This window comes from Amblyomma mixtum, chromosome 3 (genome assembly GCF_055824585.1).
Source record: "Amblyomma mixtum isolate Tamu chromosome 3, ASM5582458v1, whole genome shotgun sequence".
Classification (NCBI taxonomy): Eukaryota; Metazoa; Arthropoda; class Arachnida; order Ixodida; family Ixodidae; genus Amblyomma; species Amblyomma mixtum.
In genome coordinates, this window is record NC_143014.1 from 17,180,091 (window position 1) to 17,252,179 (window position 72,089).

General features: G+C 48.6%; 1 pseudogene; it reads left to right on the forward strand.

Moving 5' to 3' along the window:
* The first annotated feature begins 17,888 nt into the window (after window positions 1-17,888).
* LOC149349343 (uncharacterized) lies at window positions 17,889-35,888 on the forward strand (annotated as a pseudogene).
* Window positions 35,889-72,089: the final 36,201 nt, after the last annotated feature.

Consider the following 72,089-nt stretch of genomic DNA (forward strand, 5'->3'; position numbering starts at 1 on the left):
AGGCTGAACTTCCTACAATACCAACCAGTACATGACACGCTGCGTCGAAAAAGCAGTACTGTACCTTTTGGAGGCGCTAATGTGAACCAACAGAACACCGTCGACACCTCACAAGATAGTAGCCTAGCCCCCGCTCCGGTTCGGTATAAACATAATTCGGTAAAATGGTCGCTGCAAAGTAAGCTGCCTGGTGAAGGTTTCCATCTATTCTTTCTTAAATTCATCCCCCATTGACAGCATAACATGGGCTTGAGCGTGGGAACCAGCATCACAGTAAACAGCAGAGTAGGCGAAGCTAGGCAAACTAGACGACACCGAGCCGAGTAGACGAGGCTCCATACTTGCTGTGTGTAGCGACGTCCTGTCGTCTGCTAGTGTCGTCCCGTTGGGATGCAATGGACCCTTATTTTTGAAACGTCTTTCCCGAAGTCTTCGCTTGTCTCCTCGCTGAATTGACGGCGCAACAGGTAGACATTGTCATGTAAAAAGACGAGAACGACGAAAAGACGAAATGCTAAGCGGGAAAACAAAACTGGAACTGAAAAACCGTGCTGAGGTCCGATTTCATGCACTGCCAAAGGTTGACTTCCGGGACAAGGCCTCTTACTTCCGGTGGCTTCACTTTCGGGTGCCCGATGCGGCATCCAGCTCCCTTAGTGGAGATCAGTGGTTTAAACCCATATTTTAACACGAGAGCATTCAGGTTCCCGTTCTGCAGAAAATGCGGCGTCGGCGTCGGGAGAGAAAAATGCCCGCAGAAGCAACCTAGGTGTGCCACCTAGGTCGCGTGACCTTGTGACGTCATGAGAAACTGCCCACCGGATTGTGAGCAAACTGACCACCGTGGCAGGTGGCATTTAAATTAATGATTGGTCGCTCGGGAAGAGCAACCTGGGTCGCACAAGCCCCACAGGTGGCAGTGGCGTGTCGCTTAACCGCTGCGCCAGGAGTAGTGCGAGAACTCCCATGAATTTCTGAATGCAAAAACGAGAATGACCAGTTCCGCATGTATGCTTATTAACGCATTAACACTGTCGTGTCATACTCTTAAGACGGGGTTAAGGGTTGAACGTTGTGGTGAATTCCCGACTATTGGTGACCTTTGTGTTCGAGAGGAACGTGTACTTTCGCTATTGCTAAACTTAGATCCTAAAAAGTTGCCTTGTCCAGATGGAATGTCGAACGGCTGTATAATAAGGTGTAAGAAGGGGGTTTATTGAAATGGTCTGGGAAGACAGAAGCAGCGGCGAAAACAGTCTGAGGTCAGCTAGACAGAGCACAGACTTAAGCGGCGACAGCATACGGCTGAAGAGCAGGGTCAGCTTCGTCTTTGCGATGAGTGTGCGTCTTCCTCTTTACAATCGCTCCCCTGGGATAATAGTAGCCATCCCGGCGACTTACGGCGACGTTAAGATGGCGGGGTTGTAGTAAGGCATGAGGCGCTGGACACGAACTTACTCGCGGCCGCGGCGGCAGAGAACGGGAGACGGCATGAGGTGTTCGATGACGTAATTAACAAGAGATGTGCTCTCCAGGACGCGGTAGGGGCCGTGACACTTGCCGAGACATTTCAAGGACAGGCCAGGAGTACTGGTCGGTACCCCGAGCCACACAAGGCTGCCAGGAAATTGGTGTGAGCCTATTAGTGGCGGATTTTCTGGCGAGACTGGGTGTCAGTTGTGAGTGATCGGGCGATTTGACGACAGTCTTCTGCGTGTTGCGCGACTTCGGAAACAGGGTATATTTGGAGACGTCGGCTTGGTAAGGCAGAATTGTATCTATTGTAGCAGACGGATGGGGGCCGTAAAGAAGAAAGGGAGGAGAGAAGCCGGTAGTGGACCGCTGAGCGGTAATATACGCATAAGTCGCATAAGGAAGGACGACATCCCAATTTGAGTGGTCGCATGCGACATACTACATAGACAGCATGTCCCTGAGGGTGCGGTTAAATCGTTCAGTGAGGCCGTTGGTCAGCGGATGATAGACGGAGGAGGTTCGGTGAATTATGTTGCACTGGCGGAGCAGGGTATTGACGACATCGGACAAAAAGGCGCGTCCGCGGTCGCTAAGCAGTTCACGAGGTGCACCGTGAAGAAGTACGAAACGCTGCAAAAGGAAGGAGGCAATGCCTGTCGCTGTGGCAGTTGGAAGAGCGGCTGTTTCGGCATACCTCGTCAGATGATCTATCGCAACGATAGCCCAATGGTTGCCGGACGCAGTGTACGGAAGCGGGCCGTAGAAATCAAATGGCTTGGCGGGCAAGGGAGCGGCTGGAACTCTCCAGCAGAACGATAAGGAGATGTCTTGCGACATTGACAGGCGAGGCAGAAGCGTATGTATTTAAGTATGAAGGTGCACATGTGTCACAAAGTTCGGGTATGCCTTGTGTTTCTTTTTCTTTTGCAGCAGAGGTAGGCAAGGCGCCTCAGTTTGTCAGAAGGGGTCGCAATGCGGCGGCGACAATTTGACCGCTCGCTGCGCTGAAGGGTCAAGGCCACTCCGCCCCCTCCTAGCGAACGCTTGCACGTTGTGGAGACGGGAAGCGGTCGGTTGAATGGCCCGGCACCCTTCCCGACCTTCGCAAGTTAGACTCGCTCCTCGTTAGGACCGTAGTTCTATCTAGGTTTCCTTCTCATTTTCATCAAATTTCTTTCCCCCCCCTTTTCAACATCTACAAATCGTTGGCGCGCTGTGCCTTGAGTTTTTGCTTGTTTGTTGGTTTGCCACGAGAACGCGGCGGCGGGAAAATCGCGAGCCGGGGAGTTGGCGTGGAGATTTCGGTGCGTGCGGACGTGTGTGCGTTAAGCCAGGGAAGTGGTTGGCAAGCGAGCCTAGGCGGGTGTCTGACGCGTAGAGCGCGGCGACGGCGGCCCCGAAGACGCGTAGAAGACGCGTGGCCCAAGTTCGCCCATATCCGCAACCACCCATCTGCCCCACGCGCCTCCGCAGCCCGACGCTCCATGCGACCGGACCTTGCCAACCCGCAGCTAATGCCACCGTTTTTTCTCACTCGCTTGTACTCTTTTTCTTTTTCCTGTCCCTCTTTCTTGCCCTAAGCTTTTGTACAGCTTTGTTTTGTTCTTGTAACGTTGTTGTATAGTTCTCGCCCTTCTGTTTTCCTCTTGTTTATATAGTTGATTGTGTTCTCACTGTTTTTATTCGTGTATTGACACTATAGTGCGGTGTTTGTTTTGTAAACTTTCGTCTTTGTTCCTTACCGAAGCAAAGAGGGGTTTGTTAATTAACGTGCCTACGCCTCATGCCTCCGGTCAACGGCTAATCAGGCGTGGCCCCTATCGCCGGTCAGCAGTCGAACCTCATCTTTTGTACGCGGGGTGGAAAAGTTTGTCGCCCCTCCCTTCCAAACTTACGGAGAGTGCAGTGGTGGGCAGGTTGGCCGGAATAATTATAATTTCAGCGCCAACCAAACATCAAGCCGCCCACGATATCATGACAACATGCCGCGCCAATAGTTGCGCAGCAGGAGGCTAGTGTATGTCTTGAAAACTCCCGCCTGACCGATTGTGGGTCGGCGGGGAAATAGGCGCATATTGGCGTTCGCAAGTGGCGAGGAATAACGAGCAACCGCTTGCGGCCATCTGAGCTGTAGTTCCGGCGATATAGGAGATTGTCATGAATCGCGAAGTGGGAAGCATGGCAGCGGAGAGCACGTGGCAGAGAAGCAGCCGTGGGATTAGAGAGCAAGTCGAGAAGAGAAGCGATCCAGGGGTCGGTACTTTGCGCTGAGGGCATGTTGCTTATGTTAAGCGAAGGCGGGGAGGCGTCAGAGGTGGAAAGGCTGGTGATCTCGGCTGGAAGTGGGCAGCGGGACAGGGCATCAGCGTCTTGATGCTTGCGGCCGGAACTATAGACCTCACGGATGTATTCCTGCGGACGAAGGGCAGACCGCGCAAGGCGGCCGGATGGGTCTTTCAAGGAGGAAAGCTCCAGTCGCATCGTGCGCATCCAACGACGGAACACTCCGTCATTTTCTCCGAACACTGAACTATCGAGAGGCGCGATCGGCTCGACCACCTAAACTTGTTAGCGAGCGCATCCTTTCATACATCTATTTGTCATCCTCAGTTAGCGAGCCACCTTTTCACTTTTTTTAGGCCTCCCCATCATTTCACGACCGGAGGGGCGGGAGTCGGTTTTGTTCGAAACACACCGCGAAGCACGGACCCGGCAATCGCCCGTTTGCTTTTCTCCGTGTGTGTTTATGTGTTCTGTGTGTTTGTGTCTCTTCTCCGCTCCTAAGCTCATGTCGTTCAACGGAGTAAAGGCGTAGACAAGATGCATGAAGGATAAGCGGTGTGTGTGCGGAGCGGTCGAGTGTGCGAGCGAAAGGCTCGACTACACACGACATGACATACGCACAAGTAACTAAAACCTTGTTTCGGGGGGCTTCCATGGAGGAAAAAAAAACTGAGAAAGGATCGTGCACGCAGAAGGCTATCTCGTGAGATGATCACGGGGGGGGGGGGGGACCGACTCGCTAAGTTTTACTATTTTTTACTTTTTATGACTAGGGTTCAAGGCTGTCGCCGGACGCTCCCTCCCCAGTTTTTTTTTCCTTCATGCGCGTTTGTAGGCATGTGCCAAAACGGAAGGCGCTGCGGGAAGCGTTGCGCAGACGACGCGACGCCCCGGCTACGCCCATCGTTCTCCCGTGAGTCAGAACGACGCATCAATGGAATGCCTTTAGTGAAAGTGACCCGTATGACGTCAAACGAGCCAGAGTAGAGGGCATGGACTTTTCCTTGTGGAAGGGAGGAACGAGCGGGCTTTGATTTGAAATTTTACAGCTTTTCGGGGCGCGCATGGCTCTAATATTTTGAAGAGGTTATCTTTGATGCCTCATCTATGCAGTGGGCTTGTTTTAAAAAAATGTCCTGACCCTGGGCAGGTGCCTTTTAAGAAGGAAGTGGCTAACCTGGATCAGCCAAGAGCCCTTTTTACTGCACAACTATCTGCACAACGGCGGTGTTCCGGGAGCCGATGCCTGGTAAAACACGCTACTAGCACGGCGAGCCGTAACAGCACCGCTCCCATACCCGGTCGCTAGCACCACACTGCAATGTAAACGGTGGTTCGAAATCAGGCGCCTTCTGCACAGGCTGTCTGGAAAGAGCGGCTTTCAGTGCAGGAAATGGGCCTTCGTTGTTCACATTCCTCTTCATGGGTTCCTTCTTCTTCGAGCTACCTGTGAGTAGAGTAGCACAGTAAAGCATGTTGACGGGCTAGTTGGTTTTGCATCTTGAAACTTGGAAAAAACCACGTAGGCGCAAATAATTTCGCGAGGACAATAAGAGACGAGACGCCTGTCCGTTGTCTCCTCGTCTCGTTTTGTCTTTGTGAAATTATTTGCGCCTAGGTGGTTTTTTTTTTCAAGTTTCAAGTAGAGTAGCAGTTACTGATTTTATTCCGAGGAATGAACGAATGCCACATTTAATGTTAGGTCTTGGGAAATAAGTTATTGCTGCGACTTAAAGGTCTAACGGACGCCGATAACCTGTAGCTGACCTCTGCTCTTCCCAACTGATATTTCTCTGTCTTTATGGTCAGCCCCACATCTCGCAAACACACTAACACCAGCCGCACATGCGAGGTGTGCTCCTCCCGGCGGCGAGAAATGAAGTATAGCGATATCATCTAAATATGGCCGTGTGTTTTCCTGCATACCTTTGTGGCAGGGCGCTGCGCGTCCCCGTTAGGCCGCTATGTTCGCCGACATCCTCCCTTTGTGGTACCCAGGAGGCTTTTGTGCAAGAGACTGTATGGCGCCAGGAATAGTCGTAGGTCGGATGTCATTAAGGGCCCGAAGGCCGACAGCCTGGCCTTCTGTATTATTCGCACACCGACAAGCAATCAACAGGTTAAGCACACCCCGCAAGAGTTACAGTGGCGCCGGCCGGAAGAGAAAAGACCCAAGCCGGTGGGAGGTCCGGGGGAAGACGGGGAATGCCGCCGGCGCTGAGAGGAGGGCAAGGGGGACGCTCCATCTTGAAAAGAAGGATTGCCCGCATGGACGGGAGAGAAAACGACTAAAGGCCGTTGTACGATCGCTTTTGAGCGGATCCGCCAGGCAGGCGGACTGGCGGACCGAACGACCAGACAATAGGCATTCGCCCCGTTCGGCAGGCGAAAGGAAAGTTGGTGAACTTCAACTTTCGGGCGGACGAGCGAACCGCCCGGCGACCGAATTGCAGCGATTGGCTGCTTTTTACGTGACGTAGGCATCCGCTCCTGCCGGGCAAGATAGCCGTCCGTCGTCTGAACTGGGGAGCGAGGCATAGGTCGTGGCTGTAGTGGTGGCACCTATGCCGCGAGGCATACTATATTGGCCACATGTTGATATTACGAGTGTTCAGAGCGACTGCGAACTTCTCCGCGTGCAGCAGCGGCGAGCAGCGACAGTTTCCCGAGTTGAAATCGACGCTGATGTACTTGACAGAGCGCCTCTTCAAACCGACGCAAGACCTACGCGTTGGCGGTGTCACGAAGTGTTTATATGGAGCTGTTTGTGGTTGCTGCAAGCGTTCCTAATTCCTGCGAGGATCATCACGCACAGCGGCGAACAACAGCTGCTCACGGTGAACTTTTGTGCGTGCATGAGCTGCGTAGCACAGTGACTAGTGTCCGCGTAGTGAAAGTGATTGCGATCGAAGCGAGTGCTTTTACGTCAAGGCAGTGAAATGTGCGCCTTCGAGAGCTCACTACGCACGCCGTGCTTTCCGAATGCTGAAATGAACGTGGCGTTGTGCAGCTAGTCGCATTCGTTGCGATGGTTGCAGTGATCGCGACCGAAGCGTGCACATGACGTTGTTGCTGGCTGCGCATTCGTTACCATTTTGTTCGCGATTCGTGTTGGCACTGTGCTTGAGAATTGCCGTGTGTGCGACGTGACGCGACGCGAGCTTGGCTGCACGGCCGTAGGACTGTTTTGCGGCGACAACAGCGATGTCGCCATCCTTCTGCGCTTTGGTGCTCCATTCAGTACGTTTTGTGAGGATGGGTGCCCGGTTTACGACTCGCCGGAGAAACTGTTACCTGTGTGAAAACATCGGTGCAGTGCAAATGTATCTTCGGGAGCGTCATTTATTTTTATTTCCTGCCGGCTGTGCGCACATTTGCCTGCAATAAACATATCGGTGTGATGAATGGGTGACTGAACACTTCCGCTAGCCATTTCGGTTTAGGTTGTAACAACATGGTATTACGCGATTACAAACAAGAATCATTGCCGCTTTTGAATCACGACTGATTGACAGTGTACAAATCTCTAATATGTGCCACCTCATAAGTCTGTTTTTCATGAGCATTTCAATTGATGTAGTGCAGAAAAAAAAAAGTGTGGCAGCAGCTTATGCAATCAAAACTGACCACAGAGCAAGTTGAGCATAACGAGTCTTCATGAAAAAGAAGAAAAAATATTGAGAAAACCTTTGCCATTGCCTTTTTTCTCTTTTTGCTTAGCAGTGTTAAGTCAATATTGTATTCAGTTTAAGTGGGATGTTGGTTTCCACTGCAATCAGAAAAATACAGTGGTCTTGAAGCACCTCATAGGCAATGACAGTGTCTGTTGTTGATTTTGCTCATGGTCCTTTTTGATCCGGGGATCAGTGGTACGAAACTGGATGTGTTCGCAATGCTATTGTTGCAGAGCTGCTCGCGAAATCGGCCTTATTAGTGTTAAGCGGTTGTTCAGCGGCGCTTCCTGGGTCAGCCGCAGCAGTTTGTTTAACAAGCCATTCTCGAAGCTTTGAGAAGATCTCGTCGATGCACTTGCATATGTCTGTCTGCTACCACCTTCATTTTCCTGTGACTGCTTGCTACAGACATGACTACTTGGAGACTGCAAAATAAGCCCTGTGGAGCTGGTAAAGATACGCTAGGAACAAAGACGATGGTAACAACATCACTGCACAGGGTAGCAATTCTTGCTCTGTTGTCGTCCCTTAGCACAGTTTCGACATGCCAACTTGCCACCGGTGCACCCCACAGTACGCTATGATCAAGTTCTGTGAAATTTACAGAAAGCAACAACGGGAGAGGAAGTAGGTTGTATAGGCATATCTAGTGCATGCTGTACAGATAGCTTCCTGCCTTATTATAGCCTGGCCCCTCTGTTTTTAATCCTTCATCACCCAGCACCTATGGCCCTATTTGTGTTATTGGCATGTGCTGCAAATCACCAAACACATTTCATACTCTTGACCCTGCTAGATTGTTTTGGCCCATTAAGTTGTTTGATTCAAATCGGCAAGCTTTTAGAAGACATTTCTGCAATAGCCAACTTTTTCTTGTTCTTCACGACATGCACCTTGACTGCAACATCCCCCTATGATGCTTTTGTTCTTTGCTTTGAAAAAGCATGCGATTCCCCTATTTATGTGAGGCTGGTATTCTCGTGCTTTAACTTGCATCCAATAGCTCTAAACTGGATCCAAGCTTAAACAGCCAGCCTTCGGCAGATTTCCCTTGCCAATTCTTATGTATCTTGCCTTTTCCTGCAATCTCGGACGTCCGCCAAGGCACACCTTTGGGCCTCAGCTTTTCATTACTTGCATTATTACCGTCCCTTCAGTGTTTTGTCATATGCCTTCACTGACAGCCATATGGGGTGTGCCATATTGCAATCAATACCAGCATTTCAGTTGTTCAAAACAACAATTAGCATGCCCTGGATTGTCCTGTTTGCTAATGTTACTAAGAATGCAGTAATATTGTTTTTTATTGTCAGCATTACATTTTGCCAACTTATAAGGACTTCCGATAAAGGTATATTCACTGTATACTGGTTCAAATACCTAATAATCCTCATACACCCACCCACAACCTAGGATATTTACACCATGATGTGTTGTTAGTATCACCGTCTTCCAAGTTACTTGCATTCAATTCCCCTGTGTGTCATCGACTTGGGTATTCTAATGGCACATGGCACAAATCTAATTTAACTAGAATCCTTAAATTAGTTCAGTCCTGAGCCGCTTGTTTTATTTTCTCAGGCCATTTTTGAAGGTCCAGTGTGACAGCACTAAAAGTGCATATTTGAATGTCTTCATCTTATGCAGGTTTTTTTTTGCTCCTTACCAACACGTCCCCAACTAATCAGTCCCAACTTGTAGTCTCTCGTGCACTAGGTGCACTAACACTCTTGTGCCTCATTTAGCTCATATGCCACTGAATTTCAAGATTCGTTTTTGTTCGTGCCACAGAAGGCTGTAACGGTCTTGCATCCCACAAGGCTGTGTATCTTACTGTCCTTCGAAGTGGTTACTACAGGAATCATGCTAAAAATTACGAACTCACTGAGCTCCTACCTGGCACACCATTTTAAAGCTCGCTACTAAACTAACGTCATTTAGGACCACTGAGGTGTGATAAATATGAAAACAAATAGATCTGATATAGTGCTCAGTCACTCGGTCATCTCGGCAAACCAGTACAATGCTCTCTTATGCATAACGTGTTCATTGAGAACTTTGTTCATAATACATTTCAAACTATATCGGGGCAGATTTACACAATAGTAGCATTTGGGCTAACTTTGCACAAGCTAGCTCTAGCTACCTACATTCGCTCACTGCAAAGCTAAACATGCATTAGTGCACCCACCTGTTGTTGACCAGGCTTCTCTTTGTGCTTGTCTGTTCTGCTCAGCTGAGCAACACACTGACTTCATGATGTGGCTCAGTGAGAATTCTACATGTGTATGCTTATGCATGTAACTTGTTAATGGTCACATGTACTGAGGATAGTATTAACTGGGCAATTGGTTCAGCTTAAAAGCTCTCATCATCAGATTGCAGCAAAGAGATAGCAATAAAAGAAAAAATTAATCACTGCCTTTCTGTTTTTCTTCGTCATTCTTCGGCCTGACTTCAACTTGGTTTTTTTCCAACTTCCTTATGACTACTGATGGCTCAGTTAATTCGTTTCCTTGCAACCCAGACTGGCAGTGGAATAAGGATATTTTGCTAAGAAATTGGTAATTAGTAACTAGTACGACATTATTCTATATATAACAAGTGGTGCGGATATCGATTAACAAATACAGATTCTCTCTTGCTTGCTGCTTTGGGAATCAGAGTTGCCCTTAAAATTTCTCATATTATTTTTTACTGATCAGAAAGGACGTACCTTCAATCCCACACATATTTCAATGGCTTATTTTTCAATTCATTCTGTCCTGAGACATCATAGCTCTTATTTCTGAAAATTAACTTTTTCGCATTCTGCTTCATATGATTGTGTTCGTTTGAGGTAACTGCAAAATATGAAGCAGTTCCCGTTCCCTTGACTATACAAAGCATTCTATCCTAGTCTCCGCCAATATTTGCTATGTAAACTTTCCAAATCGGTTCTTGCATTTCCTTAACCTCTACGCCAGTGTACTTACTCCCTTATCTAATTATGTATGGATTAATGAGGATGGCACATGTATACTTTTCTGAAATCTGGAGCAACCACTTTGTTTTAAATTCATGGGACAGTTAAGAATGCTTTGTGGTTGTACGCACGATACGCCACCTTGTTTCTGTGCATGTCAACATTGATTGGCTCTCAACAGAACTTTCCACGCTTGTTTACTATGCTGCATACTGGTTTGCACAATGTTCACTGCAATGTCACCTCAGGAAGCACTGGTAAAAGGAAGCGGCCTGCCCACTGTCACTGCAGAACAAAAGCGTGCACTTTAGTACAGTGATGCACACCATATCCGCTTTGAAGCCACTGAGTGGTATTTCTATTTCGATTTTCGTAATGGTGTGAAAAACATGACGAAAAAAATCAGAAAAGAAATCAGTATTATTGCGTCGTCATTTTTCTGTGATATTGTAAACACCTGCAGTTAACACTGATCTTCCATATTAGTAAAGGTTGGGAACATTGTAATTTCCTCATGTATAGATGCATTCATATCTGATGGTAACATGCTAAAATATGCTGATTTTTTCATGCATGCATAATACACACATACACATACACCTTTTCTTTAAAGAGAGACAGTGGCGTGTTTGATGTCATTTGACCACACATACTATGATGTGGATAGAGTTGAAGTGCAGCGGGAGTGAACAGGGACACAAGAAGAATGATATACAGGTGACGCTGGATTTCCCACAGCTGAAGAACCAAGCTGGGCAAAAATGATCTGGCTTGGTTTGGTTTGGTTTATGGGGTTTAACGTCCCAAAGCGACTAAGCCTATGAGAGACGCCGTAGTGGAGGGCTCCGGAAATTTCGACCACCTGGGGTTCTTTAACGTGCTATGACAGAGCATTGTTAAAGGCTGTGAACAAGCAGTCCACATCAGCAGCAGCAGATGCCCTCTCTACAGATGCAACAACCAATCTTGTCAAGGTCACCTTGACGTCAGAAGCAGTAGCATGGACTAAGCCTCGGTACTATTCCCTTTTATCTAAGAGCACACAGAGGCATCTGCTCTACGCCACCTCTTGTATAGGACAGTCCAGCATACACGGTTCGTGATATCGCTTTGGACAGTTGGCAGTATCAGTGAGGTGTTTGTTGCGGGTTGTCTCTTTTTGTGTCATGTTAACTACGCGTATCTATTCCTGCAACAAATATTTTTGTTTGCATTGAATTGGCATCTAAGCTCAGCCAACAACCAATGTTCAGTTTTGGTTTTTGGCTGTCAGAACATGTTATCACCGAACACTATAGTCAGATTCAATTTAAGTCTGCAGTGAAGCTCTGCCATCTGGACCGCCGCACACAATTCTTCCGCGCCAAAAAAAGTAGTCCGCTGTTAAAACATTTATTGTATACTACCATAAGAAGCTTATTACAAGAAAAAATGATAAGCTCTAGAAATCTGATACCTGGATAGATTAATAAAGTCAAACATCGAACAACTTATTTTGTTTACTGTTATTGGTTAGTGGAGTAATACAGGATGCCTCGGGCCATGACCGAGTGCTAACAACTGCTGTTTCTTTTAAGTTTTATCCTACTATACATGAGGTACGCGGTATGTGAACCAGAATCATAAAATTTCAGTCACAGCAATTTCATCTTGTTCAGATGTTTGATGTGTGTTCCACAAGGTCACCATCCTCAAATCCAGCAAACCATTGTCATGAAATGCACCATTATTTTTTTACTTGCAGTTATGTTGTAGGTAGGCAGCCAACGTCTGTGTTAAAGTACTCCACTCAGGATGTCGGTTTGCTTCTGCAAACAATGGAAACTCACTAAAAGCATGTGTTTGATTGCACAGACGGTTACCAGCTGAAAATAATAAGTCATATTCACCCGACATCACTGCTATCATTCAGCAGCACAGAGAACCCTACGCAACGTCATATAGGCTTGCGCCTACGCTTACGCTGCTGCTGAATGACTGCGTCGGCAGCGACGAACTGCGTGACTAATGGCCAGTTCACCCTGTTTGTGTTGCCCATGTAAGCAGTCAAAACCTCTACAGCCGAGCTACTCATCTGGTAGCTGACGAGAGCCGCGTACAAGAGCAAGAACTTCAAAAACCACGCCATGGCTATGCCGAAGTTCAGCCTAAGTGCCGGTCGCCGAGGAGCAAAAAAAGACCACGTTTTCGCGCCGTCTAGGTTGCCAACAGGAGCATGCTATTGGACAGACGGCAATCCCGGGCGCGCCAATCGGAACGCTTTAAACCATCCGCCTCATCCGCCAGCTCCAGAATGATCGTACAGTCAGGCCGGAATGAAACGCGAACAGAGCATGTCAAGAAAACAAAATATTTTACCTGCCTACTTTCAGCTGAAGTGTACAACTATCCTGATTCATGTGCCTGGGTAAAGGGCCTACTGAAAAGCATAATCGAAAATAGGTTGTAAAGGAATATCTCGCTGCGAAGGAGAAATGTGTGACATATGCGTGTTCGCGTTTCATTCCGGCCTGACTGTACAACACCCATTCCGCCCCACGCCCGAGCGAAGGCCGAAAGCGAGCGGTTCGCTCGCTGGCGGATCCGCCCGAAAACGATCGTACAACGGCCTTAAAGCTGGTCACTGAGGTGACGAAGAAGGCTCGAGACGATACCGCTGCCAGTCGATCCTCTGGCGCCCGAAGTGCCAAAGCCATCGAGTCGAAGCTGTGGGGTTTAAAATTGGGGGAGATAAATACGTATTCCCCGTTTAAGCGCGGCTGACCCAGTTCAAAACCGCCCGGACTCCACCCCGTGGTCGCGAGCGCTACCGACGCACGCCGACCACGGCGGGCCTTGCTCTACAGGAACAAAGGAACGACACACTGGCTGACACAAAGGAGGCATTTATTGCTATAACAACAATAACGCCAGCTAGCAACAAAGTACACCGAGGAATCGAGGATGTCCGACTCACCAGCACGGTTACGAGCGACGTTCGCCCACGCTAGGGCAAGGGAAAAGCTCCGAGGCCGGACGGGACGGGGTAGCGGGAGCGTGTTCCGACCACCAGGCGTCCGCGGCGAAGAGCGGAGCGTTACGCGAAACGTCCGCGTACTAGTGATGCAAAACTATCCGAAAATTGACTATCGATAGTATCGATAGTTTTTTTGAAACTATCCTAAGTGTAAAAAACTATCGATAGTGCTGCTATCGATAGACTATCGATAGTAATACTATCGATTCTGCTATCGATAGTATTACGATCGATAGTAATACTATCGATAGTATTACTATCGATAATGTTGCTATCGATAGTATTATTCGTGATAGTACAGCTATCGGTAGTCTTGCTATCGATAGCGGAACTATCGCTAGTAAACACTATCGATAGTAACAATATTGATATTATGCATTTGTTGGCCAGCGATATAACCAAAACATTTGCGATACCTGATTGGTTTCACGGTCTCATGAGAATCAGCAATCCTTAGAGACTCAAGCTATGAGGGATGCCGTAGTGGAGGTCTCCGGGTAAATTTCGACCAGCTGTGGTTCTTTAACATGCACAGCTAGGGACAGTTCGGAGAAATACTTGGAACCGCATCCGATGAGAGAACTAACAGCACAACTTCAGCTGGCTTACACGACACCATCGTGCACAGCAGACGTCGTCTTGCTGACGTAATCCCTACAGAAATGCTTTACACACACATGCTTCCCAACTAGGACATTCGCACGCTAACATTTTATCCAGCAACTTTACGTAGGGAACGTCTGCAGAGCTCGGTGACCTGTAGGCCGCGAAAACAGGCGAGTCCTGTCAGATACTCATGCCATCACCTCCATACCACACAGTCAGGAAACCATATTTAGGAAGCAGTGGGTAGGCATGGTTGATTTTATAGAATCGATAGAACTATATACAACAAGTAGTATCGATACGGCTAACGATTGTACATCGATAGTACTATCAATACTACTATCGAAAGTACTAACTATAGATAGTACTATCGATAGCGCACTATCGATAGAACTATCGATAGTATTTTTACTATTGATAGTTCGATAGGGAATCAACTATCGATAGTATCGATTGTACTATCGATAGTTTTGCATCACTACCGCGTACTTTCCCGGTCCCAAGGAGAAGAGACCCGTCTCTCCCCGCACGCGCGCAGCAAAACGCCATCCGTGGCGCTGGTGTCGCTGCGACGCGAGCGCCCTCCCCTGTTAGTTAAAAGTAACACAACTAAGGGGAGTGCATTGCTGGGAAGCTAACCACAAGTAACTAGTGCGTTACGGGAAAGCGAACGCAGGGGACGAAGGCATTCCCACATCCCCCCAACCTTAAATAGACCCACGCGCCTGCAAGTTACATGCTACGGAGGAGTCTCCTGGTCTTCATGCACTTGAGGCAGGTCTTGCAGCGGAGGTCACGCCGACAGCGTGCACGCAGTCTTCCGCGGTATTCCGAAGGCGGCGTGAAGGTCTCCGCAGGGACGTCTCGCATGGCCCGCGGACTACGTGTCCGCAGGCCCGCGAAGAGGATGGCCGGTTGGAAACTACAGGCCAGGATCCTGCAGTAGTCGCCAGGGTAACAGCAGCCGGAGGTGGCTGCTGTCTGGTCTCGCCACGGCTGCCCTGGATGGATGCGGCGTACAGGATCCAGGACGCTCCGTCGCAGCAGGCGGCAGAGAGACGATGTCCACTGGATCTGCAAAACTTCCGAAACACACTCCGCATGCCTTTAACGTAGGTCACGGGAGGGGAACGGCGTACACAAGGGCCACGTGGCTCAATGCTCAACTCGCTAGCAAAACGTGTCGGGCGGCTGTGCAACGCAAAGTTCGAGTGAACAAAGCTCTTTCTTGAGTTGAACGAGACTGCTCAGTTCATGCGAGGTTAAAAAAATGGGTGGGGCAGCAAAGTGCGCCCCCTCTCAAAACCACGGTCCGGTGGTTGTGTCACTTTTGACATGGTGCAGGCAGCTCTGAAAAGCCTTAGGCCTCGCTACCATTGCGACTCCGACCCTCAACATAAGAAAGACCCGAAACGGGTTTCGTGCGCGCAGCCGCGAAGAGACATCAGCTTTGTGGGGTGGTCCTACCCCGCTCACTGCACGAAGCAGCTTCTGAGCGGTCGGCGCCCACCGTATCGGACGGTGTCGGAGCGCCCGGTGCCGAGCTGCAATACCAGCGAGCTAGTAGCGGCACGCGTGGCTCAGGCCACCCGGCTCCCGGAGCCGCGACTCCCAGAGCCTAAAAAGAGACAGCGAGAAAATATATACAGAAAACTCGGACCACCCACGCGGCTTCCGTACTCACTCGCTTCGGGCTCGGCAACTACGCGGGAGCTAGGCCTTGCGCTCCCTCGATGCGGACCAAGTGGTTCTCGGGCGGAAGGTACTGCAGAAAAGAAAAGCTTGACGAAAAAATACATGCTGAGTATGTCGAAAAGTTCAAACATGCTGCAGCGCAATACACCTCGCACTCAAGAAAGCATGCCGTAGGTCCTAGTGATCAAAATTCACACTAGGCCTAGCACTTGTGAACCGAACAGACAGTCGTCCAATGTTCCAAGAGCAGGCCCCACGTTGGGCTGGCAGATATGGGGTCACTCCGCGTCCAGCCGGCCGGGAAAGCGAGCTTCCGTGCCGGCTACACGCAGGCGTTTCTCGTAAGCGACTCGTGTCCCCAACCAGTGGCGCAGAATCACAGCCACGACGGGTTCGAACGACATAGGCAACGACAGAGTACGCTAGGAAACAGTTTATTAACCTAGCGCAAAGCAAAGCACACTGCGGAAGAATGTTCTATCCGATAAAAAGGTTCAGTTGCTCACCAAGTCGTCGTCGACCGGAGTGTAGTCGACCAGAAGGCGCGGGCAGGCAGGGGGGTCCGTCGGAGGGGCAACTCGCAGGATCGCATCGGCAGGAGAGCCTTCCCGCCATCCGCTGCTCCCTTTTAACCCTCCGACTTTCCTCCCCTGCCGGTCTAGTGCGTAGTCGTGACGTCAAGTCCGAGCTGGGCATGAGAAGAGTGGCCGGGTGCCCTCTCTCCCCATGCCCGGCGGCATGTGCGCTTGTCGCGTGACTCGGCGCGGGGGCGGTGAACGATATTTGTATATCCCACAAAGCTGATCCTCAGAGAACGAACAAGGTCAACTCCGCAGTCCCTCCGTTCCTTCTGACGAAGACTCCAGCGCCAACGCATCGGTATGTAAGCTTGCGCACCCCAGACTCTGCATCATGTACTCCATAACATGTCATTATTAAATATATCTGTTTTGTCCGAATCAGTTAGCGGTGCCTCTTTCCACCTACGTCCCGTGTAGGCCGCCGCAGTATGTGGGGTCGTCACACGGGGTCTCAGCAGTGGGACCTTAAAAACAAAAAGCCTCTGAATGCAGCGACATTCATGACTTCAAATTTCTATCGAAGGTAAATCGCGGGACTGATTGTGGGACTCTGACCCCCAGTTGAGCCGCTTGACACACCAAAAGGCTTGAGCGGACAACATTTCTGTCTCTAAGAGAGCTCCCACTCCGCAGCCATCGCTCCCAGCTAGCATACTGGCATTAGGAAGAATTATTCTGACATTTACGTGTGATAAGACCGGGGTTCCCATAAGAGATTTGTTTTCCATGCTATAACAAATTGGGAGAATGGAGGGATAGTCCGAAGCGCAACTGCTTGGAACGGCCACGTGCAAGATGGCAGGAGCTGCCCATGATTTTTAATGGCGAGGCGAAAAGGTTAAGTCCACAAAATTGTTTCCGGAATGAAAGAAGCTCTCGTTCGACCACTTCGACATTAAACCCCGTCATGCGCGTGTACAGAAGTTCCGCGAGGCTGGTCAGACGGTAGAGGAGGGCGTGCGAGCGTTTGCTTCGCGACTGCAGTGCCTAGCACGCGATACGCTAAGGAGGGAGTAGGAAGGAGAACGCTAAAGAAGAAATATGAGGGGGGCCTACTGAAAGAGGAAATTACCGCTTTGTTTGCGTCCGGTTTGCGAGAACCCATGCGCCTGTTCGTGCTCTCGCGCAAGACAGGCGATTTTGACTGAGCCGTGAAGGCTGCATTGGATGAGCAGCTAAATGAGGCGCTAACGGTTAACACAGAGAGAGTACGCCTCATTGAGAGAACAGAGCCCAAACCCAAAGTTGCTCTTCTGACAGAGCGGCTAGACTGTTTGGAACAGCTGTTATCGCTGCAGGTGGAACACAAGGATTAAGCGTAGACTCAGCACCACCCATTCATTGGAAACAGGAGACGACCACAAATCTTCAGGTACAGCATGACAGATTTTGAGGAAATCCTGTGCTTCGCTTACTAGACTCACGGACACATTGCAAGGTTCTCGCCATATGTGCGCCAAGGGGCGCCGCAAGCTTAAGCAGGTGAGACCCGTCCCAAGGAAGCGTATGGAGAGGCTCCACGTGCTGAGTAAAAAAAAAAGCTAGGAAGCAATTTCCAGCTTTAGGACTGGGGAGGGAACAGAGGACAATGAATGGTCGTGCTCGTGGTGATTTGTGTTGCCAACGAGGCTTGCCCTGTTGTGCTAGGCAAGATAAACGGCTGCTGCCTGGAGTTTACTATAGACAAATCGTCAAAGATGACGTTACATAAGGATAGAAAACGCTTCAAAGGAAAGGGACTCGCGAGGTGTTGGAAGCGCCTGGCAGTGTTGCAACCAAGTTTTTAGGCGTAAAGGGTGATCCTCTTGGCATAAGCGGGCTCTAGCGGTTTCACTTCACTCTCGGTACAGTTGCATTCGATCACTCCTGGTACATATGCCTGGACACAGTGTCGCTGCCAAAAGAAGTGTCGGGTATCTTAGGACAAGACTTTTTGATAAGGGGAAAGGTAGATGCCTCATTCTTGGCAGAAGCGGTCCATGCGAGGGACAACAAAGTTCCCTTTGCAAACAGCAAAATTGCTTATATTTGCATTACCGATAGTGACACCCAACGGACAGTGGGATCGGTGGAGAATGTGTTCTCGCACATTGCCGTAAATATGTTCGATGAGATGATCGTCCTTCCTCGGTCGGAGCACGTTCTGGGCGCTTATGTACTTTCAGATGTAGAGAGCGACACAGTGGGAGTGCTTGAGCTGGTCTATTCTCTTCGCAATGGCCTGAAGTCAGGCGCTGCCTCGTGACTGTTAGTAGTGACCACAGAGTGCCTCTGCGGGTGGTTAACTGCAGCCAGCAGCAACTGAGTCTCCCCAAGAAAAAACCATTACCTCAATTTACCACTGCGAGTGAGAGACGTGAGGCCGCCGAAGCGGTAATCGCAGCTGTAGGGAATGCAGGCCCTTTGGTCACGACAGACGTTTGTTCCATCTTTCTCACGTAAAGTCCGAGGAGATAGAGGCAGTGAATGTCCTGCTGAACGAATTCTCGGAGGTGTTCGCGGCGACCAACTTGGATCTGGGCTGCTGTGACGTTTTACAACAGAGGATAGAAACCGAATTCCTTACTCCTAAAATTCCTTACTCCTAGAATACTAGAATTCCTTACTCCTAGCGCGAGGAGACAGAGCTGTAGGTGCAGGATATGACTGATCGCGGCATAGTCGAACACTCAAAGTTGCCATGGGGCGCGCTTGCCCTATTGGTGGAGAACCCAGATGGTTCCTACGGTCTGGTAGTAGACTATCGCAAACTCAATGCAGTAACTTGGATCGACCCCTACCCTATCCTCAATTTACAGGAGACGCTTCCTCAGCTGCGCTCTGCCAGGTACTGGCGGCGGGATTTGGGCAGATAGCAATGGAGCCGGCAGATGCCGCTCATGCAATACATCCACAATGGAAAAGGATGCCGATGAGCCTGGTCGACAGCCCTGCTGTCTAGCAGAGCTCCAGACGAAGTAGAGAGGACCGGGTCAGGTTGTCGAGAAGCTTTCTCCAGTAACTTTAAAAATCCGAGACGTGAACCGACGCGTGATCGTGATACACGCAAATCGCCTCAAGTTGGCACCAGCTCAGTATTCACCAAATAAGCTACCTGAAAGCCAAGATTTAGATGGGGATGGCACTGAGACGGAGCGCGCAGATAGTACGCAGGAAACCTCCTCTCCTGCTTTTGTCCGGCAGGCACCAGGGGTTACCGCAGGGATGCCACCTGATCTATTTCATGCATTTGCTGGAAGACGAAGCGCTCAAGGCTGCCGCGCAGGTAACCCGTGGGGACGACCCTGCCACGAGCAAAGGACACAAAGGGGCACAGACCTGCCCAGTACGGCTTGTGGCTGCCGATACCAACTAAAAAAGCGGACAGCTAAATCGAACTAAGGGATCTACCAAGCGGAGTTGGGAAATGGTTCGCTCGTATTATATTGCAACTAACAATGTTCGTGTTCATCAGCTAAGACACTGGAGTTGGCAGTTATGTCTTTGTTACCTTCACGTGAGAGCATGCACTGTTCTTTAGCATACTTGACTTCCTTTCGCTATGCCCCCTCTTTTTTATTTGTTGTTTTTGTACCGTGATCGCGCTGAAAGTGGGAGCTCCTTCGTAAATATGATCACATTTATGTCGTCCAGTTTGGACTAAAGGGAGAGGCTTGGGTGCTGGGTTTCATGCGTTTATCTGTACAAGAAGGTCAGTGCTGCTGTGTGACAGGCCCGGTTATGGTGTCGTCCTAAAATGCTACGTAGAGTGAAAGTGTGCCTTCGGTTCCATCGTACTGCTGCAAGGCTACCCAAAACGGCTCCGTTATACGGACCTCAAATGTTCGGAGAACATTTTTTGGAGGGTGAGAGAGTGTGAGAGTGTGCTCCCCTTCTTTGTAGGGCCGCTATCTCCGGCGACATCTTCCCTTTGTGGGAACCCGGAGGCGCTTGTGCAAGAGACTGTATGGCGCCAGGCATCGTCACGTGTCGGTGGTCAAAACTCAGGAATCCGAAGGACAACAGCCTGGTCGTCAGCTCAGCGTTGGTTTTTTTTTTTTGGGGGGGGGGGGGGGGGCAGCTAATGTAACTTCGTTCAGCTGAATCAGTTGGGGAGAGCTTGTCGAGCTGCAGAGAAGGGAATCCCCCGCCACCCCGGAGGGGGCCCCCTTTCTTACGAAGCGATATATGCGTTTTCTTACGGAGTGCGGAAAGGTTTTCGTGGTTTCCTGTCAATCCCTCCGTCCAGTGGCGTCTGAAGTTTTAGTGTGTTTGAGAATCCGGGCGTCGGCAGAACATCCGCTTGTACAGAGCGGCGAGGCGGGAGTCCCGCCTCGCCGCTCTGTATAAGCGGATGTTGCGCCAAGCATTCTGCTGGAACTGCTTTTATAATCCGCTAAACATCCCCAAATTCATTTTTAAAACTACAAATATATCCGCTAATATGAGATATAAAAAATATTTTCTTTGCGCCCTCTGCATGGCTTACAAATGCAAGGACATGCAACGCTTTATTGTCACAAGTATAATTCGAGCACGGTAGGCAAAACGAAACCAGAATGCCCAGCGGCGTTTGAAATGGCGTCTACACGTGCGAGTATCATATACAGACTGTGGAGAAATAAACGCGCGCAGTAGAATGCATTTCTCAGCTACACGGGTGGATTGTTCGGGTTCTAATTTCGCACAGATATGACATTTGGTCGTCTGGTTCTATACAACACCGGGTTTCCTTCTTTATCTTTACCAAATTGAAAAACAAATCTAGCTGTGCTATCTTCTTAAAATTCCTACAGCTTCCCTTAGTGCTCCGGCGGCCGCTTGGAAAGCGAAACACTTGTTTATGGATTTATGTACAGGCTTATGTGCTTTGACGTCCCAAATCATGTCCGGCTATGCGGGACGCCATAGTGGAAGGCTCCGGATAATTTCGACCATTTTGAGTTCTTTAAAGTGCACTGATATCGCGCAGTGCACGGGCCTCTAGCATTTCGCTTTGAGCGAAACGCGACCGCCGCAGTCGGGGCAATTTATTTTGTTTGTTCTTTTTTGGTATTGTTCTTGTAGAGCGAGGTGAATTTTAATTTTGAGGAAATAAAAGGTGCAGTTGCTGCCTCACTTCTAGGCGGACACCTCAAACGCGTCTTGAGGCGAGGGCGGAAGGTGTGAATGAAAGGAGAGAAAGAGGTGCCGTTGTGGCGGGCTCAAGAAAAATTTCGACCACCTGGAGATCTTTCACGTGCTCTGAAATCGCACAGCACACGGGCGCCTTTTTGCATTTAGCCTCCATGAAAACGCGGCCATCATGTGGCTGGGTTTGAGCCCGGGCACTCGGCTCAGCATCGAGCACGCTAACCGCTGCACCAGGACTTAAATTCTGCTATTCAAATGTGCCCCTCGAGGGCAGAGTAAACGTTCATCATGCAATCAAATTAGTTTTAATAACTTTTAATAATGCCCTCTCGGGCACATATTAACGAGTGTTTGTATTTCGTGGTCGCTGCCGGAGTACAGAGCTCAAATGTAGGAAGCTAGCTCAGCCTGCTTTTCTTTAATGCGTTAGCATTAAAACAGTGCTGCGAACGAAAACCCGTCGGTCGGCATGTGTACAGCGTCACTGAAAGAAGAGAGGAGGCGGCGCGCGCAGCGCGCTTCAATGCATCCCTGCAAGTTGTCGGTCGGCCCACGTGGCTCTTCCGTGGCGCTCGGCCACAGACAGACACGTGTCGCGCGTTCCAAGAGTCGCGTTGTATTTTGCGCGCTGTAAAACTAATGCTGTTAATGTTGCATAAATCCCAATGATCGCATCTCGTTATTTTTATTAGGTGGAATTACAATGAAACACGGGATATATTCCAGTAGTGTAGCAGGGGGCAGGGGGAGGGGGTCAGTAGAGGAAAGGGAGAGGGGGCCTAAATGCGCATTAGCCCAGGACCCCCATTTTTCTTAATCCGGCCCTGCGTCACCTTTATTCGCACGCCAACAAGCATTCAACTAGTCAAGTGCACCCCGCCGGAGTGACAGGAGCGCCGGCCAGCGGAGAAAAGACCGAAGCCGGTGGGAAGTCCGCGGGAAGACGGGGAGTACCGCAGGCGCCGGCGCTGAGAGGAGGGCGACGGAGACGGTCCAGCCTGGAAAGAAGGATCGCCCGAATGGATGGGAAAGAAAACGACAAAAGCTGGTCACTGAGGTGACGAGGAAGGCCCGAGACGACACCGCTGGTAATTCATGAATATGTCTGTATTATTCCAACTGAAACTAGCGGTGTCTCTTTGCCTCTCCGTTCCGTGTCGACCCGCGAAGTATGTGGGCTCGTCACCCCTTGGAGAATGTGATCCATTAGTCGTGAAAACACAAAATGGTGCATTCTTTAGCCCGAAGCTAAGGAGTAATGCGCGAAACGTTCCTAGCGGTGAAATGAACGCGGCGTACCGGCTTGCCCGTTCAGTGAGGAAAACCTGCCAATAGCCTCTGGTGAGATCGAGCGGTGATATGTACTTTGCGTGGCTGATGGTTTCTACTCGCTCCACAAGGTTAGGAATGGAGCAGGTTTAGTCTCGAGTAACTGCATTTGACCGGCGATAGTCAATGCACGGTTTAGGCTTTTTGCCTGCACCTTCCACCAGAAATAGAGAAGCGTTCTCGCCCTCCGCTGGTACAATCAAGCCTAGCTGCAACATGCGCTTGATCTCTTCCTCCATTATTTTCTTTCTTGAGCATGGGGACCCAACACTCGGAAAGCCCCTCAGCATCCATGCCGCAATTCATAATTGCCTGAATTACATGTGGCCATCCCTATGAATGTTACCCAAATTCAGTCCCAAATTGTCGCAGATTAGCATCAGGTCCAATTTGCGCAACGCGTTTAAATCCATGGCCACCTCGTACTACAACTTCCGTTTCCCAAGCTGCCGTAAAGGGACCCTTAACAAACCACCCCTTCACAAAGCAGCAACCACGTATCAAAAAGATCCGGCAGAACCTCGGAGTGTCAAGCACTCATCAGCATCGGTACCGGAACAGAACACGAACCAATCCGCCGCTGCTAACCGGTTGATGTGGTTCACTATGAACTGTGAGGTCGGTGCCCAGGCTCTGCGAAGAAGGGTCGGTCCAAGGCCTCCTCGACGGAAGAAATAACAAAGAAACGTTTATCTACATTATCTACAAGTGGTTACGTACAAGAGAGCGCCGAGATGCTCTTAACATCAATGGAAAGAGCATGGAAAGAGTCCCCATCACCCACACGCATGGGTCCACCCGCACGCCTTATATATTGGCGACGAACTCTCGTGTGTCCCTATGAGCTCCTAGGCAGCAGCCCGGGAACGTGCACAATATGTGTTGGATATTTCCATCGCAAGCCGTGACGGCCAGTTCTTGTCGATGTGCGTTGAAGGTGACATCTTTAGGCGACCAATACTGCGATACTTTCTAAAAACTATGACTCGCTTCTGGCTCGTTCTGTGGCTCGAGATGAGACCATTGCTGAGCTGACCACTCAGGTGCAGTCCCTAGAAACGTGTCACCTCTCAGGCCTCAACTATCATGAAACTACAGTCCGATTTAAATGAATCTGAACAGTACAGCAGGTTGTCCAACCTAGAGATACATCGCCTTCCCACAAACCCGGATGAGAACCTGATGGAAGTCCTGAAGGATTTGAGTGTTGAGCTTGCAATTGATTCCTTCTCACAGGATCAGGTGGTGGCTGTACATAGGCTTGCCCCTCGTAGGAACGGTCCTGCTCTCGTTCTAGTAAGATTTTCAGCCGTCACCATTCGAGATAAGTGGTTGCTTGCTCGGTCAAAACTCCGATCCTTGGATCAAAGCAATGAACACTCCAAGTTGTTCTTCGCCGAGAACCTTTCAAAAAGCAACAGAGAACTGTTTTGGGCTACACGTACTGCTGTCAAGGCAAAGGCCTACTAGTTTGTGTGGGTTAAGAACGGTCACATTTACTTGCGTAAGAGGGAAGGGGGGCATCCATTCGTGTTAGGCATTTGTCGGACTTATCGGTGCTGACTTAGGCTATCTTAATCGCCTCCTTTCTTCTCATGTCTTCTGGTTTGCTTTCATTTCGTGATTTTTCGGCTCTTCGTGACGCATTCCTTACTACTACTGAAAGTTGCTTTACTGTTCTTCATGTGAATATTCGAAGTCTTCGGAAGCACTGGGACGAATTTTGCTTTATAGTCAGTGTATTGAATGATTCCATTGATGTTTTCATTTTGACCGAGATTAACATTTCACATAACCATTCGCAACAATTTTCAATTTTGGGATACTCTAGCTTTTTCTTCACTCGTGACTTTGGGCTAGGGGGCGGTATAGCAATTTTTGTCAAGGATAGTTGGGTTTCGACAACAACTTCTATCTCTTTCACTACTGCGGAATCATTAGCTGTCTGTATTCATAACGGACATTTTGACATTACTGTGATTGCTTTTTATCGTCCACCGAAGCAAAATATTGCCTATTTCATCGATGAGCTGAGTAGAACTAACTTTCCACAGGGTCGTATTTGCATGATTGGTGACATCAATATTGACCTTCTGAAAACTAAAAAGCAATTGGTTGTCGATTATTTAAACACTTTTGCCGATGCCGGCATTGATGCCACAATCAACCTTCCTACACGTGTTGAAATGTTTGGTAGTAAATTAGTATCGTCTTGCCTTGATCACGTGAACGTTCGTCTTGTACACAATGAATTCTGTTCATTTATCGTAGAACAAAAATTTGCGGACCATTTTTTCGTTGGCTGTCGTGTCTTTCCACAAGCTGGGATAAGGGCTATGAGGCAAGATAAATTGGGCACAATCGAAGTCATTGACCGACTTCGACTTTACTCCGCAATTCAAAAATACGACTGGGATCTGTTCCTAACTTGCGCATCCGAAAACGCGCTTTATGATTAATTTGTTGAAACCTTCACGCTGTTGTTGGAGGCGTGTAAAAAAAAACTATATCCATAAAGCAAAGAAAGTCTGGTCTTCCGTGGATTAACAACGACGTTTTATCGGCTATTGCAGAAAGGGAAATGGCTTGGGCCCGTTGTAGGCGCTCGCCGAAGAACACTCAATTGAGGGCACTGTACAGGGCTGCCCGCAACAGGGCTAATGCTTTACTCCGATCAAAAAGACGTCAGTATTTCCAAGCAAGGTTTGTGGCGTTGAAAGGGAAGCCATATAAGTCCTGGGATGTTGTTAATCGCTTACGTGGCTGTGCACCTAGGAATGTAGCTGATTCCATTTCCCGTAACTTTGGGGCATTATCTCTGACACTTGCTGATGAATTCAATGCTTTTTTTCGGCTCCCGGTCTGGCTGCGCATTCAAAAGTTCCCAGTCAACCATCTCGTAGCATGCAATCTGCGCTTGAATCAGCATTTCTGCCACCTTGCACTGAAGATGATCTACGTTGCATTCTTTCTGGCTTCAGCAGGCGAAAGTCTCCAGGGTGGGACGGTATCTCAGTCGATACACTGTTCAGAAATTTTGAACGAGTAAAGCATGTTCTGCTCGCGATTATCGATGGTATAATCGCCACCCAAATAGTACCTGAGGGCTTGAAGAGGGCGGTGGTTATCCCTTTCTATAAGAATGGAGTAAAAAATAAAGTTGAAAATTATCGTGCCATTTCGATCCTACCATGCATTGCGCTTGTTTTAGAAAAACACATTTCGGCGGTGATGTTAAGTTTTCTCGAAGCTCATGACGTGTTCGCTGGCAATCAGTTCGGGTTTATTAAGGGTCGTGGTACGCTGAACGCACTTGATGAACTATGTGATCTACTAAACAGCTGCATTGAAGAAAATGAATTTGCCTGTGCTTTATTTTTGGATGTGTCCAAGGCGTTTGACACGGTTAATCATGTTGTGTTGTCAGACAAACTCCACAATTATGGATTTAGGGGTCCTTTTCTGTCACTTCTTGTTCACTATCTTTCCAATCGTTCACAGCTTGTTGCATTAGGTAAATTTAGAAGTGGCCTGCTGCAGATTAAATCCGGCGTTCCTCAAGGATCTATACTTGCACCTATTTTGTTTAATTTATATGTCAATGACTTGAGCTCTGTCTGCAAACTGTGCTGTGTTTTTCAATATGCTGATGATACACTCTTCGTTGCTAGACATAATGACTTTAAGACAGCATTATATCTAATCCAACACGACAGCGAGCTACTTATGGAATGGTTCAGCAATAACTTAATTAATGTTAACAATAAAAAAACTCAGTATTTTTTCACAATTATTTAAAGAGAATTCCTAATGATTTGTCTCTTCGTTTGCACAGACCAAATTGTGCCCCGTGCAATTGCCCTTCAATTATACCTGTGTCAACGGTGAAATATTTAGGTGTATTCTTTGATTCCGACATGTCTTGGAATACTCATTTGTCGTTCGTTTGTTCCCAGCTTCGCAAAATTGCATGTTTGCTGCACTCTATAAAGTCCCTTTGCCCTATGTATGTACGAAAGCAAATTGTATACGCCTTAGCCTACAGTGTGTTACGTTATGGTATTTGCTGCTTTTATTTCTGCTCCGCCTTTTGGCGAAAGAAGGTTAATAGCATACTGAAATCCATCCTCAAATCAGTTTTATATGGTAAGGCACGAAATGAAGGTAGTAGTGTTTTTGATCTGTTACACATGCCTAACTTCTCTCACCTTTTTTTCGAATCAGTAGTGTTTAAACATATCTGCACAAGCGATTTTTGTACACAATATTTTCCGGTCAAAGATCTGAGAACTCGTGATCGTTTTCTCGTCCCTAGAGTCCTAACTCGATACGGCCAGCGTCTGCGAAAACATTATGTTCCTTCTGTGCTCAACCGGTTACCTAATGAAATGTTTTCTGCTAACTCCAAAAAAATAGTGAAAGCTTTTCTTCAGAAACTTCGTTGTTAGTTCCAGCATCCTGTTATGATTCTATGATTTTACGTGTTCTTTTATTTTTCCGTTTGTTGCATTTTTTACTCCGCTCTTCGAATTTATTTTACTTTTCTTATCCCCCGCTTTTTCTTTCTGTTTTTTGCACTTTGTGTGTTCAGTGCATGAGTTGTGTGCCGTCTGCTGCCTGGCGCTGCCACTCAAGCCTTCTAAGGCTTTGGCAGGCCCGCATTTGTATTGGAATGAATGAATAAAAATATTATAATATGTTATATATGCCATTGGGCGTCAGCTCCATATGTGGAGAACGCCTCCGCCTGCGAATAGCGTCTCATAATCTCCTGCAGGGGCCGTATTACGTACGCAATATCGCTCTCAAGTTTGAGAGCGTCACGTCAAAATAACGACACCACGAGATGCCAACCGCGGAATCAACTAATCAGCGGTGGCTAGTGAAGTCTCTAGATCACATTATGTACTCAGATATACTCGATCATGACTGGGGTCAGTGGAAACGCTACCTAGCCGCACACAAAAGGCTTACCAAAGAGGAGGCGATAGACTGGCGCAGAATACAAAGCGGTACCTACCCGCACCTTCACAAACTACACAAGATTTTCCCTACACAATATGCAGAGGAATGTCCATGGTGTCAGGGTAAACCTGCACTAGAACATATCACATGGACCTGCCCTAAGGCAGACTTAGAGCCAAGAATAAACAACCCGACTATGATGCAGTGGGGGCACTTGCTGGCCAGCAAAGACGAGGAAGCGCAACGATGTCTCCTACGCCGAGCCACGATGGCAGCAGTCAAGTCCGGCATCCTGGACCAAGGATCGACCACGGCGCTCAGTGACCCGTAAGGGTCAAGAACACTTTAAATTTATCAACAATAAAGTTTTTTTCATCCACCCATCTAGGGGCTTTAGCAGCTAGTAGCAGGGCTTCGCCCCGGAAGCATATATTTGCACGACAAGGGACCGTAGGCTAACGATTTGTTGTAAAGACGCAGTACACGAAATGAACAATGATTCCCTGCGTCTTTACGATGTTTTATTTGGTTGACAAACTGTGTTTCATACTCAACAACACCAAGCAAACAAGAAGTGTCCTCAGTTGTTTAATTAAGTTTGCTCTTCAGTCACTTTTCCTGCCGCGAGGTTACGCTAATGGCGAAAAAGCGTTGGCTAGGTGGCGTGAGCCGCCACCTGATTTGAAGGGTTCTTTTCTTCCTCCATGATTCAGCCTTATCCATTCATCCGCATAATCACTCATCCTGAACATATCAGCCAGAAAAAAAAAACGCTGATTCCATGGTTGTCCTGCTTTTTTACAAGTAGTCTAGAATCAAGGTACTGTGCGGATGTCTAAAGTGCATGGAAAAATCTGTTAGAAGGCAATGAATGCTACCGGTCTGCCGAGATCAACTTAAAAGGAGCGCTCGGCACGAAAATCGACGACGACAACTTTAATCTCTGTTCTCGGTCGGCGCCTACTATCGATGACCGGATGAAGTGTTCTGCTTATTTTTTCGTTAGAGAATACCAGACGACCATGAATCATCCCACAGAAGCCACTGCCGACAGATGGCAGCAAACAGGTGCAGCTGCTGATAGCTTTTAATCGCAGTGCGGAAATTTATGTATTTATTTCTTGTACACCTCAAATGCCACTTACTGGGGGTATTACATGAGGGGAAACAATACACAAAATTAATCTGAAATGAATGACATGGGGCTTAAAACAGAACATTTTCAATGGCTTTTTCAACATGGACGGGGCTGGTGTGGAGTGCGGCACGGTTGGCAGGCCATACCAGTCTACTGCAGTCTAGGAAATGAAGGAATGAAGGTGCGCAGTGGTGCGTGCGCGGGGAGGATAAACGGCTTTTCTGTGACTGGTGCGAGGAGACACGTGATGAGCTGGTTTTAGATCTGCAAGGGATGAATGATAAAACTTGTGGAAAAGGATGAGTCGGCGGATTTTGCGCCGCAGCTCGAGGTCAGGCAGGTTAGCTCTTGACTTCATGGCAGTCACACCAGAATGATAAGAGTAGTCTGAATGGATGAATCTAGCTGCACGGTTTTGCACTGATTCAAGTGCTTTAGTTAGATAAGAAATGTGATGGTCCCAAACTGCGCATGCATATTCCAGCTTGGGACGAACCAACGTTATGGAGGCGAGAGTTTTAATAGACGAAGAAGCTACTGGCAAATTAGGTTTGGTTTGGTTTGGTTTATGGGGTTTAACGTCCCAAAGCGACTAAGGCTATGAGAGACACCGTAGTGGAGGGTTCCGGAAATTTCGACCACCTGGGGTTCTTTAACGTGCACTGACATCGCACAGTACACGGGCCTCTAGAATTTCTCCTCCAAAGAAATTCTAGCCGCCGTGGCCGGGATCGAACCCGCGTCTTTTGGGTCAGCAGCCGAGCACCATAACTGCTGTGCCACCGCGGCGGCTTCTGGTAAATTACGTCGTAAGACAGGACACGATTAGCTTCATTAGTAATGGCAGTGATATGGGTGGACCAAGAAAGATCATGCGATATGTTAATTCCCAGGTACTTACATGTTCATGGCGGAGAAATAACGGAACCGCAAAGTACGTAGCAAGAAGTTGGGTAAGTGCGTCGCCAATGAAAGAAATTAACGAAATTTTTTTTCGCATTCAGGGACATTAACCATGTTTTGCACCAAGTTTCAATGTGTGAAAGGTCAGTTTGGAGGGCATGAGCATCGGCTTGATTGTAGAGTAGAGCCGGCACGACCTGCCACTGTGGCAACAATCACTCCTCTGCCTCGAAACCAACTGATGCCACACACATCGGGCTAAGCACTTAATGTTCCGTTGGTGTTGTTGCTGCGCAGTTCGGTTACGTTCAGTAGTCGCGGTAGTTTTGTTTTTTTTTTGCCTGTGCACGATGCAGAAATTTTGATGTTTATGCTCTATTTAGCTTGTTAGAAAAAAAGGAAGCACTTGATTTGGTAGCTGCTATTGTCAACGAGGAGGGAACTAGCTTGTTCCACCAACGTCACTTGCTCATCTTCTTAACTGATCCGGGGTCAATCAGACAAGAAGTAGGTTGCTTGTACGGCACGTGTAGAGGCTAATTGCAACAGGGCGAAAGTTGACCAAGTTGGTACGCGTTCGCTGGTACAGAGCGCTTGAATTTTCCACATTGAATTTTTAAAGGCAATGTTCAAGTTTGCGTATAATCCTGGGCATTGAGGTAGTGTGGAGGCATTAGGGGTAAGACGCGGCAGTGATGCATAATATGTCATTGTATTTTGCGGAGCACGCGAGTGATGGTGCTGATATCGCTGGATTTGGTGAGGGCAGTGTTTGAAGGGCTTTACATAGCTTCTAATAACATGCACTTCCTTTCTGCACGGAAAAACAAAAAGTTTTTTTAATTCTTGGTCCATCTTACCTCAGTGGCCCTGTATACAGGCCCCTAAAATAGAAAAGGGAACAACCAGTTTGTATAAAAGACCAATTCTCTGGTTTTTGTGCATTACAGCTGAAATTGACTAGGATATTAAATACCGAGATTAAAATTATCTTGACAACAGTTAAACGTGTGCTTGTCACAAATATTATGCGATAGCATAGGGAGCTTTTCAGGCGATTTGGCAGTGTCACCATCTCGTGTCATCGTGGACTTCATAGTCTTCTGCCATCAGAAACCAAGCTAGGATACAGTTATAGGGCAGCCATTGAGTGCTCAAACTTTCCCATAATATAGCTGCCTGTATATTCCTCGTGCTGTAGAGCATTCCCAGTGATGGTGTTGCATGTTTTGCTATTGCAAAATAAACTATACTCACACACCATCTCCTCAATGATGTATCTGTGATGCTTAGACATCTTTGTTTATCAGTGAGGATTTTCGAGTCATTCAGCATTCATTGTGGCCACTGCACCTTACAATATTTATTATGCATTGTTGTACAGCCTCCTCCTTGCTGTAGTTACAGCTTTTAGCACTGAGTGAAAGCCCTAGTCGCATATCATCAAGCTAGCAGTGTTATCTTTGCTATTTATGCATTTTATTCATGCCAAAACGTTTTGTAGTTCACAAAATGCATTATGTAGTACATTACACCATGCAGTACTTGTTGTACGAGTAGCTTCTGTATGAAAGAAAATAGGCATATTGAGCTCAAAATATTTTTCATAATTGCGCTTGGAAATGCTGTACCGTCATTGTACATCAAAGTAAAGCATGCTTGTATGTACACTGCATCTTTTGCAATAAACAGGGAGTTTGGCATCAAATGTTTTTCTTAATTGCACTTCAAAATGCTATATCGTCATTGTACATCAAGGTAAAGCATGCTTGAATGTACACTGCTTCTTTTCCAATAAACAGGCAGTTTGACATCAAATTTTTTTCTTAAGTGCACTTGAAAATGCTGTATCGTCATTGTACACCGAGGTAAAGCATGCTTGCATGTACACTGCTTCTTCTGCAACAAACAGGCACTTCCAACTCAATTTTTTTTCCTTAATTTCACTTGAAAATGCTGTATCATCCTTGTACACCAGTGCAAAGCATGCTTGCATGCACACGGCTTCTTTCGCAATAAAAAGGCACTTCGAATTCAAATTTTTTTCTTACTTGCACTTAATATACTGTATCGTCATTGTAGATCAAGTTAAAGCATCCTTACATGTACACTGCTTCTTTTATAATAAACAGGCACTTTGAACTCAAATTTTTTTCTTAATTGCACTTGAAAACGCTGTATCGTCATTGTAAATCAAGGTGAAGCACGTTTGCATGTACACTGCTTGTTTTGCAATAAACAGGCACTTTGAACTCAAAATATTTTCTTAATTGTACTTGAAAATGCTGTATCGTAATTGTACCTCAAGATAAAGTTTGCTTGCATGTACACTGCTTTTTTTTCAATAAACAGGCACTTCCAAATCCAAATTTTTCCTTAATTGCACTTGACAAAGTCTGTATCGTCATTCTACATCAAGGTAAAGCATGCTTGCATGTACACGGCTTCTTTTGTACTTGTTATAACGGGCGGTGGCAGCCGCACAGGGCATTACCCCTTTACCTCGGGACCAGTGGGCGCAGGACGCGCCGAATCTCCCCGCAGGGCGACCTCGCATGGGAGTTACATGCCCTTTCTTGGAAGGGGTAGGGATGGTCGTGGTGGGGACGGGGCCAGGGAGGCCAGTGTGTGTGCAACACCGATATTAAATCATCTCTAAATTTAAGCGCACTTGAGAAGCGAAGACTTGTCACCCTGATATGTCACTTTCACAGGCTTTATCACTGTTCTTCGGCCGTCACACAATCTCATATGAAACAGCACATCGCATTTTCCCCCGATAAAACCACTGCTCTAAAGTGAACCCAAGATCACAAGATCGCTGTGATTACATTCTCTCTGAATCCAGCCCGTTGCCATAATGATAATTGGTTATCTTGCCTTCATGTTTCATGCGATGGCCATATGCCTGTTCTGTTATTTCGACTATGATGTTTTTAACTTAAGTTCATAACATCGTAGTTGAAATAACAAAGCCGGCATGGGTCAAGGGAAAATCGCAATTGGAAGCCAATTGGTGCCCCTTTGAAACTCAGTTGGAATTCAACTGGCCCCAGTTGGGCGCCAAGGGGGAGGCAAATGGTTCCAGTTTCCCAGCAACTGGGAGACATCGTTTTCGAGTTGGTGGAAGCTGGGAAAAGTCGGAAAACTGGGTTGGGAAACTGGAAAACATCTTTTCCCAGTCGAAGTCCAAATAGGAAGAACTAGGAACTAACTGGGAAGTAAGTGGTTCCATTTGTGGGTCAAGTGGGAAGTAAACATTCCCAGGGCCAACTGGGCAGAACTAGTCGTGGGTAAAAACCAAATGGGAAGTTTTTTTACTGCTTGAAGGGACGATGAGAAGGAAGTAAATGCTGCTGTGGCTCAGCAGTCATTAGGCACAGAAATGAACGTACTGTGAAATTATATTGAAGCTGGCTTATCGGCGAACATCAATCCGATCGCACTGTGTGCACTGCATGCGAAAATGCCGGTAGGCGCCGTCCTGGCGAATAACGCCGCTTCCCTCAAAACTCCGCATCGCGTGTTTAGCATGGGTCGCGCTGCAGCGAACATATCGTGTGCGCGCGTTATTAGCAATGCTATTTTTTTTTCTTTTTATTGAGCCCGCTCTCTTTTTATCTCTAGCCCGTTGTGACACGGGCGTTTCGAGCAGGGTAACATTATAATTATTTATTTATAATTGCCGAGCCAACGAAACGAACTTCTAATGCTGAGACCGTGATTACCGAGACATGCTGTGACTGCTGCGGGCCGGCGGCGGTGCGAAAGCGCGGTGGAATTGTCTACGCCGCCATCGTGTTGTAGTTCGTATCGTATTTTATCAATAAAAGTGCAAACTGCGCATGGCGATTACAGCTGTGAAAAAAGTAATACGCTACAATTTAAAAATTATTAACTTATTTTTCGTGCCACAGCAAGCAGACTACTAAGTATAAAAAAAGAGACGATACTAAACATGCGTCAGTTTCGCGCACTCCGCATGAGGCTAGGGTAAGCCATGGCGGTAGTGGTAGAGCGCACGGCGCGTGCGACTTCTCATCGTGTTCTGTGGGAACGTTGTGTTTGAAGAACCTCGACATAGAATTAATTATTCGCTTATTATTGGTGGCGAGATTGTTCAAAAGTTATTTCCTTAATGGAGCTGAAGGAAGACAGTTTGCTTGCTTTTACTACCCGGCGAAGTGGACCCGTCAGTATGAATTAGGACTACAAGTCGCTTTCACCGGCTGAAATTGTGACCTTTCCAGGTGCGTACTCAGTTCGCTCATTGAAGTGTATGTTATGCTATTTTTGCGTTCGTAATGAAAAAATTCTAACGCATTTATTGGCACGTTATATTTTTACGCTCACTCGTTTGGCTGTTTTGCCAAACTTGCTCTGTATTGAAACAAAGGCTGGTGATGTATGCTACTGGCCTCTACTACCGTAATGTGGGCATGCGTTCGGATGGTGTGCCGAAATGCGTGCGCCAGCACACTCCGCTCAGCACGACTGCTTTCTTGTGCCGCAAAGGCATCCTTTGACGCTTCATAGACTTGCGTCGGTAAAAATGGCGTAAATTACTGGGCTTGTTTGTTGTGGTTGCTGTGCTATTCTCTTGTCACCTATAAAAGTAAACAATTATGCTTTGTTTTGACAGCAATCCTGTTCATTGGGCTCGGCAGAATAGTACTGATGCCACCGCAGCTATAAATCTGACGATTATGCTAAACGAGAATATTCAAGATTCAGTGAAAGCGCCAAGCGCAATAAAACACTGAAGCACTCAAACGTCTTCTGCAGTGTTTTGGGCTCCCGTGATGGCCATGTACTCGCTTACTCATCTGTATTTGAGCTAGCTGGAGTGCTTGGACGTCCCGACGCCTCCATAGGGAAGTCTGTGACTGGGGTGCTGTAGGCCCTCTTTGCATCTGGAGTTACAACAGGCGCCAGCTGCATCTGGTATTGCAACTGGTTCCAGCCGCAACTGGCTTAAGGAGCAAATTCCCATGTGCAACAACTGGAAATGTCTTCCTTAAACCAATTGAACTGGAACCAGTTAGAAATTTTCACCTGGGTATTGGTCTATGTATAGTCATATCGTCTTTATATAGAGGTCTAGACTACGTAGACCGGGCGTACTCACATCGTCCACAAATATCTGGCAAATTTCGAGCTGAATGTCTGCACAACGTACTATACCTCGGTCTGGATTAAAACTTTGCTCTTGTAGGTACGTAGATTTCTGATTTGATTGAAAACATCTTTATTTATTCAGTATTTTCAGAACATGTGGGTGGGCCGCCTAGTCCGGTAGTCCATTGGCTGCTGCTGCTGCGGTGGCCCTCCCCACCAGCCAGTGCTGACGGTCAGGATCATCGCTGAGCAGAATAGCCTCCCACTGCTCCTCCGAGGGGTTGGGAATGGGGTCAAGTAAGGGATTAAATTGGCATGCCCACACCATATGGTAGAGGTTAGCTACCTCTCCACAGTGTGGGCACTGCGGAGAGTATAGTGTAGGGTACCACAGGTGTAATTTAGCTGGTGTTGGGTATGTGTTGGTTTGTAGTCTCCTAAGGGTGTTCTCTTCTAACTTATTGAGGGATTTGTGTGGTGTTGGGTACTCATTTCTGATAAACGTTACAAAAATGGATGTGTAGTGGAATTGTCTGATGTCCAGCGTAAATATCTCGCTCATGTCCATGTGACGATTTATGGTTTACTGGGATTGGAACTCCTGAAATTTAACGGCGAAAGAAGGAATTGGCAGCCATTTTGGGAGCTATTTGAAACAGCGATCAACAAGAATTCGGACCTAGCACCAGCAGATAAATAGCAGTATTTGCGATCAACACTGACGGGAGACGGCGCATCTGCCTTCGAGGGGTTGCAATTGACGGCGTAGTGCTACAACCACGCCATTGACATCCTAAAGCAGCGATTCGCTAACCAAGCCATCCTCATCCAGGACCACATGGAGGGCCTCATGTCTGCCGCACAGGTGTCATCGACAGGCAGTGTCCTCACTCTGCGGCGCTGGTATGACAGCCTTCAGGCTCACATGCGAGGCCTTAAGGCGTTCGGTGTGGGCGAAGAATCGTACTGTGCAATGCTCTACCCTCTTGTGCTCCGGGCGCTTCCGAACGACCTGTGCCTGCTGTAAAACAGGATGGTGGCTTCGAAGGACGCAGAGGGCTCCAGCAGCGACAATACCTCGACCACAGACACTAGCTCCGAGACAGGAATGGAGTCGGTGCATAAGAAAGAGCTGTGCGCACTTCTGGAATTCCTTCGGATCGAAATTCAGAGCCGAGAAAGGGCAGGCAGAGAGCAACCCAACGACGCAACTGGTAATTCCATGTCCCGTCATCCGGCGAATGAAGTGGTGAATAGTGAAGAATATCCTGGCAAGCCTCGACACTCGTCGGCGGCAGCCTTGCATGGCACAATGAAGGACGTGGAATGTTTCCTGTGCAAGTCAAAACAGCATGGAACGGAGAACCACAAGGGAGCTGTCGGAGAAGAAGCGCATGTTACGGGAGCACGGCCGATGTTTCCGATGTACGGGGCCAAAACATACGGCAAAGATGCGCAAGAGCATGCTATCTTGCAGCAAGTGTCACGGCAGGCATGCCTCAACGATGTGTGACCCGAGCTTCATTCCCGACCAGCGAGACGCTCGATCGCATGAGACACAGCAGGACAAACGAAGGCGCTGGTCGAGTCAGCCTACAAGCAACGCAGTGTGGCGCGACCCCGGCGGTTCTGCTCCAAACTCTGACAGCATGGGCTGAGAGTGAGAAGGAGAGAAAACTGGCTAGTATTATGTTTCACACTGGTAGCCAGCGCTCCTTTATTACGGAACAGCTAACAAAGGAGCTAAACTGCAAGCTGCTAGGTACCGAAATGCTAACAGTCGGCGTGTTTGGTGGCGATAAACAAGAACGCACCTTTCGAAGGGTTCAGCTGACATTGCGAAGCAGGCAAAATAACAGAAGGTACGAGATCGATGCTCTCGAAACACCGACTAACTGGACCGCCGTGGTGGCTCAGTGGTTATGGCGCTCGGCTGCTGACCCAAAACACGCGGGCTCGATCCCTACAGCTGTGGTCGAATTTCGATGGAGGCGAAATATTAGAGGAGCGTATACTGTGCGATGTCAGTGCACGTACAAGAACCCCAGGTGGTCGAAATTTCAGGAGACCTTCACTATGGCGTGTCTCATAGCCTGGGTCGCTTTTGGACGTTAAACCCCAATAAATCAAACCCCAATGTCACCAATCAAACCCCAATGTCATCAGCAATATGGATAAGATAGCTGAATTAGCCGAAGAGTTCTACACAAATCTATACAGTAGCGAATGTAATCATCAAGTTACTGAGGGAGGCAGTCGAGCACAGCAATGGGACATCCCGCCAGTAACGAAGGAGGAAGTAAAGAAAGCCTTAGGAGCAATGCAAAGAGGGAAAGCAGCTGGTGGGGATCAGGTAACAGCAGATTTGCTGAAGGACGGAGGAGAGATTGTGCTACAAAAACTAGCCACCCTGTATACGCAATGCCTTGTGACCTCGAGAGTACCAGAAGCTTGGAAGAACGCTAACATTATCTTAATTCATAAGAAAGGAGACGTCAAGGACTTGAAGAATTACAGACCGATCAGCTTATTGTCCGTTGCCTACAAGGTATTTACTAAGGTAATCGCTAATAGAATCAGGACAACCTTGGACTTTAGTCAACCAAATGATCAGGCAGGCTTTCCTAAAGGATACTCGACAATAGACCACATTCACACTATCAATCAGGTGATAGAGAAATACGCAGAATATAACCAACCCCTATATATAGCCTTAATTGATTACGAGAAAGCATTCGACTCAGTGGAAACCTCAGCTGTCATGCAGGCATTGCGGAATCAGGGTGTGGAAGAGTGCTATGTGAAAATATTGGAAGATATTTATAACGATTGCACAGCTACTATAATTCTCCATAAAGTCAGCAATAAAATTCCAATAGGGAAAGGTGTCAGGCAGGGAGACACGATCTCGCCAATGCTCTTCACTGCCTGCTTACAGGAGGTATTCCGGGGACTGGAATGGGAAGAGTTGGGGATAAGAGTTAATGGAGAATACCTGAGTAATTTGCGATTCGCTGATGACATTGCTTTGCTAAGCCACTCAGGACAAGAACTGCAAAGCATGATCAATCAGCTAGACAGGCAGAGTAGAACGGTGGGGCTAAGAATTAACATGCAGCAAACCAAAGTAATGTTCCATAGCCTTGCAAGAGAGCAGCAGTTCGCAATTGGTAGCGAGGTGCTAGAAGTAGTAAGAGAATATGTCTACTTAGGTCAGGTAGTGACCGCAGATCCGGATCATGAGAGGGAAATAACTAGAAGAATAAGAATGGGGTGGAGCGCGTATGGCAGGTTCTCTCAGGTCATGAATGGTAGCTTGCCAATATCCATGAAGAGAAAAGTATATAACAGCTGTATCCTACCGGTACTCACCTATGGGGCAGAAACGTGGAGGCTAACAAAGAGGGTTCAGCTTAAGTTAAGAACAACGCAGCGAGCTATGGAAAGGAAAATGATAGGTGTAACATTAAGAGATCGGAAGAGGGCGGAGTGGGTGAGGGAACAAACACGGGTTAATGACATCCTAGTTGAAATCAAGAGGAAGAAGTGGGCTTGGACAGGGCATGTAATGCGAAGGCAAGATAACCGCTGGTCCTTAAGGGTAACGGAGTGGATTCCAAGAGAAAGCAAACGTAGCAGGGGACGGCAGAAAGTTAGGTGGGCGAATGAGATTAAGAAGTTTGCGGGGATACAGTGGCGGCAACTAGCAAAGGACAGGGTTAATTGGAGAGACATGGGAGAGGCATTTGCCCTGCAGTGGGTGTAGTCAGGCTGATGATGATGATGAAATCAAACCGACTATATGTGAACAGGATCTCCCTAGCCCAGACGAAGGTACCCTGAAAGAGTTAGACAACCTTGGCTGTAGTTTAGGCGATAACCTGAACGAGCTAGAAGACCGCTCAATTGATACTCTGATCGGATAGGATTACTGGGGAGCGGTGACAGACCAAATTTGTCGTCTAAAAGGCAGCCTGACCGCGTTAGAGACGATGTTCGGATGGGCGCGGCAGGGAAAGAGCAGTTCGTGTTCCCCGGTACTGAGTTGCGCCCAGGCGATCGTTCTCCGAGCCACAGTGCAGGAAAATGACACAGCGGCTGTTCCCAGACAGGTCTCGGAGCTGAAGAGCTTGGGAATTATCGCCACACCGGCAGAAATCCCAAGCGAGAACGAGTTAGTGCGGAGGTTTGAGACCAGCATCACTACACGCAATGGCAGGTATGAAGTTGGCCTACCATGGAAGCCAAACGTGAAGCTAGCTGCAAACGGAGATGTCGCACGACGAAGGTTAGATAACCTACGAAAAAAAAACCCATCGTCCTGCCGAAGGACCATCGGTATTCCACTCTCCTGTCGATCGACGCACACAGAAAAATGCTACACGCCGGAGCAAGGGACACAGTCGTGCAACTGAGCGAGAGGTACTGGGTCCTGCGCCGCAGAGATCTCGTGAAAACAGTGGTGTGTGCTTGTGTCACTTTTCAACGGTTCAGTTCTCCACCGCTAAGTGTTCCGACGGGACCGTACTATTTATTCGGACAACGCGCAGACCTTCAAGCGAGCAGCAAAGGAACTAACTGAACTGTGGAATACGTTGCGCCACCCGGATGTCGTGGACTATTTTGCATGTGCATGTGCATCTTGCATGTGCAGCTGGTGGTGCTAGTTAGAGAACCCCTTCCCCGCCTGCTGTGGAACCTTGGGAGAGTGAGAAGGTGTTCAACGGCAGGGACAATAGACCTTTTCGGGGGTCAGGATTGCTAGGGCGCGCCGACGCGCCTCAAACAGGATATGCACCCAAGAAACTTCCGGCGTTCCCGTAAGGCGAGCTTGCGCGGATGGTTTTTCTCGGCCCGTGTGTTGCTTGCGTTGTGCGGGTACTAGTCTTGCTCGTCGCAACATGTTTTCAGCGGCCAAAATTTCTCCTGTGACACAATCACGACGTGGACTGTGCTCTTGTGTACCAGTCTGCAGCTTGCGGTCTGGAACCAACCTCTTGTCGGAAGTGCGCGCTTTTAGGTTCCCTTAGGACACGGAGCGCAGAAATCCCTGGATCGCAGATTTACGGTGGGACAAATGGCTGCCCACAAAAAGTTGGCATGTTTGGTCTGCCAACTTCGTTCAAGGTGAGAACCATTTTAAGAGCGCGCTTTTGCCGTAGTGTGTTCCCGCTTTGCTTATTTTCGCTTTGACGCATGACCGTTGACGCGATTAAACGGTCTGAGCGACCTATCGTAACGTCCGTATTCGTTCATTTAATGATCAAATCCATCAGTGGGACTGCTACTTGGACCCTCACACGGTTGCGTTCAGTTTTTTTTACAGTTGTGAGGCGCGTGCAAGGCGTCGTAGAGCAGCACCCACTGCTACGCTCGCTTGGTGCTGAACCGAAGAACCGTGTCTCCTCTTTTTCTCGAGACCAGCCTGGGGCCTTTGCATTGTCACCACGCTGCGATACGGACCCTAGAATCTGTTCGCCGAAAGCAAAAGTCGTTTGGCGTTGCTTGCATATTTGGGGCCATAGTTGAGGCGTTCTTCTTTCGGGATCGCGTGTTCGATCAAGTCCGCGGCGAGCGCACTTTGGCGGAGGCAAAGGCCTAAACCACCAGAGTATCATTCAACATCGGCGGACGTTTAGGGCCCATGATAGTCCAAACATGCTTGCGGTAAGGCGTGCCGCGTAGCACAAAATCGCTGTAGCTTCATTAGTTTTGGCCTACCTCTGATCGGGAGAAAAAAAGGCGGGATGATGGCGCCAGTGCAGTGCTTAACTGTTGTCATGCCGTGTGTGCTTCTTGTAAAGAGTAAAAGTTGAAAAAAGCGCAGGTGCTGTAGCTAGACCGAACGAGCTTGTGTTTATGTAATTTCTTATTCTGGTGTAGTGTTTCCAGCGCCTGGAAAAATTTTCATTTAATTATATGTGACCAATCCAAGAATCTACTTCTGTCAAAGCACCTTCAGTGTTCTTTCCTCCATTCTCTTCAAAACGCAATTTTTTTTTCTTAATTGCACTTGAAAATGCTTTATCGCCATTGTACATCAAGGTAAAGCACGCTTCAATTCACTTCACTTTATTACCTTAAAGGCCTCCAGGATTGGGGGTATACATAAGGAGTGGGTTACATTGAAAAATCAGATTGAATAAACAAAGAAAAAACGTAAGGTACAAATATTATTCGCTTTTAAAGGTATTCTGAAGACATAAAACTACGCAGGAGACAGGACACAGAAAAGATGCAGACAGGACTACGCTCGTCCTGTCTGCATCTTTTCTGTGTCCTGTCTCCTGCGTAGTTTTATGTCATCAGAATGCCTTACCAACTAGCCTCTCATCACACACTTTTAAAGGCAGGTGCTAAACAGTTCGTAAATGCTGATGGGCAGGTTATTGCGGTGATGTCGTGTGGAAGGCTGTTCCAGTCCTTGGCTGAGCGTGGAAAGAATGATGATGCAAATGTAGTTGTACGCGTACATGGCCGGGCTACTTGAAGGGGATGACAAATGCGGAGGGAAATGCGTGCCGGCGGATTGATGTAGGGCGGACGATGAAGTGAGCTGAAATAAAATTTGTGAAACAAGCACATACTAGTAATACGACGACTACAAGCCAGGAGTGTTAAGCCTACCTCTGATTTTAGTGATGATATACTGACATTACATGAATAGCACGAATGTATGAATCTAGTGGCTCGATTTTGTACTCATTCTAGGGGATTTATTAGATAATTTTAGTTAGGGCTCCAAATAGCAGAGGCATATTCTAATTTAGAACGGACAAGTGATTTGTAGGCAAGTAATTTTAGGTTTTGTGGCGCATGACGTAGATGTCGTTTCAAGAATCCAAGGCTTCTGTTAGCGGACGATATGATTTTAGTGACATGCCTGTTCCAGGTTAGATCATTGGATCATTGGAATGTACACTGTATCTTTTGCAATAAAAAGGCACTTTGACATCAAATTTTTTTCTTAATTGCACTTGAAAATGTAGTATCATCATTGTACATTAAGGTAAAGCATTCTTGCATGTACACTGCTTCTTTTGCATTAAGAACAGTCATGTGAAATCCTGTGGCCAAAAAATAAGTGCGCTTACTGAATCTATGTCGCTCTGAAAAGAAAAAGCTTTGGTGTGTCTTTCTGACTCCAACAAGCATCACGCACATTTACCCCCAAATACTGTAAGCTTCCTTACCACAGTAAGGAAGCCTTCACTGCAGGGAGGCCCCCTCATGTCAGTCTGGAAGCTTTCTTACTGAGGAGCCCTAAGCAAAACCTTCTTTGGTGCATCCTCTCAGTAAGGCAGCTAGTAGCTGCCTTCATGCTTCCTTTCGTCACTCCTGGTCCTAGAGGAGCGCTTCACCTCACTAATGCCACAAGTGACTGCGCACACTCGCGCGGGCAGCGAGAAGCGACGGAAGGACGCGAGTCCGGCGTAAGCGCAGTTTAGCAGTTGGTAAAAAGTGCCAGGGTGGACTGACTGTTACGCGAGCGACTAGAGACAATTTTTTAACCATGCTTGTGAATAGCCATTCAACGAAGTGTACCTGTATCCTCCAACAGCTAGGTAGCTTCGCGACGCGATGAATCCAGTGGAAGTGTACTCAGAGGAAGAATTTGCGAGCAGATTCTGCACCGATGCTTCTCGGTCACACTTTGGCATTCGGCGGCTAGAGCGAGCGAAATCCGCCGCCGCCGAAATGTTGCCTCGTTTACACCTCCCGACCACCACGTCGCCGCTCGTGGCCTGCAGAGATATGGTTAGAAAAGGGCGTAAATCGACGCTGTCTATGTACCATAAGCGTATTCATGCTTACTTACGCTAAACGCAGGTATTTTGCTGGACGTTATGGCATTTCTCACATTCCCACTTTGGCATGTCGATTGACGAATATGTGGCTATTCCCTCTGCATCTGGTTGGCGAAGTTCCGCCCAGCTCACCTAGTGGCGCCATCTAGTTGTTAGGACCGAAATCATTTCTGTCAATAAACCGACTGTCCTCTTAAGCCTAAAAGGGGCAGAATCGTCATCAATCTCAATAAAAAAATAAGCAAATTTATCACTCATACTTTCCTTAGAGGCAAGATGAGACGAAGCGAAAGACCGACGCCCCATTTATGGCCAGCGAAGCGAACGCACTGAAATAAAATTCAGGGCGCACTTTTACGATCTAAAGTGCGCAAGGCGACAGCCTTTCTATGCAACTTTGGCTGCACGGCCGAAGGCACGCGTGAGGCGGCTATGGGGAGACTTGGATTGCCTATTCATGACTAATTAGTCAATAACCAATCGTGGCCCAGTCATGATCGGTTATTGACTAACTACTCGTGATTGGTTAATGAGTAATTAGTCATGAACAATTAGTTGATGACTAACTGGTCATTATTGGTTAATGACTAATAGTCATTACTGATTATTGACCAACTAGCCATAACTAACCAGCCATGACTAACTACTCATGACTAACCAGTCATGATTAACTACTCATGACGGGTTAACGACTAACTATTCATGACTAACTAGTCGACTAGTTAATGCCTAACTAGTCATGACTGAATAGGCATGACCGGTTAATGACTAACTAGCCATGACTAACTAGACATTAGTGGTTAATGAATAACTACTCATGACTAACCAGTCATGACAAGTCGTGGCTAACCAGTCATGACTAGTCATGACCGGTTAATGTCTAACCAGTCATTTCCGGTTAATGACTAATGATGGCTAACCAGTCATAACTAACCAGTCACGACTAACTACTCGTGACTGGTTAATGACTGGTTAGTCATGGCTTGTGCCTAGTAATGAATGGTTACGATTTTCACTTCAGATGTAACAGACGGACTACCAGAGTCATGGCCGCGAGTATGAGCGCTTAAAGGGGCAGAGACACCAAATTTCAAGGTTGTAAAAAAGGCTGCCATACGTTTCCTTTGTATGTGAGGACCACAGGACTGAAGTATTAAATTTAAGAGAGGTCTAGAATTACTTTTAATCTCATTTTAAAGTTTCTAAAAATGCTCACTCTTGAAGTCTGAGCGATCGCTAACGCATCAATGTGACGTAGGGACAGAGAAGAAAACACAAGCAAGTATTTCTAACGTCATTGCACAGTATTCTGACATACGGGACGAAGTTTGCACCATTGTACCTTCCTGAAAAAGAAGCTTTTTACTGTCGCTGACTAAGATTTGTGGGCAGAAAATCATTGTGGTCGTTGACGAGGCTAGTGCAGGAGATATACAGAATGCTTTTTTGGTATTCTCATAGTGTATGTGCCTGTTATTTTAAACGTATGCAAGACAAACTTGCGTACTTTCCACAGCATTCAATATCATGCCCTTCACTCTAGAATAGGTCACTGTCTGAGTGCTTCAACAGTCCTTTGTCCAGTTCATTCTTGGAGGAAAAATAATATCCAGGCACTCTTCTGATACCTAATACACAGGCTTGAGCAAAAGATTTTAGATGATCTGTTGTTTGTTGAATTGATAGCTGCACGGACACAAGTGTTCTCTCTTGTTTTCTTCTTCATTTATCCCCATCCCCATGTGCAGGGTAGCACACTGGGCATTGTCTGGTTAACCTCTTTGCCTTTCCGGTCCTCCTCCTACCAGGTGGGGTAACTGGGACGGCTAGCAGGTAACAGGGCGAGGCCGAGTGGACCAATTTGAATTGGCAACGCTGTTATTCCAATCCACTTTGTTGCTGTGATGCTACGCTCAGATGATTGTCAATGAGCAATTACTCCCAACCTTAAACTTTATTTGGTGGTAGAGCTCCCAGCACCTGCACAGCAGCACACTTATGAGCTCTTTGGGTTGCGAATTTCTGGTCGTGTCAAGGACCTGCAACAGACGGCTAGTCGGCTGCTTCCTGCTTTTTATGAGTGGTGTGGTTTTTGATTTGCATACTGAAGGCATCTGGTTCATCAGGGGAAAGGAAATGTCATTTCTGCAGTGCAGTCAAGGTTAAGCAGTACATGTATACGGCTAGCAGTTCCCTTCTGTCAGTGCTGAATGCTTCGCACTTTCTTTTGGGTTCCATTCTGAAGTCTTTGTCAGTACAATATAACAATTCTTTTAAAATAGTGCTCCATCTATGGATCCCCTGTCCTTTGTCATCAGTTGAAGTGATGTCTTGCCCTGGGCTTCAAGCAATAACGAAGAGCAAACGCGGAGCAGGAAATGGCTTCGGCCGATATGGACAGGATATTCTGTAATGGAATTAAATTGGTTTTGGGATCGTTCTGTTGTAAAGATTCTTGAATTTGTTCTGCTATTGCAGCAGCAGTGGCATGCATCATAGTGCAATTCACAAACATTTCGCTAAAAGCCTGCCTCAGTCACCAAAGTTCCAGCCTCGTCACAACAAACTCTACGTTAACAATAAGTGCTACATGTACGATAGCGTGACAAACAACGTCGAACTGATAACGGAATTTCCCACCGAAGTACCCGAAGAGGACACACCGCGGTCGCCTTCATCAAATGCCCAAAACACCGAAAACGCCCTTTAGCATCATGAGAGGGGACGTGGGCAGTCGTCGGCTTCACCACGCACATCCGTTCTTTTCGCTAACGTAAGAAGTATCGTAAACAAACGTGATGCATTCCATTCCGTAGCTGACACGTGTAACGCAGGTATTGGTTTGGTTGGTTTGGTTTATGGGGTTTAACGTCCCAAAGCGACTAAGGCTATGAGAGACGCCGTAGTGGAGGGCTCCGGTAATTTCGACCACCTGGGGTTATTTAATGTGCACTGACATCGCACAGTACACGGGCCTCTAGAATTTCGCCTCCATAGAAATTCTACCGCCGCGGCCGGGATCGAACCCGCGTCTTTCGGGTCAGCAGCCGAGCACCATAACCACTGAGCCACCGCTAGCGGTAAACGCAGGTATTATTGCCCTTACTGAAACATGGCTTCATTCTAACATTCGTAACACCGAAATTTTCCACAACTCATCCCGATACACTTTCTATCGCTGCGACCGCACGTCACGTCAGGGCGGTGGCGTATTACTTGCCATTTGTAAAACACTCCGGTCTTACGCTATTAACATCACAACAGATCTCGAGATTGTCTGGGCATGCGTGGAACTTGGACACTCAAAAATTGTTTTCGGGGTATGCTACCGTCCTCCCAGTCACTCTGCTAACTTCCTCGATGATTTGCACGATGCCATCAATGCTGTTCGCACACGACATCCCCTGGCGCCTGTTTTCTTACTTGGCGACTTCAATCTTCCTAACATATCTTGGTCTTTTGATACCCCAGTTCAGAACCCTTCTTCTAACTTAAGCACCTGTTTCTTAAACCTGTGCTCCACTTTTTCTGTTTCTCAACTAGTCTCTCAACCGACAAGAATTACTAATACCACTGCAAACACGCTGGATTTAATACTTACTACCCATCCCGATATGGCCTCAGAAATCACTTACTTACCTGGTCTCTGCGGCCATCTATCGCTCTCATTTGGCATTTGCATCGTTACTCCCCCAGCTGAGAAGATTTCTAAACACATCCGCGACTAAAAAAAAGCTGATTTTCAGGCCATTAACAGGGAACTCGCCGACTTTCTTGATTATTATTGCAACGGGTTTGATGACCGCTCTGTCGATACTAACTGGAAACTATTCGTTGCCAAGGTTAAAGAACTAACAGATACATACATACCATTACGGGCAATCTGTTCCCACTCGAGAGCCCCGTGGTACAACTCCTATCTTAAACGATTATCCAATCGAAAAAAACGTTTTTACCGAGTTGCGAAAAGGTCTGGTATTAACGCAAAATGGGAGGCGTACCGCGAAGCTAACATTTACGTAAGTGCACTTAAAAGCACGAAAAATAATTTTCTTCACAACACACTTCCTAGCATTCTTTCCACTGATCCTAAAAAGTTCTGGCGCATTGTCAACCCCAGCCACAGCGATACCATTAACTTATTAGACGAGAATGGCCTTGCCATCTGTAAGGAGATAGCGCCACCCAGCGGCGTTCGTGAGGAGAAGAAGACAAAGCACGAGGAGCGCGTGAGGAGGGGTACGCCGGGACAGGTCGAAGAGGATTACGTGGCAGAGAAGAGAAGAGCGCGGTGGGCGACGGACGTGGACGAGTTCTGCTGGCTCCCCGAGTTCCGGGCTTGGGCCTCAGCCGCAGACGTCCGGGCCACCAGACCTGGACATCCATCGTCGAGACCTCAACCACCAGGCCCAGGCGCTCTTCTCCGTCCATCCGTCAGCTGCTCCACACAGGCCACCTCTGGTGCCTACGTGGCTTTTCCGGGATACCAGACCTGGGAACCGTGCTGGGAGCCCACAGACGCCGACGCTGCGGTAGCGTTGCATCAACATTGGAACGCCCAGAGACTCCCTGACTGCCCGACACCCAGCCAGTCCTCCCCGCTCGTTGCTCGAATAAGAGACAAGTAGTGTGACTTTCCTCTTTGACTTTCTTTTTCCTGTATTTTTCGTAAGCATTTTGTTCTGTTCCCCGGTGTGTTTTTCCCGTGTGTTGTTGCGTTGCTCTCCCGTTCCTTTCCTTTTTTTTCACGCTCATACTGAAATTGGTTTCCTTTCCGATAAAAGCCGCCTCGTTTATTGTTTGTACTTTTGTGTTTGTGTAAAATACAACCTGCAATCTCCCAGATCCTCACACCATCCCAGACGCAGAATGCCCAGAGGTATTGAACTCCACATTCTGTAATAACTTTGTTCATTGTACTAACACCATTTTTCCACAAGCGCAAACTTATATCTACATAACTATGGATCCCATTTGCATCTAAGCTTGTGGTATTGAGAAGATCATTGAATCTCTTAAACCATGCTCCAGTCTAGGTACTGACTTAATCAACGCGAAATTTCTGAAGGGTTCTCAAACTTACTGTTCATTGCTGTTTTGTAAGATATTGCAACAGTCCCTCGACACCGGTGCTCTGCCTGCTGACTGGACGGTCGGGAAGGTGGTCCCATTCCATAAATCAGGTAACAAGAATTCACCCCTTAACTACCGTCCCATATCTTTGACAACTATTCCATGTAAAGTATTGGAGCACATATTATACACAGGTATCGCGAACTTCCTGGAGTCAAATTCATTTTTTACAGACATGCAGCACAGTTTTCGTAAGCGACTGTCTTGCGAAACTCAGCATCATTTACGCATAAACTCAATCTCATCCTTGATCGCCGCTGAATAGCTGACTGCGTCTTCCTCGACTTCGCAAAAGCCTTCGAAAAGGTATGCCACAAATTACTACTTTTTAAGCTAAGCAAACTAAACCTTGATCCGAGGCTTTTTTCCTGGCTCGAATATTTCCTTTGCAACCGCACTCAGTTCGTAACTGCTAACAATGCCACCTCTCCATCAACCCCCGTCCATTCTGGAGTGCCACAGGGATCCGTCTTAGGCCCTCTTTTATTTCTTATTTATATTAATGACCTACCTTCTTGCGTTACCTCGAACATACACTTATTCGCTGATGAATGCGTAATTTTTCGCAAAATTAACGACACTAACGACGTGTGCGCTCTACAGAATGATCTATCTGCTATATCTGCGTGGTGCAACTTATGGTTAATGCAACTTAATTCTTCTAAATGCAAAGTTTTACGTGTCTCCCGCACATCATCTACTAAAGGTGCATATTGTCTAAATAATACCATACTGGAGGCCGTCACGTCATATCGCTACCTCGGAGTTCATATATCTTCCTCTCTAAATTGGTCGCTCCATATTAACGTCATAATTAACAACTCTAACAGCATGCTAGGCTACCTACGCCGGAATTTCTCCAATTCCCCTACCTCCCTAAAACTAATGTTATATAAAACCCTTGTCCGTAGTAAACTAGAATACGCATCTACAATTTGGGACCCCAGCTACGCAAATTCAATTAATGCACTTGAGCTTGTACAAAATAACGCCACCCGTTTCATCCTACTTAACTTCAATCGTACTGCAAGTGTCACCTCCATGAAAAATACGCTGAACCTCCCACCCTTAGCCTCCCGTCGTAAATTTTCACGGTTATGTTTATTTCATAGAATTTTTTCCGACTGTCCCAATCTACGCGATGAATTGATATCTCCTCCGTCTGTCATCTCTCCACGGCTAAATCACGTTCACAAGGTCGGTATAACGTCGCATGAAACAAAAGCTAGTTCTCAGTCGTTCATTCCCCGTACATCAGCAGATTCGAAGCACCTTCCCGGATCGACAGCCTGCATTCAAGACATCCTGCGCTTCCGTAACAATTTAGCTAACATTGTATACTAAGGCTCACAACAAATGTACTTATCATTCTCCATTTCCTTTGTTTACTTTAGTTTCCTTTGTTTGTTCTCTTACCTTGCACTTACATATTATGCTTACTTCTTTTATTGAATTGTATAACCAGGAACATGACGCTTGTATGTTGAATTTTTGTTTTTGTTCTCTTTCTATAATTTGTAACCACTCCCCTCTGAAATGCCTTTGGCCCTGAGGGTATCAATAATAAATAAATAAATTCTCCTAATAAAACTACCTTGTAGAAAAAGAACAAGTGATTCAAATAATTATCTATGCTTTGCTAATAGTCGGTTCTTTTACTGCATGTGCACAATGAGCACAGAGGTGAGGAAATGGGAGAGGGTTTGATTCAATGAAGCTGGTTTTTCTAGATAGCACGGATATCGACATGCTGACATAATAATCAGGGCTTTGCAGAAGGCAGGGCATGCACCCTGACGCAGTATGTGGGCTTTATTTCATGCACTCTGCAGCGCTAAAGCTTTGCTGCACACGCACTGAGTTAACTAAGGTAGCACTTCTCAGGTATTTGCAAAAAGTGCATACAACTGAGAAGTGCATTGTATAGTGATCTCACTGTACCAGCATATGCTTGGCACAAACAGGCTCGGCCAGGTCACTGTTTATGCATGGGAGCTAATGCAGGTATAGCTGTTCTCCATTTTACTGTTGCGTAGGCAAAGGCGTGCGTTCATTCGTAGTGATTACAGCGCAACTGATATTTTAACACTGGTACAAACCTTGTTATGTGGTGGGAATCTCGGGCAGTTGTATTCTTGAAGGCAGCGTTTCATGCGTGTGTAATATGTACAGCTAGGCCAGCCCAAAGTGTGTATGTGTGTATCTAACAAAGTATACATTTGTCCAAAATATAACTTGTGATAATTCAGACTAATGTATACTTTTTTTTACTTGTAGTTCATGTTCTGCCTTGCATTTTGTTGTGAAATAAATGGCTGTACACCTTGTTACCTTTAGTGGGCACAGTCCAGTATGTTTTGCTAGTATGAAACACTGATTTATTCTGGGTAGCAAAACCCACAGTATCGCTCTGTAGGAAAAGCATTTCAGTTTTCTTCCACGACACAGCTTGGCAGAACTCTACGATTGCTTCTCCCAAGGCGACGCCGTATCCATCTGACGAAATGCCGGTAGACTGTGTACCTGTAACGACTGCAAAAAATAGTCACTGCGTTATGACGTGGATGTGCAAAACACAAAAAACGCTGTTAAATAGTCACACAACCCTGAATTCGTTTTCCCTTTAGTTATTCAATATCAGTGCGAGTGCCAGCAACTTAGGTGCCAGGCTAGATGTATGAACAGAGTAAGACATTATGTAGCGATATTATGTTGGAAGCTATATTTTCACTCTTTTGAGCTTTGCTGTCAGAATTGCCAAAATTTCAACCACTTTGCTTAAACTTGAAAACTTAGTTCATATGATGCTGGCTGCATTCAAACTGCTATTGGTGCAAGTGAAAGACGGCTAAGCTAGGCTTGAAGATCAATGACAAATGCAAGAGACACAAATGTCACCATTCAAACTTGTACAGGAGTGGAGCATGGAAATAAAACAAGTGCCTCTAGCATATATGATTGAACATGCAACATCCAGTTACCTGTGGATCTCTGGTGCGTTGACGAGGGCCGGCCTGTCTTCTAACAGTGCAAAATATGCAAGTTGGAGCGCATAGATGTTAAGGCACCCTTGCACAAACATGTTGCTGCTTGTGATGCACTGTGCATTGTCCGGGATGTGGGCTGCTACTGGGGGCATTTCACGACAGCACACCGACTCCCACGCCGTGTACATTGCGCGACAGCGGCCGCAGTCACACCTATGATAAATGTTTTATATATTATTATTATTATTATTATTATTATTATTATTATTATTATTATTATTATTATCATTAATACAGATCGTAGAACTGGACTTGCAAGCCGTTTTGGATCGTCGCGCCCGCAACCGAAAGCAATTTTGGAACGACCGCTTTTGGCATGCACCGGGCGCGTTTTTGCGAGTGCTCAAATTAGCGCACGCTCCCCACGAAGCATGCGGCGAGAAACGCAACATCATATGTTTCACGGAGCACGGTCAAAGAAACCAACAGAGGTGTGCGAAGGACGTGCTGGAGCGGCAAAATTGTACCCCTCAACCACGCAAACAGCAAAGTCTGCGGCACTATACATGTGAAAGAACGCATGCAAACAAGTGAGAACACGTGCAAACAGTTCAGGGAGAAATAGCATCCAAACGGCGTGATGTGTGCTCCCGACAAAATATATACGCATTGTTTACGTAAACAGCAAAGGCCGAGCTACAACATGCGGGGTTGCACGTGCTAGTGGCCACGTTTTTTAAAGCGAAAAGCTTCACTAGGTTCGTCAACACCGAGTCTGGCTTGCGCCGTGATCAATATTAGCCACAGCTGCGCACGCGCGAAACCGAGCGACGTCACGCGGAGCGCAGGTGGCCGCTGCTGCCGCAGCCGTCGTCGCCGCCGCGCGCTGACTCCGTCGTCTGGGCCAGTCTGAGCGTCGCCGCTCTCCTCTTCGCCACCGTTTTACCCTTCGCCGCTGCCGCGCGGTCGCCGCCGCCGTCCCAAGAGGAGAAGGTTCTTTCGCAAAGCGTTGCGAGAACGCGTGAGCGGCGGCGGCGGCCATAGAAGAGGCGGCCATCCTCGCCACCGTTTGGCCTTTCGCCGCAGCCGTGCGCAGTGCACATTTGAAAGGAGGGGTATATAAGGGGCGCTTGCCCATAGAACAGACGCAGTCTCTCGCCATGGAAGGAGAAGAAGAAGCAACAGTCGGACGGCGTAGAAACACCGATCCAGAAGTGGTAGCTTAAGAGTTGGCTGAAAAGCAGCGAGAGCTTTTCACTTATCCAGGCTTAACCTTAGCTAAGTCACAGCCAATTTTTCGACCTTAGCGATGTTTGAGTGGCAGTGACTGACACAATGGCAAACAGATCGGAGGAGACTGGCTGGGACGAAAACAAACAAACATCCCTTAGGCGAGCTGCAAAATAACAACCGCACTGCTTACTAGCTGACGTTCCCTATACGCTCGGCGTTCGCTGGCACAATCTGAGCTGCGTCGGGCCTGATGCCTGCCTCTTATTCGGAATCGCTGGCCACCGGATTAAAAATGAAGTTTTGTTGTTGTTGTTAGCCTTGAAAATAGTAAATTTGGCAAATTGGCGTCTTCTTCCTCGTATGCGTCCTCCCCGGATTCTTCATAATCGGTGTTTCGCCGAAATAAAACCCTTCTTCAGCTTCCGACTCGGAGCTATTCGGCATTCCGACTTGCCCTCCGCCCGGCTCTCCATGTTTACGCGCACCACGTGCGTGTCAAGCAGACGACATGCGTACTCGACGTCACGGCTTTCCGGACCCACGTGACAACACATTCTCTGGTTTTTCACGTCATGTAAAAACCTGGCAAAACCTGGCAACTACGAACCGAAACCGAAACTGCTGGGTACAATAATACGATTATTAATTATATAATGCGAGTTCATGCTTCTAACATGGTGTTCCATGCTTACAGAATCGCTACACATTATTTACAACCCAAAGGTACAACACAAAAAGGTGGTGTCTCTACCCCTTTAAAGGCTTTCGCCTTAAAATGCAGTTACAACAACGAATGCAGACCGGCCGCGGTGGCTCAGTGGCTATGGTGCTTGGCTGCTGGCCCGAAAGACGCGGGTTCGATCCCGGCCGCGGCGGCTAAATTTCTTTGGAGCAGAAATTCGAGGCCCGTGTACTGTGCGATGTCAGTGTACGTTAAAGAACCCCAAGCGGTCGAAATTTCCGAAGCCCTCCACTACGGCGTCTCTCATAGCTTTAGTCGCTTTGGGACGTTAAACCCCATAAACCAACCAACCAATTCAGACCGGATCGAGGGATCCAGCTTCGAAGGGCGCCGCCGTTTTTGTCGCCGCAGGAATGCAGCTTTCTTCTCGGCCTCCTATTGACCGATGGGAATCGGCGGAATTTTTCCGGCGGCGGAAATCGGCCCTGTACCGATCGGCGCTCCTGTATATTAGTAATCAGTTAAAGATTAGTGGGTCTGAATATTTTTGTTGAATAAGGGCGTTCGCGTAAAGCTTGTGAAGGAACCCTCAAACCCAGACGCGCGGCATGCGTGAGAGGCAAGGAGAGCTTTCAGAGTAAGCTGGCTTCCTTCATCGAACATTCGCTGAAAGGAGGCCTCGCATAGGGTTTGGAAGACTTCGAAGGAAAGGAAGCTTTCAGAGTTTGGGCTTTAGTGCCTTAACGCAGCACTACATTTTTTATTTATGCATGTTCATCACACTGGTAATGACCACAGGCACTGTCCCAAGCTGGAAAGTGACAGCACGGAATAGGCAGGTGGGTCGACGTAAGCATTGGCAAAATAGAGTGTAAGTACACTGATGCGTTTAACACACAGGGCGCGCTGTTTCAACACCTGTTCTGCCTTCAGAAAGAGACTGTGCAGCGCGCTGCTGAGGCACTGGGAGGCATAATGGCAAACACACTGTTAATATAGTGGCAGGTGGTTGGGGCGCTTTGTCATTGCAGGCTTCCGGCCACACACTGCACAAAAAAAACAGAAAGGCTTGTACTTGTGTGAGGAAGTGGAAAGATTGCAGGTTGAATTTATGCGTTAAGACGCATACACTAAAGGTTTAAGAAATAAACGAGGCGGCATTTGTAGGAAAGGAAACTCTAATTTCGGTGTTGAAACAAAAAGAGGAAAGAGGCAAGAGAAGGAAACAACCAGATGAAAAACAAACGGGAAAACTGAACAAAGCCCTCGCGAAAAGTCCAGAGAAGAGTCAAAAAGGAAAGGCACACTTGTCTCTTACACGAGCGTCGAGCGAGGAGGAGTGGCTTGGCGTCGGGCAATCTTTAGGCAGTACGTCTTTGGGCGTCCCAGTGTCGACGCACCGTTGCCGGCGTTTTCCACGTTGACCTCAACGCTGCCGGAGGAAATAGTCGGCGTCTGAGGGCTCCGGACACGGTCCCCAGGTCAGGTAGCCCGGGTACGCCACGTAAGCGCCAGAGGCGGCCCGTGTACAGAAGCTGTCGGATGGGCGGAGAAGAGTGGCGCCTGGATCTGGTGGATGAGGCTCTCGACGACGGCAGTCCAGGTCTGGTGGCCCGGACGTCTGCGGCTGAGGCCCAAGCCCAGTAACTCGGGAAGCCAGCAGAACTCGTCCACGTCCGTCGCCGACCGCGCTCTTCTCTTCTCTGCCACGTAATCTTCTTCCACTGTACTCCTCCGCACGCGCCACTCGTGCTTTTTCGTTTTCCGCCCCAGAACCGACGCTGGGTGGCGCTATCTCCTTACAACTTGGCAATCCATTTAGACCTCATGGCTGGCTGTGGCAAAGGGCACAACCACATCACAGAGCTGCTGACACACTTGCAGATGTGTGTTCTGCACCGACACGAGGCAATGGCAGGGGCAACAGAAACAATGGCTGTGATGACTCGTTACGCCAGCATGGTGAGTCGTCACTAGAGTTGCCACCACAACTGTCACACACCATTCCTAGGTATACCTGCCTCTGGAGACGGCTCGTCCTAATGAGGCCGAAAATACAGGAGCGCATTGCTCTCCCCTAGAGATAAGTGAGGATGGATCCTGTCGCTACCAGATAGCCAGCATGTAGAGGGGGCCTGCTGTTATATGGCTCAGTCGCAGTGTCGCCTGCACCCTCTGTTGACGTGGGTGAATCCAAACAGAGGTTGTGAAGTGCGGCACGAACGGTGATGATGCACACTGTCCACTCCCACTGGCAGAGGTGCGTCCGGTGCCTTTGAAAGCACCGGAAGCAGCTCTTCAGCACATCGATGTAGCGCCAACCACATTTGCGTGAAAGCATGTGGCGTGTTATACAGGTATTCTGCTCAGTTGGGTCTGTGATGCCACACCACTGGTGCAAGCAGCCATGGCTGGCTCCAGTGAGCCGACGTTGTCTCCTGCATAACAAAAACAATGCAGTTAAGCATGCCCTTTCTCTGTGATCTCAACATCCTTATAGCCCTGTCACAAGGGCACTTTCGATCCTCATTGAGTCAATGCTCATCGAACTCAATGCAGATCGACGGTTGTCACACGGCCACTTTCAAGCGCAATCGAGCTCGATCCTGCTTGACTCTATTCCGGTTCCTCAAGAGTTCTTGAGGTTCCAAGCCCAATCGAAAGCACTCTGGCTCTCACGAAGCTATAAAAATCAACACTATTTAACAAAACAAAACTACAGTTGTTGTTCTAATTGATTAAAATGCAAACAGAACAATTTCAGGTACTATGCCTGCTTATATGCAAACATATTTATAAATAATCTCGACACCACGCTCCAAGCTTCGCCATAAGTGTAAACAAAGATGGCGTCCTCCTGCTCGTCGACGCGCAAACTGCGGAGCGAGCGCGAGACAGCCGCTCTCATCGACTTCTGGCAAAACCGCCTAGATGATTTGCGGTACCAGAAGAGAAACGCCGCAGTCTACGCAGAAATTGCGGAGGCATTGCGAACCCTCGGGTTCCATCGCACAACAGCAGAGGTACAGATGTGTGCCACACGTCTGGCTACGGATCTGGATACCGCTGCTCCCGACTGCTTAGTGTTGCCGGGCATCACCTTATTATGGCTGTTGGAGGAACATTTGGCACCATCTAACACACATGAGGGAAACTTCTCAAGGCGCATCGAAAATGCCCGTATAGCACCGGATTGTTTCGAGCGTGCTCGAAAATCTCGATGCAGATCGAGTTAAGTGAACATCGAAAGTGCCCCGTTTGACAGGGGTATTACAGGACTTTCTACTGTAAAATGGAAGACTCATGACAAGTAGGTCACAGCTAGGCTCTGCTGAACGTGGCATTCATGAGCATACATACAACGCAGAATTGAGCTGTACAAGTGATCACTGCTGTAAGATCAGTCTTTTAAAAAACATCATACTGATATAAATGATATGCTATCATTGCCTACACAACGCAAGCGCGCCCCGCCGCGGTGGCTCAGTGGTTACGGCGCTCTGCTGCTGACCCGGAAGGCGCGGGCTCGATCATGGCCGCGGCGGCTGAATTTCGATGGAGGCGAAATTCTAGAGGCCCGTGTACTATGCGATGTCAGTGCACGTTAAAGAGCCCCACGTGGACTAAATTTCCGGTGCCCTCACTCAGGAAACTTTGGCTAGTGTAACTAGCCAGACTCATTCTTGCAGCTTTAGCAGATCCGGGCAAATGCATAGCGGTGGAGCTCAATATTGCAACGGATAATCTCCGTGAAGACGACGCAGAGGAAGTGCCCGGTGTGTGCGCGCTTGCCGCTCGGGGCTAGCTGTGATCTGAACCCTGTGCTCCGGTCGTCCTTGTGCCGACATAGACTTCGGGCCACGTAACATCTTTGGTGGACGTGCCGGGTAAACGATCTCCACGCCACGCAGCTCCGAAGCGGTCGTCAGGCCGGGGCTACTACCATCATGGCTCCACCCGGCGAGTCACGAACCACTCCCTCTGCTCCCTCTGCTCCCTTCGTGGTCATGGCTCCTCCCCGTGACCCTGGTACCTTTTCTGGGAACGACGGCACCGATGTCGACGACTGGCTCAGCCTATATGAGCGAGTGAGCACCTATAACCGGTGGGATCCCACCGTGATGCTAGCGAATGCGATCTTCTATCTTAGTGGCACGGCCCGGGTCTGGTACGAAACCCACGAAGAAGAACTGACGAGCTGGGAGACTTTTAAAGAAAAGCTCCGTACTTTGTTTGACAGACCCGATGACCGGAAGCTCTCCGCGAAGAAGCAGCTCGCGTCGCGCGCCCAGTCGTCAACCGAAAGCTATGTGGCATATATCCAAGATGTCTTGGCGCTTTGCCACAAGGTCGACGCCGCCATGACCGAGTCCGACAAAGTGAGCCATATTCTGAAAGGGATTGCGGATGATGCTTTTAACTTACTGGTTTGCAAAGACTGCACCACCGTGGACGCAATCATAAAAGAATGCCGTCATTTCGAACAGGTCAAAAGCCGCCGAATTCCACAGCAGTTCTCTCGGCTCCCTAATACTGCCGCTACTTCTTCCTGTGAGGAACACCGATTACCGTCCCGCGCCTCTTCCGAAGATGACCCCGTTACCGGCACTGTGACCCGCATCGTTCGCCGCGAACTGGAAGCCCTTGCGCCTGTTCTGCCCCGTACGACCGCACCTGATAACTCTCTACCCACCGTGTCGCTGATTCAGGCCGTCGTGCGTCAGGAACTCGCTAACCTGAACCTTCCTCCGGCTGTGTGCACCATCAGAAGCCCGGACACCCCCCAGCCACCTCTCTCTGTTTATCGTCGCACCTATTATTCTCCGCAGCGTTATCGCAATCCAAATGAGTGGCGTACGGCAGACGACCGCCCCATCTGCTTCCGGTGTTCTCGCATTGGCCACATCGCCCGACATTGCCGCAGTCCATGGTCTTCACCAGCCCGCAACGTCTGCCCCTCCTTCTACAGTTCTACCTCGACCCGCACCTTCTCGCCCCGAGCCCCGTCCGAACCATCTGAAGCAGCCGTTTCCCCTCCACGCCGATTCTCCCGCTCTCCGTCGCCGCAGGGCCGCCGCTCTCGCTCCCCACAGTCGCCTTCAACCAGCCGCTCCCATTTGGAAAACTAAATGATGCAGCTCCCGGAGGTGACGCTGCATCAACGACCCGGACCACAAATCCTCTCTCGACCTCTCGACCAAATCTCCTGGACGTCTTTATCGACCGTGTTCCTGTGCGCGCCCTGATTGACACCGGTGCTCAAATATCAGTGATGAGTGCTGCCCTCCGCCGTCGCCTACGCAAAGTCCTCACGCCTGCAATGTCCCGTGTGCGTGTCGCGGATGGTGGCACGCCTGCTGTCGACGGTACGTGTACCGCGCGCGTTACCATTGGCGGTCACAGTATACCGGTTCAATTCACCGTGCTGACCACCTGTGCCCATGACCTCATTCTTGGCTTGGATTTTCTGACTGACCATTCCGCCCTCATTGATTGCTCGGATGGCGTCCTACACCTCGAACTTCCACTGCTGGATTCAGAACCCGTCGATATATCACTGCGACTGTACAGTACCGATTATGCTCGCCTGTCATCCCGAACCGCCTCTTTCGTTCCACTGACCCCTTCTCGCCCAGTTCCTGATGGCGAATATCTCGTTACGCCCAACCTTGACCTCCTGCTGACCCGTAACGTTGCCCTACCTCATACCATCGCCACCATCCAAGCTAACGCCCTTTCTCTGCCTTTCCTCAACTTCGGCGTCTCTTCTCAAGTGCTCCCGTCCGGCATCTGCGTGGCTACACTATCTCCTCTCGCTCCTTGCCACGTCGCTCAGTTGGCCAACACCCCTGTTCACGACACTGCTACCCCGCGCCGGCAGTCTCCTCAGTCGCCCGACGCCTTCACGACCATGATGGCCACCGACCTCAGTCCCGACCAAACTGCCCAGCTTCGTGCCCTTCTCGAATCTTTTTCGGATATTTTTGATGTCAACAACACGACGCTGGGCCAAACTCTCGCCGTCAGGCACCGCATTGAAACCGGCGATGCCCCTCCCATCCGCCGCCGCCCGTATCGAGTCTCTCACGCCGAGCGTCAAGTTATCAATGCGGAAGTTACTAAAATGCTCGCGAAAAACATTATCGAACCCTCGCACAGTCCCTGGGCCTCACCCGTCGTACTTGTGAAGAAAAAGGATGGCTCCTGGCGTTTTTGCATTGATTATCGGCACTTGAATAAGATCACCAAAAAGGACGTGTACCCCTTGCCGCGTATCGATGACGCCCTTGACTGCCTTCATGGTGCCAAATTTTTCTCATCCATAGATCTTCGCTCCGGTTACTGGCAAATTGCTGTCGACGACCAGGACCGTGAAAAGACCGCCTTTGTGACACCTGATGGGCTTTACCAATTCAAAGTTATGCCTTTCGGATTATGCAACGCGCCAGCCACATTCGAGCGCATGATGGATGCCCTTTTGCACGGCTTTAAGTGGTCCACCTGCCTGTGCTACCTCGATGACGTCATTGTCTTTTCGCCCACGTTTTCCACTCATATCACTGACCTTTCCCAGATCCTTTCCCTCTTTCGTCATGCTGGCCTGCAGCTCAACTCGTCTAAGTGCCGTTTCGCGCGCCGCCAGCTCACCATCTTGGGTCATGTCGTCGACAATACGGGGGTCCACCCTGATCCTGAGAAGATCCGAGCCGTCAAAGACTTTCCCCAGCCACGTTCTTCTAACGACGTCCGAAGCTTCTTGGGGCTCTGCTCCTACTTTCGTCGATTCGTTCAAGGCTTCGCCGACATCGCCCGCCCCCTAACCAACCTTCTGAAGAAAGACACCACCTTCATCTGGGGACCCGACCAGGCACAAGCGTTTTCCAACCTGATATCGAAGCTTACTACCGCGCCAGTTCTCGGCCACTTCGATGTGACCGCTCCCACTGAAGTTCGCACCGACGCCAGTGGCTACGGCATCGGCGCTATCCTCTCACAGATACAATCCGGAGAGCACCGTGTGATCGCGTACGCCAGCCGTCTCCTCTCTGCCCCGGAGCGGAATTACTCAATTACCGAACGCGAGTGCTTAGCTCTTGTCTGGGCTGTTGGGAAATTTCGCCCATATTTATACGGCCGCCCCTTTACAGTTGTCACTGACCACCATGCGTTGTGCTGGCTCTCTTCCTTGAAAGACCCTACAGGACGGCTTGGTCGTTGGGCACTGAGCCTGCAGCAGTACCATTACTCTGTACTCTACAAGTCTGGCCGCTTGCACGCCGATGCCGACTGCCTTTCCCGTTACCCCGTTGGCCCGTGTGACAATCTTGGCACTGACAGCGTGGATGCTCTGTGCTCCCTCTCTGTCCTCGCTAACATGGCCGAAGAACAGCGCCGCGATGCCGAGCAGCGCTCCATTATCGACCGCCTCAACACCGCCCCATTCGACCCTCCGATGCGCCGCTTTGTGCTCCGTGATGGAGTTTTATACCGCAGGAGCCTTAGCCAGGATGGCCCAGACCTCCTTCTCGTTGTCCCCGAGCACCTTCGCACTGCTGTCCTCCAAGAGCTGCATGATCTTCCCACTGCTGGTCACTTGGGTGTCTCCCGTACTTACGACCGCGTGCGTCGTCGATTCTTTTGGCCGCGCCTCTACCGCTGCGTACGCCGCTATGTTGCTGCCTGCGATGAGTGCCAGCGCCGGAAACGCCCCACCACTCTGTCAGCCGGTCTGCTTCAGCCCATTGACGTCCCACCCGAACCTTTCCATCGCGTCGGCTTAGACCTTTTGGGACCATTTCCGGAATCCGCCTCGGGCAACAAATGGATAGCTGTTGCCACAGACTACGCTACACGTTACGCTATCACACGCGCACTGCCCACCAGTACGGCTACTGATGTTGCCGACTTTCTTTTGACCGACCTTATCCTACATCATGGAGCTCCCCGTCAACTTCTGACCGACCGAGGCCGCTGCTTTCTATCCAGAGTTGTCGCTGACATTCTTCGATCGTGCTCTACGAAACATAAGCTCACCACCGCCTACCACCCGCAGACGAACGGCCTCACAGAACGCTTCAATCGCACTCTCACCGATATGCTGGCTATGTACGTTTCTCCCGACCATCGCGACTGGGATACCGCTCTCCCCTATGTGACCTTCGCCTACAACTCCTCCCGCCATGACACTGCCGGTTACTCCCCTTTTTATCTTTTGTATGGCCGCGAGCCCCTGCTGCCTCTGGACACGCTGCTTCCCGCTTCTACTGCTCCGCCGTCTGCTTACGCCCACGACGCCATTACCCGCGCTGACCACGCTCGCCAACTCGCACGCTCCCGGCTCCTCGCTTCCCAGACCTCTCAGCAGGAATTCTACAACCGCCGTCACCGTGTGGTCTCCTTCACCCCTGGCTCCCTCGTCTTGCTTTGGTCGCCATCTCGCCGCGTGGGGCTCTCTGAAAAACTTCTGTCCCGCTACATCGGCCCGTACCGTGTCCTGCGCCAAGTCACCGCAGTCACCTACGAGATCGCTCCGGCCTTCCCCGGTGCCCCGTCCTCTCAGCATCAGACCGATGTTGTGCACGTCTCTCGCCTCAAGCCCTACGTCTTGCAGTCCCCCTCACTGCCGTGATGAGCACCGAGACGGTGCTTTTCCGACCGGGGGGCCATGCAACGGATAATCTCCGTGAAGACGACGCAGAGGAAGTGCCCGGTGTGTGCGCGCTTGCCGCTCGGGGCTAGCTGTGATCTGAACCCTGTGCTCCGGTCGTCCTTGTGCCGACATAGACTTCGGGCCACGTAACAATATATGTGACAGGTCGCCCGACTGTTGGCACGGCTTTTTTACTGCTTACCCAGAAAAAAACTCGCTGTCGTTCAGCCAGCAAGCCTTCCTCCCCCTCGGAGTGCCGCCAGCCGAACGCGTCGTGGAAGGATTCGGGTCAGCGTGTTTCCACGGCCAAAATGCTCACGTTCGCGCCACAGATCTGAGGAAAAACATGCGCAGTATGAAATTACCCCAGCTGTCGAGGCCTAAACCCATGCGGTCAAAAACAGTGCCCGAGGTCTATTTACTATCATATTCGCAGCATAGAGCCTCTTGCGGCTTGTTCGCAGCACTGCCCGCTGATCCTTGATCCCGATAAGTGTGCCATCGACACACCCGACGACGCCGGGGATACTGCAGTGGCGAAAGTTTAAGCGAAGGAAGTCCTCCTCCGCCGCTGCCTTCTCTCCGGCCTCGCCGGAAAGCGATCACACCCCTTCTGCGACCCAACGTTCACAATGGTCACCGCCACCCGCCGCAGCACTTGCTCACAGCCGGCTGGGCTACGCCGACATTTCCTTCATTTCCTACGGTGCCTTGAAACCCACCAGCGGCGAAGAAGCGCAGCGCGCACAGCACGTGCCACTCCACAGACATCGCACTCAACCGCACACCTATCAGTTCAACGGTTAGTTCCTCACAAAGCCATTGCGCAGTCTCCTTGAAGGGTCGAAAAAACTCGTCCCGCACGTCAAATCCGTATTCATGCAGCCTCCTACACCGTTGCTCGCGCAGAATAGCCGCCATTTTCGCTCACAAAGATTGAGAGTGGTTTATGGGCTACCATTCTCGCTCTGAAGTTTCAGCCCGCATAATTAGTTGCGCATCGTCATCACTTCAGGCGTGTTTTAGTATTGAAAGTAGTACGTAATACGGCCCCTGGTCCGGTCATAACAACCGTCGTTCAAACATAAGAACAGTATTGTCAATTAAATAATGTCTATTTTTGAATAACCTTTTTACTTGCAATGCATGTAAAGACATGCTAACACTCTAAACTCCCCAGAAGGCATAGTTTCTTTAAAATATAAATGTCTGCCTTTGCAGCAAAACAGTCGTGTTTTAAGTGTCGCGAAATTCTGGGTTCTTTTTACAAGTGTGATCTTAAGTATGCAGCTTCTGCATGGCAGGCTCGTTTTGGACAGGACACAATTTTTTATGAGCCCACCAGATGTTATCTTTGACAGTTGAAAAACACTGGCAGCTCGATTAGTTTTTGCATTTTGATTTGACGCATCATTCGCTTGACGCGTCAGTCTCATGTGTGGTAGTGGATGCCGCTATGCCCGCGGGTGAGAAGCGACGGCTGACGCATGCATGCCTCGAGGCACCCGCTCCAACTGGATCGCAGCAAGCCTGGAGACGGTATATCGATGCAAAACCAATTCGGACAGTTTGGTTCGGACCAGTGGTGTCGCAGTTCCGCTGAGCAGTATGAAAGAAATAAGACCACATGGTCACGACCTCCGAACTCTAAGCGGCGATTTGCTGAGGCATCTCTAAGAGTTGCTGTACTGCGATTTGTGAATGTGCTTTTATGGCACATGTATTCGCAAGTTCCCGGGAGGCAGCGTCGCCGCTCTTCCGCCGGCGTTGTGCACAGCGGCCGTGTTGGGGCGTTCGCATCTCCTACCCATGTGACCACAACAGCCAATGTGTTCTTAGCCAAAAACAGAGGGCAAGCACTCGGGACGCGGCCCGCTAAAGCGCCGCCCTATAAATCTGCAAGTGATAACAGTATCGCCTGTCTGAGCCGATTACGCTTCACACTTGACTCATAGCGTGGATCAAGCCCACAGAGCGTATGTTCTCGAAAGGCGCAGTAGCAGTCTCGCGGTAGGTGATCAAGGAAGATTTAAAACAAAACTCTCAGCGTCACGCTAGCTGTAGCTAAATTTCTGCGTAGACGTTGTCACTTTTTCGGTGCTAATACAACTGAAATAAACGATAGAAATATTTCCCGGCCGGTTTTCTCACACGTGCTTCATCCGGTTGGCTACAAGCGCGATGCACTTTGCAATGTGGCAGCTGTGGTCTAGATTGGACCGGCCTTCTCCTCACCGAATCGTCTGTGAAGAACTTGTGAACTTAGCTGTATATATTTTTGAACACGTAGCGCAATTTTCGTCGCTTCTTTCTTTGAACTAGGCTGTGCTGCCGGCGTGAATCAGCGAGCAGAAATGCGAGCACAATAACTGAAATCAATCGTCTATGCAGTAGCAAGAATATGCAAGCACTTCGCAAGTGTGATTAGCTATTCTCCGTTTAAAAATTGGAGGGGACACATAAGCTCCGCCCTAAGTGCATGACGCGATAGCATTAATGGGTCCATTCCCGTATATGCGGAATAGGTCATTCTCTACTTTACGTTCATAGATCCCTGGGAGTCCTGATGCCACTCCTGAATGCGCCAGTGCCCTCCGACGGCACGCGCTGCCACCGGTGGATCGTGTGCGAGCCAGGTTGCTCTTTCCGAGCAGCCCCTAGCGACAAATCAACTGCTACGGTGGGTAGTTTGCTCCCAATACGATGGGCAGGTCGTGATGACGTCGCAAGGTCACGTGGCCTAGGTTGCTTCTCTGTGGGGATTTTTCACTTATGGCCAACGACGGCACAGGGCTCTTACGCTGTCGCGTTAAGACTTGTTGCCTCGCTGCTCCCGCATCTGCGCCAGCACAGTTTGACGGCAGCAGTCCGTTGGGTGCTACTCCTTCTTACTTGGATACTATTCTTACTAGCGAATGGCGTCTGGTAGAAAGAATGCCTCTTGCTCTGGCTTGCATCGTGGCAAAAAATTCTCAAAGCCGCTACGGCAACCGCTAAGCGCATGCGTCCCTGTTTATTAGGGTTTAACGTCCCAAACCGACTCAGGCTATGAGGTACCCCGCAGTGAAGGGCTTCGGAGATTTCGACCACCTGGGGTTCTTTGACGTGCACTGACTTCGCACAGTACACGGTCCTCTAGCATTTCGCCTCCATCGAATTTCGACCACCGCGGGCTTTCGGGTCAGCAGACAAGCGCCGCAACCACCCAGCCACCGCGTCCCTGCCTACGTCCAGCTGTTTGCAGGCACTGCTGGTGCAGCCCCAGCAGGAACAGCTTCGGCCGCGTGGAAGTGGGTCGCTCCTCGAAGCAGCTTCAACCACGAGCGCCCCACTTCGGTGCGCGTGACGTCGAAACTCTCACAGACATCATCGGGGCTGCCGGAAGCAGTGGCTGCTATACAGACTTGCGTTTTCCGTGACACACACAGACGGGCTTTTCGTCGTGTCCGAGATGTCCACAGTTATATATAGGAACTTGCAAGAAAAGTCTGTCGATGATCTAATCTCAAAGGGACACTAACAGCGCTCCGTCCATCCTCTTGGCTTCCGGTTCCGGGTTGCACTGAGGCATTAACTGGTAAGCGCTCCTCACGAGGCGCTAGTTTCCAGTGACAGCGGGCGCCAAAGCTCATGATCACTGACGATCCAGTTGTGTGAGTTAGCCTCTTTAGTGGCCTCTTTCCTAGCCCTAAAATTGTTGCGCCTGAAATCCTAGCAGCATGCCAACGACTTCGATCAAGCGAAATTTGTAGAACTGTCCCAGTCCCCCCAAATTGTGTTTGTTGCTGCTTACGTGCCGCAGGCTCTACTTAAAATACCGACGGATCGCTAAGTTACCCATATAATCGTTTCGGAAACGCCGCATATAGATTCGCTGTTGACAGATCCGGTGGGTCAAGGGAGAGCATCGAGCTCCACAGGCTACGCAAGGGTGTGCAACCGCTGAAAAGCGCTCACTGGCTTGTGCGTTTTCATCGGCGGTTGCTCCAACTGGACGACAGGGACTAAATGAGCCCGTGCTTCGGATGCTGGAGTAAAAGTAATGTCCTCTTGTTATGGCTGCACGAGGCTGGACGCGCGTGCGCGCTTTGCGGCTTGCTCAGAGGAGCAGCTGGGCCTTTCTTGTTCGCCGCCCGAGACAAGAGTCGGCCAGCCGCGGAGGAAACCGGCCCGCGTGGCGGTCACGCGGATCTGCTGCTAAGTTTAGCCGACACCGGCCAAAGGCGCGCGTGATGGCCGCGTTTAGGCTATCGCCGGCCTTGCTCAGCCTTTACACCCGCCGCGGCCACCTTATTCCTGCCTATTTTCCAAGCTGCTAATGCCGTCTGATTCGCCTTCAGTTAAATTTTTATCCGCTCTTCCGTGTGCTCTGTAATCAAAGTTGCCTCCACTCTGTCTCTTATTTTCAGTCATTTTTGTACCCTGCATTGCTCCTATCCTCATTTCCAGCCTTTTTGTCAGCCTCAAGGTTTCGGCTGCGTATTCAACCGTATGTCCTCCATTGATGAGCGAGCTGGTCATAATTTGGGCGTGAAATCCAAATGTACTCAACCTCGTTCTCTGCTATGCCATTATTGCCTGACCTTTATAGACTTGCACCTTAACTCCAGTGCCTTGGTGCTAGCTGTTCTCTTGCCATGATGTACAAAAGTACTTTGGTTCCACTTAATTTCCAAACCAGTTTGCATCTCTAGCCCTCAATCACTTACTGTAACTTATCCCGTCTGTTGTTCATCAGATCAGCAAATTGAGGCTACTGAGGCCGAGGTTAGAGACTTCTGTAATCCTTAAACTGTACTCTTTCCCCTTCACTGCTTTCAAGGGCTCTCCAAGACATTCAGCTGCAGCGAATAAAAACGTTTTACGTTGCTTGAGCCCCCCACGTGGCTTGACGACGATACCATCGAAGTAGCGGATACAGTTCAAACATGATCAAAAAAGTGTTAGCTTCATCCGATTAGAGTGCAAAAGAATGGTATTTATTTTGTAAAAGATTAATGATTGCAGAATTTACTTTTTGTGTTATCTCCATAACAGTGGGTTGATTATATTGGCAATTTTCACGACATATAAAAGGCGTGTCAGTTTACCCATTATGGCGGCGTTACGAACTTCTTCTGGGCGCAGCATGGGTAGACTATTGCTTGTTTTATATTTTCGAGGTAAATTCACGCTTGTCTGTCGATGTGGTGACCTCGTGTTGGTCAGTCTTTCGTTGCCCGACGATGTAAAAAGACCGAACGGGAGTCAAAGAAGGAATCGCTGCCAGCCATGAATGCCGAGCGGTGTACGCCCAGTTTGGAAAGAATTTCACTTCAGTAACATGAACGTTGGAGGCTTCTACTATCGCGATGGAAAGAAACGCGAACAACGTGGCGCCTACGCGCTCCTCTGTTCGCAGTTCTTTTGATCGCGTCTTTACTTCGGGGATAGCAAAGAGACGCTAGAGTCGTCCGTTATGCATTCTAGGACGACTCTGAGGTCTTTTCCTTACCCCCCACGTAAAAGCGCGATCCATAGAAAGTTGAACAGTGGAGTGCGTAGGCGACGCGTTGTTCGCATCTCTATCTATCGCGATAGTACATCGTGTGGATGACAGAAGCGCAGTTTTTTTTTTTTTGCATTTCGCACTGGGGGCAAGCAAGACTCAGCGACTGTCACGCAGCTTGCGCAGAAAATAAGCTGAAAACTTTCTCACAGTCGCTTGAGTTTAACTGCTAAAGCTGTGCCCGTTTTGAATTTTTCGTGCCCAAATATATTAGTGACCATGCGCTACTTTAGACACGAATATTGATTTTTAAGCATGTCTCCAAGTTAGTTTGTAATAAGGGAGTAATTATTCATTGACATCCACCCAAGCGCAGCCATACGGCTACAAAGGAAAGCTGTGCAACTTTCTCAGAAACTTCGCAGTTAAAGAAAAATTCGTCCTCTTAAGGGGTTAGAACCCGGGACCGCCGCTTCACCGGAGCAGTCGTTCTACCAATTCAGCTAACCAGGACGGCAAGCTAATATTAGGGCGAGAGCGAATTTATCAATAACTCGAAGTGGGAACAGTGTTGGTCAAATGTTTAGGGTAATCCCCCAAGGTGGAGTAGATTTGTAATAAGGGAGTAATTACTCATTGACATCCACCCAAGCGCAGCCATAAGGCTAAAAAGGAAAGCCATACAGCTTTCTCAGAAACTTCGCAGGTAAAGAAAACACTCAGGGGGGCATTTTGTTGGCCTAAAGTGCGATGAGGCGAAAGCCTTAAGCGCGGTGTTGCTGCTAGTGTCACTGATGTGTTGTTATGATGTTAAGCTTCGCTTCTAAGAGTGGGACGCAACAGCGTCTTGCAACGCTACCAAGCAGTGCACAGAACGCCGTTGCGCGTTCGTCTCTACGCCTTGCTCGTCGGTAAATTGGTTTTGGAGGAAAGGAAATGTATCTGTCTCGCAAATCTCTGTGGACACCTGTACCTCGCTGTAAGAGAAGGGAACAAGATGAGAGTGAATGAAGACACTGTATTCACTAGACGCGCCTTTGTTCATTCCAAACCATCGAGCTGGCGTGGCGGAGTGGTTATCGTGCTCGTCTGGCACTCCGGAGGCCCTGGTTCGATTCCCCAACTCGACCAATTTCCTACTCGATTTTATTTATTTATCTGGTCTGACTACAAATGTTAATTAGGCTAATTGGCTAATTACGTAATTAACTATACTCACTTCTACTTACTTGGAGCATCACTATACCATCCCTTCAATTGGTTGCATGGGTACTAGCCAAGGTACATTTGGCCCCGTTTGAAATTCGCGCACTGTGACGTCATGGCCATTTCGACCAATTGAAAAGCGTGACATTTCTGTCGACAGCTCCTGCTTACAACGATGAGGCATTAAAGGCTTCCGCCTTAAAATTCGTCCTGGTCTGGGGTTCGAACCCAGGACCACCGCTTCCCCGGTACAATCGCTCTACCAATTGAGCTAACCGGTACGGCAAGCTTTATGGTAGGACGAGAGCGAATTGATCAATAATTCGAAGTGCGAACAGTGTTGGTCAGATGTTTAGGGGAATCCCCCAAGGTGGAGTAGATATGTAATAACGGAGTAATTACTCATTGACATCCACCCAAGCGCAGCCATACGTCTACAAAGCAAGGACAATACGAGATCGCCTTCCCTGCGCACGTTCTTCTCGAAACAACCACGGCTTGCGCTCGCTGTCTATTTGTAAGCAGTTGACGGAATGTATATCTCCACTATGAAACAATCCTTTCATCCGACTCTATTCGGTTCTTCCCATCCGCACGTCTGAGTGCTTCCTTCCAATCACAGCAACGGCATGAAGAAACAACGAAATACAAAAGGAATAAACGAAATTGAGCTCGAGCAAATTATTGGATCGCGCCCTTTCTCCGTGGATATCAAATCACCGTATATGTACGCCATAATAAGGTCCCTCCATTACCGAGACATTCATGTACAAAGCTCCTCGCACTTCTTTTATTCGTATGGGCTCATAAATGGTTAACAAATATCGTCTCGTATTTACATGGTCGTCATCATCAGCCTGACTACACCCACTGCACGGCAAAAGCATTTCCCATATCGCTACAATTAACCCTGTCCTGTACCAGCGGTGGCGGCCCACTTATTCTCGCGAGCTTAACCTCATCCGCAACTAACTTTCGGCCACCCCCTGCTACGCTTGCCTTCTCTTGGCAGCCAGTCCATTACCCTTAAGGGGCAACTCCGGTTTTTCGTACCCCTGCGGACTTTACTGAAACCTTCAGGGTAAGTTCTTCCCAGTTGCCTTTGTTGATGTCTGCAGCCGGCCCTTATGACGCGCTGCTGCACTCCTCAATTCGGGATCTTGGTTTAAGCAGCTGGTCCTGTTGACGCGCCGCTGCGCGTTCAAAAAATTCAGGGGGGCACTTTGTTGACCTAAAATGCGGTGAGGCGAAAGCCTTAAGAGCAGTGTTGCTGCTTGTGTCACTGATGTGTGGTTAAGCAGTTAAGCTTCGCCTATGAAAGTGGAACGCCACAGCGTCTTGAAACGCTGCCAGGGAGTCCACAGAACGCCATCGCTCATTCGGCTCTACGCCTTGCTCGACGGTAAATTGGTTTTTGAGGAAAGGACATGTATCTCTCTCGCATATCTCGGTGGACACTTGATCCTCGCCATAAGGGAAGAGAGGAGGATGGGAGTGAACGAAGATGCCCTATTAGCTAGACGCGCCTTTGTTCATTCCAAACCATCGAGCTGGCATGGCGGAGTGGTTACCGTGCTCGTCTCGCATTCCGGAGACCCTAGTTCGATTCCCCAACTCGACCAATTTCCGACACGGTTTTATTTATTTATGTGGTCTGACTAGAAAGATTAATTAGGCTAATTGGTCTTTACCATTGTTCTAATGCCATCGATCATGTCCTGTCACTCACCTGTCAAGTGATGGAACTCTCTAGAATGTTCGACACAATGTCGCTGAAACGTCTAGAAACGTTTGTTAATGATGCTTAATGATAGTTAAGCATGACTTGCACATTTCGTGATACTAGTTAATGTATGGTGAGTGATAGTTAACGTAACCTTAACTAGTACACTGATTAATTAGTGTTAGTTAAGGTACAGGCGCAGTGCACTCCCACATGCCACTTCTTAACTCGTACCAATTACCATTTAGTCATTTAGTCATTAAGTACACTGATAGTTGAGTTTCCCACTGGATCTTGCAGAGGGAAATTGGGTTGATGATTGTTGAAGGATGCTTGACGTCTTGCAGATTCGATGTTGCTCAATCACATTGCTAGAGGACACTTCTGTAGAGATTAACTTTTAATAACAATACATAACACAAATGGAGATACAAGCATGGAGAAAACTTATTTGCCCTTGACTGACTGGCAATTCTACATGACGAAACCAGCCCTTGGTCCTGCCGAAACAGCTGGTTTTAAACCCTATGATCCCGGCCACGGTGGGGAGAATAACCAATCAGGTAACTGCACAAACATCCACCCAATAAATTATTGGGGAAAGGAAAACATCACCAATCAACAATTCGGAAAGGACAACACAACCAATCAATGATTGTGGAAAGAAGGTAACTCGTCGCGACAAACACTGTACACATATGTAGACTTTCTACCATCACGATTTTGGAGAATTATGCTTTCCTGCTGCAAGCTTCGCGAACACTCTCACTTTCCCATGATGCAGATTATTTCAACGTCCGGTTGACCCAAGTTCAAAGAAAGTCACTTCAACCCATCTGTTAGAGCATCGTCACTCCTCATGCCTGCAGCTAGCGTGGCAATATCCTGTTGACCGCGCTTCAAGCTGTCAGCGCACGCCGCTGCAGACATGGGACAAAAGCCACGCACTGTGACGCGGATCCGCCTCACCGCAAGCACGCGCACAACAGGATGCGACCTAATGAATCCGTCCCTGGAGAGAATTTGACCTTTCCCGTAATCCTCCGCTATCCGGCGCCCCCTTATCCCGCTGAGTAGCGAGTGCGACTCACCCCCTTCTCTGCAGTTGTGCGGAGGGCACAAGAGAAAGAACGTAATGGGCATTCCACTAACGCGAACCGGATGTGGCAAAACAATGTACAGCACCGCGAACTTCACTCCTTCCAACCAAGAATGTCACTCGGGCAATTGTTTTCAGTAGGACATTAAAGTTCAGCCACGGTGTCCGACAACAAAACTGCATGCACATACACGTCCAGTCAGTCCACCAACACGTACACATACGCGCACATAGCGGTTAGTTCAATCCGCTCACACAAAGCTGGAAACCAATCTGCACATTCCAGAATTCACCATGTCAGATCGGTGCCCCAGACTGGCAGAAATACCTTCTAGCCGCCTACGTCTTGAAACAGAACATCATGTTTCTGTTGAGCTTTGTCCACAAGATTGGACGAGAATTCTGAATTAAGCGGCACAGCGTTGGTTGCAAAGGCGGCCGCCGCTATCAGATTAGTAGAGGTGACTGGCTCCCCGCGGGCTACGAAGATTGCTGCTGTCCTCGCGTCAGCATTATTCCCCTTCTTTGAATTTCACAGTAGGGTAAGGCCTCTCATCGGTTACATCACATACAGTTTTGCAACGAGTTTCAGGTAGCATTAGCTCTGCGTACAGCTGCCCACCGACGTTCCCTTCAAATAAAATCGTGCCGTCACGCCTTCTTTTCTGACAACTACCTTCACCAGTTTGCTTCCGCACTTCTGGCAATGAAACATACCGTCTCTCCTCCACGCTGATACCCACAGGGAAAGATGCATTATCTGAATCCCCTAGTTCCCAACCTACCGCGAAACCAATTGCAGCGATCTCTGTTAGCTCGCAATCTGCTGGAAAAACTTTTGCAGCTTCCAGATCTGCCTGAAACTCTACTGGGGCCTCAGTTGTGTCTAGAACAGTTTCATGAGAAATTTTGAAATGCTCTTCAAAATCAGGTCTCCCATTTTCTTCATGTATCCGCTCTCTTTCTGGCTGCTCTAGCAATGCGAGCCTTTCAGGTGTTATCAACTTTCCTACACCTTCAGCTACATCTGCTGCCACTGCGCAGTGTCAGCTCCGGCTGGCTAACCAATTCATCTTCGGCAGCTAGCTTACCTTCGCCTGCAAAAGAGTGTTCCCGCTATTGGTGCCTGCTCTACCTCTTCGTCGAGCGTTACTACTGCCCCAGAGTTAGCGCCAACCTGCTCCGGCACAATGCTGAACTCCTGTTCACAAACAATACA